The sequence below is a fragment of the Peromyscus californicus genome, unplaced genomic scaffold (genome assembly GCF_007827085.1).
Source record: "Peromyscus californicus insignis strain IS unplaced genomic scaffold, ASM782708v3 Scaffold_3__1_contigs__length_106647218, whole genome shotgun sequence".
NCBI classification, from domain to species: domain Eukaryota; kingdom Metazoa; phylum Chordata; class Mammalia; order Rodentia; family Cricetidae; genus Peromyscus; species Peromyscus californicus.
The window spans coordinates 59,763,095-59,835,183 of NW_026294551.1; the positions used below are offsets into that span (position 1 = coordinate 59,763,095).

Below are 72,089 nucleotides of genomic sequence, written 5' to 3' on the forward strand. Positions count from 1 at the left end.
GTGTGAAAGCTAAGATCTTTGTTATCTGTTGAGTTCAGTCCACTCCCAAACAACCCAAATCACGGACCTCCTGAAATTTCCCCCTTCCTTCCAGACTTCAAATCTGAGAGTGCATGTATCTTGAAGACTCAGGTGTTTTGAGCAGACCCAATGCCCATTCTCTTCTCAATTCTAGCCTGATTTCTACCATGGATGACGACTGAGGGGCCAGCACAATTAATATGTTGCCTCAAAGGAAACACTTGGACAGTTTGTTACTCACCCCCTGCAATTTGAGGAGCAGAAGAGCAAGAGCTTGACTCGCACACATCTGGACAGGCAAAAGTCAGGATGTTGTCACCAGCTGGTACCTGTGCCTGCAGACAGAGGGTGAGGTGGGAAGTGGCTGGAACCGTTGCCCTTAGAATCCAGAGCCTGGAGTTTTGGAAAGGGCTGTGCTTGAGATCTAAACATAGAGGAGCAATTACCAACATCTGTGCCAGCAGAGATTGCAGTCAGCAGTAACAAGAAACACTGGGCTATTTCTGTGCCTCAGCATATACCTGGAGCCCTATTCAGTCCAGTGTGAGCATATGCTGAGGTTGACCAGTTGCTGATGGGATGTTGAGTCAAAATGGGGTTGCACAGGAAAATGATAGTGGTGTCATGATGGCCTCAGTGATTCCACACACTGAATCAGGGGTGCTAAGATAAACATGTAATGTCCTACTTTCCCACCTGTTCAGGGGACTTAAAAACAATCTAGAACATGTTAGCACAGCTTTGAATGACAAGACAAAGTGCAGTTTTGGAGATAAGATGGCAAAATCCCAAGAACATCATTAAATCAGAATAAGCCTTGTTCTCACCCAAGACATTCCCTGCAATGAACTTTTACTATAGCAACAATGTTCCCTGGAGGCTTATTGTGTGGAAGGATAATCCATGGCAAAGTTCAGGTATTTCTGGTTTTCAGGTATTCCTATGGTCATAACTCTTTTTTTAGAAAGGGCTGGAGAGATGGTTCAGAGATAAAGATCACTGGCTGCTCTTCCAGAGGATCATGGTTTGATCCCCAGCACCTAAGCAACAACTCACAATCACCTTTAACTCCAGTCTAAGGTAATCTGACACCCTCTTCTATAACCCTTCTAGATTCTGTGGCCATTGTATGCATGTATTGCTTGGACATACATACAGGCAAAACACCCTTGCACACAAAATGATAAAAACAAATTTAAACCCCCTTTTTCCAAGAAAAAAAAACTACACAGGGTTTCTCTGTGTAGCTTTGCGCCTTTCCTGGAACTCACTCTGTAGACCAGGCTGGCCTTGAACTCAGAGATCCGCCTGCCTCTGCCTCCCGAGTGCTGGGATTAACGGTGTGTGCCACCACTGCCCAGCTAAACCCTCTTATTTATACCAATATATTCTCAATAAAAAAGTCTTATTTCCAAGTTCACAAACTCCTTTATGGAAGAGATATACCTGTATTCTATCATCTGCCTGGATATCTGTAGATATATGTAGGATATCATAAATGAGTAAATAAATGACCGTTGGTCTGCAATCCATTTAGCTGTCTGCTCTGCTCAACCCTCAGCAATATGTGTTAGTGATACCACAGTTGTGAGCATAAATTATTAAGAATGGAAGGTGATTAAATGCAGGGGATGATTTATGATATTGCTATAGTATATGGAGTATACCAATTGCCTAATCACGTGCTCTGCAGGTGCCATCAAGCTACAAGAATGAGGCAGAGCTGGTGGGAACAAGGAATGGAATTAAAGTACTAATTAAATAACTTTAAGTCCCAATGATAAACTGTAGTGAGGTAACCATAGCAATGGGGTACAGTGTTGACCGAGGCTAGGTATAGGCCCCTATTAATCACTTAACACCAGCCTTATGACAGAAGTATCATAAAATAGTGGAAAGGCTGAATGCATGAGAGCTGTAGAGTTAGTGAGTGAATGAGCCATGATTTGAAGGCCCAATTCCCGAACCCAGGTTCTAATTCTGCCTGGGGCCACCTTCATTGCAAGTTAGACATATTTCTAAAATGAGTCAATCCAAGAACATATATATATAAAATCATTGTTAGGCATCGTAGAGAAAACAACAGAATTAAATACCCAAATAATAACAATGCTTATTCTTCAGTTTAGAGAAGCCATTAAGAAAACATTTTCTGTCCTTTCAAAGGCAGGCCTCTGAGTGTCTATCCCTCCAAGGACTAGATGAGGCCCAGCACATGTAAGCATTCTTCCAGTTCCTCACTCTGCCCATTTGTAGCTTTTTCTAAACAGCAGGAGGGGTGGAGAGACTTTGGGTCACAGGAACACAGAGTTTTGCACCAGACACTCACTAAACTTTTCAGCCCATGAGTAAACACACATCTCAACTGCAAAATACATGCAGTGGAGCAAAGCCTGTAAGGCAGATGGAAGAAGTTTCCAGTGTTTCTAAGTGCGGCCCAGTCAATTACCAGCCACCAGGGGGAGACCTTCTGAATGTTTCTGCCTTGCGATCTAGAAACACACACAGAAACCTGATCAACTCAGTACAAAAGAAAAGCATGCTGGGCCGGGAGAGACAGCCCAGTTAAGAGCAATGGCTGCTCTTGCAGAGGTCCCAGATATGAATGACTCCAGCATCCACATGGTGGCTGACAATCTTCTCTAACTACATTCCAAGGAACTTGATGCCCTCCCCTGGTCTCTGCAGGCACCAGGCATGCACACAGACACACATGCTAGCAAAATAATAAATAAATAAAAATAATAAAGTGGTTTAAGAAAAAAAGCATCTTGTGTTTAGTAAAGCTGGGAGGGAAAAGTCTGGAAATGAATTCTACTCCACATCCTTCCCTTGTGAGCTTGGACGTAGATGACAAGAACAAGGATCCCTCTACTCTCTTCCCACCCAGAGCCTTCCCCATCTAGAAATCAGTCACAAACTCCATAAACTGTAGGTGACACCTCCTTGAGTAATCTACTTGGTAGTGGAACAAATAAAACACTCATAGTGTAGGATCTGAATGCCCGCAGACCTTCTCTATGGGCTAGTGAAAGCTTTACCATGTCGGGGGTGTGGGAGGAGCTCAAATCTGCTCTTGCATGAACAGGATTAGCATAGACAGTGCTGTCTATACTCATTTATTTGGTGTGTCTCACAAAAGTGTTTTCAGGAAACGTGTTTGTTGCTGTTACTATTCTCAATTTGGCAGAGCAAGGGAATCTCCCTGGAACACAAAATAGAACTCAAGAAAGCCAAAAGGTGAAGGAAATGGTCCTTATTCCGCACAATGGCAAGGTGACAGCCATGCCTCTCCAGCCCCAAACCCAAACCCAATGAGTATGGATAAATTTGAAAGTGAAACGCTTTTAGTAGCCAGCTTTTATAATTTCATGATGTGCTGTGATCATATTACCAACTGGACAGTTATTCTTTTACAACAGCTTATTTTAATTTTATACATTTAGTGTGTGTGTGTGTGTGTGTGTGTGTGTGTGTGTGTGTGTGTGTGTCCTGCACACACATGGGAGTATGCCATAGTGCACATGTGGAGGTCAGAGGAAAACTTGAGAAAATCAATTCTCTCCTCTCACCATGTGGGGATCAAATTCAGGGCATCAGACTAGGTGGCCAGTGCCCTTACTCACTGAATCTTTTATCTGGCTTTTTTACAACACTTTTTAAGTGCTGTTTGGTATCATTTTACAGATGCACCATCACACGCATACATATATATATATATATATATATATATATATATATATATATATAAAATGTCTTCAAAAAACCTTTTATTATTGTTTCCAGGCCTCCTTCTCCTAAACAGGAGATGGAATAAGAATCTTTGACTCAGCTAAATCTTTGCATGTGGCCTTATTTCCTTAGAATAAAACCCCCAAAGCAGGCTTTCTAGACCTGAGGATATTTTCATATGTAATAATTTTGATACATATTCATGAATTGCCCTTCAAATACACTGTATCAAAACACACTGCATCAGTACAAATCTTGTACTGATGTCTCTTTTCCAGTTGAATACATATTAATGTGTGCTTGAATCCGTGGTTCCTCAGTACGAGGAGAAAATCCTACTTTGATTTGTATTTTTGAACTGCTTACTACCTTGTATAATTCCTCACTTGCAAAGTGCCTGGTGACATTTGTCCCTTTTATAATGTCCCAGTGTGTTCATTATTTCTTACTTTACAACATTAAAAAGAACCTAGGGAGCCGGGCGGTGGTGGCGCACGCCTTTAATCCCAGCACTGGGGAGGCAGAGCCAGGCGGATCTCTGTGAGTTCGAGGCTAGCCTGGGCTACCAAGTGAGTCCCAGGAAAGGCGCAAAGCTACGCAGAGAAACCCTGTCTCGAAAAACCAAAAAAAAAGAACCTAGGGGCTGGAAAGGTGGTTCAGCAGTTAAGAGCACGTGCTGCTTTTCCAGAGCCGAGTTTGGCTATCAGTGTCCATATTGCTTGTCACAGTTGAAGTTTCTATTGCTATGATAAAGTGCCATAACCATAAACAACTTAGGGAGGAAAGGATTTGCTTCAGCTTACAACTCTCAGGTCATAGTCCAACACCGTGAGAAGTCAGAGCAGGAACCTGGAGGCAGGAGCTGATGTAGAGGCCACGGAGGAGTGCTGCTTACTGCCTTGGTCCTCATGGCTTGCTCAGTCATCTTATACACCCCAGGACCACCTGCCTGGCACCACTCATAGTGGGCCGGGCCCTCCCACAGCAATTAAGAAAATACTTTGCCAACTTACACAAGGCCAATCTTCAGTCTAACGCTCTCCCAACTGGGCTATCTCAGCTGCGTTCTATAGGCCAATCTTGTCTCAATTAAGAATCCCTCTTCCCAAACGACTCTAGCTTGTGTCAAATTGACAAAAAGCTAACCAACCGACGCAGTGGGCAATCACAACTTCCTGTTAAGTAATTCCAGTTCTAGGACATCTGACCTCCCTTCTTCTAGACTCTGCGAGAAGCTGCACTGCTGTGTTCACTTCCAGACACAGACGTGTTTTTTCAAAACTTACCCAAAATGGTTGTAAATATTAATATATATTTATTTATATTACATATACTTATATGTATTTAATTATGTATTATAATACATATATTTATATATATTTATTTATAATACATATATTTCCAGGCTCTGTATATGTGGTGAGGTACAGGCAATGTTACCCTTCTGTAAGGCACATTGGTATTCTGTTTACCAGGATGGAACTAGAGAAAAGTGCAGAGGCAAGAGGGTCTCTGTGAGCAAAACTGCTGAAGACCCTCAAGTGACAGGCATCTTTCCCCACGCACAACTTCCCACAGAAGGTCACCTGAACCTGAGCAAACAGGTCTGGCTAAGTTCCCGTCAGGTATACCTCCATGTCCACTCATCCTTCATCAAGTCTAAGGGCACAGCACTCCTGCCTCTTAAGATCCCTGTTTCTGAACCCTGGTGTCACATAAAACTTTGGTTAAATAAGTGTGCTGTGCTTGTCTTCTGTCACAAGGTGTGAGACATTGATCTCACGGTGATTGGGACAGGAGATTTACTTTCACTCCTCTGTGTATTTTAAAACATGAATTTAAAAAACATACATTTCATAAAAACCGAAAGGGCTCATGGGATGAAAGGGGAAGCGTGAGGTCAGAGCTAAGGTACACGGGGCACTTCTGTACTTTGTTCAGATCTGAAAACTAAATAGTTGTGGGTTCAAGAGTTTTAAGAGTCCAAATGTCATAACAAACAGAGGGAATAGCAAGATAAGTGGTCAAGACACTGAAGAAGTATTTATTGTAAAAATTATATAGTTCATGTCAAAGCAGGGGCATTACAAGATGTTAACTGTTAAAAGTAAAGGCATGGATGAAGGAACCCTGCAGAAATGCCAAAAAAAAATAAAAATTAAAAAAAAAATAGGATGACAATGTGCAAAAAACACTGATTAAGACCGAGCCACACTACATTCTGAAGGGTACGATTCAGTTGAACAAGAAATTCTTAATACAATGAATGTATCATGATATATTCATGATCCTCATTATATTAATGAATATCTTGTATAAAGCAAAAAATACTGTAGATCAGAGGACAAATCAGCAAAAATAGCATAAACTGAAGGAAAACAAGAAAATATGAGTGCTAAAAATGCGGAAATGACAAAATTAACATTTTTATATCCGATGAGAGAAATGAAGCACTATCCAGCCTAGTATGGGGAAAAATTAAAGACGAGAAAGCATAAAAATGCACGATTAGGAGTAAGAAAACGGACACAAGAAATTAGGGTGCCTGTTACAGTGCCTAGGCCACCCCACAAAAACAAACTTGGAAATGCAGACATAGCCTAGTGCTTCCTCTAAAACACACTAAGAATCAAGGTGTGTTAAGAACTCCAATGGCTTAAACAAGACACAGATGATGAGGTAAGGACTGAGAAAGGGGTGGGGGTACCAGCCTCTGCAGGATGACCCCTCGGCACCAGATCCTATCAAACCTTCAAGAAAACCAGCCCTACTCACCACCCCCTGCTTACATGTATTGAAAACAAAACAAAACAAACCCCTTGAATTTCTGTCTTCAAAATGGAAAGTCCTGTGTGAAGCCCTACAGCAGACAGATTTATCTACTTAAAAACTACCCCCAAATCTGGATTAAAAACAGAAAACAAAGCAAGACCAAAGCCAAAACAAAACCTCACTTGAAAACATAAGGGCAGGGTGGGTGGGGGTGGGATTAAGACCCTCAGCACGTGAGATCCAGCCAATCAGAAAATGAAAAAATCCTTCTAAGTCTAGTTAGCACAATAGTATCATCTGAGACCTCCTTCAGGAATTTTCTGGTCTGTGAACAGCAGACAAGACTGTGGAAAAGCTATGCTAAAGGAAGAAAAACTGAGAAAAGAATTAAGCCCCCCAAAGGAAACAGGTCTCAACGCTGTTAGAATATGTGCCCTGAACAGCTGTAGTAGGGGATGTTTGCCATTCTGTAGCCAGTCGCTCCAGAAGTCCCAAGCAGAGAGGAATGCTGTGACTAAAGGGGCAGTTTCTAATCAAAACTGTCCTGCTGCAAATTCCTAAGGTTGAAGTATTTCTCAGAAGTGCTCAAGATGGAAAGAAATTGTCACAAATTAATCCCCTGGGAAGACCCAAGATTCTGTTGCTTAAAAAGAAAAAAATGTGCTAACTGTTCATCTCCACAGTTCTGTTTGGCTTTCTACTGCTCTTTCAGAAGAAAGAAGAATGTCATCTCTTTAAAAATAAATAAATAAATAAAAACCGAGAGCTGGAGAGATAGCTCCGTGGTTAAGAGCACTTGCTGTTCTTGCGGAGGATTGGAGTTTGGTTCCCAGCACCCATGACAGGTGGCTCTAGCTCCAGGGGACTCAACACCCTCTCCTGGCCTCCGTGGGCACCATATAGGTGTGCAGAAACCCACACTCAGAGGCACACGTGATTTGTTTGTTTGTTTGTTTGTTTTTCGAGACATGGTTCCTCTTTGTGTCTCTGGCTGTCCTGGAACTTGCTCTGTAGACCACACTGGCCTTGAACTCAAAGATCCACCTGCCTCTGCTGGGATTGAAGGTGTGTGCCATCAACATACAGCCATAATTTTTAAAAATAAAAATAAAATCTTTTTAAAGTGGCTTTTTGAAAATAATAGTCAAACCCACCAACATAAAAGATATTGTATTTTTTAATGAACAGACTCGATGAGACAATGAGGAACAGTTGAGCACACAGTCACATCTCCCTGTCATTAGTGAGAGCTCTCACTTCATGGGAGTGACCCACTGCACATAAAAAATTCATTGGTTCTTAGTATGTTCAGCTTCGATAAGTCAGTGTGTAACCACTGCCACCCTCAATCTTAGAATATCATCAACACCTCGGAAGGAAACATTATACCCTTCACCAATCCTTTATCCTTATCTGCCTCCCCCAGCACAAACAACTACTAACCCCTCTGTGTAGATCTGGTCTCAACCTCACTATAAATAGTATCATACAGTAGACAGGCTTTTGTGCCTTGCTTTTTTTCACTTAACATCATGTGTTCAAGGTTCACCCATTTGGTATCACATTGTGATACATTACACCTTTTTACAGATAAACATTGGCATGCCTTACCCATTTCTTAGTGGCTGTTGGGTTGTTTAGAGCTGTTATAACATCCCTGTGAAAGTTTGGGATTATAGGCGGACAGATCTGCTAGGCCAAACAGTAACCCTGCTCAATCCTTTGAGGAACTGAAAATAGTTTTCAAAGTAGACACACTGTTTATATGTGTCTCACCGGTAGCCTGTGAGGATTCCAGCTCTCCCATGTCCTTGCCAAAGAGTGGGGTTGGAGTTTAGATTCTAACTAGCCTTGTGGGTATAAAGCAACATCTTACTGTCCTATTAGCATTTCCCATGACTAAGGCTATCCATGTGCTTCTGAACCAATTCTGTATCTCCCTTGGACAAATACTTCATCATGGATTATTGTTTTGGGTTTTTGTTGGTCTGTTTGTTTTTGTTTTGTTAAGGGGAGGAAAGATTGAGAAAGGATCTTGTTCTGTAGCTCAGGATGGCATCCAACTTGCCACAGTCTTCCTGCTTCAGCCACCTGAGTGCGGTGATTATAGGTGTGAACAAGTTTTTTGACAATTTTTAATTGTGTTATATATATTTAATTAAATTGTAGAAGTTCACTATATAATCTAGGTATAAGTCCCTTAACTAATACATGATTTGAAAGTATTTTTATTATTTGGTGGATTGCCTTATTTTCATTCTGTGTCTTTTGAACCACAATAGATTTTTAAAAAATATTTGATAAAGTTTTTACCTTTTCTCACTATTTGTGTAAAATATCTAAGAATCTGACAAATTTAAGGTCCTACGTTTTCTTCTGAAAAGTCTTACTACGGTAACCCTTTTTTAAGGTTGTCAATCCACTTCAAATTAGTTTTTGTGTATGATTTTGCACAGGGGCTCCAGACTTACTATTATAATAATTATTACTGTTGGGCTTGTTGAGCTGGGGATCTCATTATGTAGCTCAGGCTTTACAGATTTACAGTGCTTCAGAGCCCCTTATGTACTGGGATTCCAGGCGTGGACCACCAGATCCACATTGACATTTGGGCATCTTCTCAGTATTGACCTCAGTATATTGAGTATCTGGCCTGCCAGCCTCTCACTCCCCTGAATACCACTGCTTTGGAGTGAGTTTTGAAATCAGGAAGTTTGCATCTTAGTACTTTGCTCTTTTTTGAGATTATTTTGGCTAGGTTATCCTATGGCCCTTGTCATTCATTAGGATTTCAGAGTCAGCTTGGTGGTGTCTATAAAGATGTTAGTTGGGATTCAGATGGGTTGTGTTGAAAGTGAGGACCACACTTGGAAACATCCTCCTCTTCACAGTGTTCAGTGTAGTGTCCCATGATGGTTTTCCAGCTAACAAATCTTGATTAATGTCCTCAGCAAATGCTTTGCAATTCACACTATGTGCTCTAAACTCCTTTGGCTGCAAAGTTCTTGCTCACAAACTTTCCTTTCTCAGGTTAACTTTTGTTCTGTGATATCTTCATGATGGCTGCTTAGAAGTCGTGTGTGTGTATGTGTGTGTGTGTGTGTGTGTGTGTGTGTGTGTGTGTGTGTGTGTGTGTGTGTGTGTGTGTGTTTTCTCTTAGATTTAGAATGGATAGCCTTTGTCCAAAGTTTCTTTTTTATGTAATTTAAGATACTTGTTGTCAATAGCAGTCTGGAAATGTTAAATAGAAAATTCCAGAAATGAAAAAGTCATACCTTTTTAGTTAGGTGTCACTCTGAGTCATGTAATGAAATCTAACGGTGTACAGCCCAGTCTCTTCTAGGATACAAATCTGTCTTTTGTCTAGCACATCCACCTCATCTATCCTACCCACTTGCAAGTCCCTTGGAGTCATCTTCATTATTGTTCCATTCATCCCAGTGTCGCAGTACTTATTTTCAAGTCCCCTTATATGGTGGCCTGATTCTGCTTCACATTCATTTACTCTGTCTGACCATGTGGGCATCATCATCGCACACCATAAAGGAGAACTGAATATGGTATAGTATTTTGAGACAGGACCCAAATCATGCAACTTTTGTTATAGTACATCATTAATATTGTTTAATTAAATTATTATTAGTGCCATACTGTACAGAGTTTATATTATAAACTTTGTTGTGAGTATATATTTACAAGGGAGTATAGCATAATACACATTAGTCTGGTAATGTCTTCTTGTGTCCACTAGGGGTTCTAGGACAATATTTCCCATGGGTAAGAAGAGACTATTATACACATTATCAACTTTATTTCCAAAGAGCATGGGTAGTATTTTTCATTTTCATTTCACATCTCATGATTTTTCTATGTGAGAAATTAGATTTTATATTTGTATATTATATTATATTATAACAACAGAGTGGAGAGTCTACTCTCTTACCACTTAGGGCTTTTGGTCATTATTTTCATGTTTATTTATTTAGTGACTAGCTGAATTATTTTGGTGGGTCTGTTTCTTGTCTACTATAGTTTGGATATAAAGTGTCATCATCCCCCACTCCCCAAGGCTCATGTGTTGAAGCCTTGGTTTCCAGCTATGGTGCTATTGGAAGGTGATTGGACCATAAGGGTGCTAACCATCAATAGATTAACACACAGATGAGTCCAGAGCTAACTGGACTATTAGAAAGTGAGGCCTGATTTCTGGAAAGAGGTCATTGGTGTTGTGAGATACTCGTACACTGTGTGAAGCTCTATTGTTATGACTGTTGTAATAAAAAGCTGAATGGCCAATAGCTAGGCAAGGAGGTATAAGTGGAATTTCTGGGGAGAGAAAGGAAGAGGAAGAGAATCTAGGCACACAGGAGACCCCAGGAGACACGGAGAGGAAACAGGAGGTGCAAGATGGAAGAGAAGTAACAAGATGTGATGGAACATAGATTAAAATAAATGGGTTCATTTAAGTTATAAGAGCTAGTTAGGAACAAGCCTAAGCTATAGGCTGAGCCTTCATAATTAGTAAGAAGTCTCAGTGTCATTATTTGTGAGCTGGCAGCACAAAGAAAAATCTGACTGCACACTGGTGCTGTGGCTTTAAAGGATATAGCTTGTCTCCTGTCCCTTATTTCTTCTTCTTTGCTTCCTGTGGCAAGAGGGTATGGGGGGGCCCGGGGGAAGTGGGGGGGAAGGGTTGGAGCTACATCAAGATTAACATATAAAAGAAGCCAGTTGTCAGGCAAAGATTGGAAGCCCTTCCTCGCCCATTCATACATCAAGTGGAGAATGCTCAAGAAAGCCCACAGGATACAAAGATGGGTGAGGCGGGGGCAGTGGAGGGATCCTTACACAGGGTCATGTGGCTTATGGCCCGGCACTTTGGGGCTTTTTCCTTAGCTCACTAGTCCACGCCCATTCTCAGGAATGGTTTCCCTCTCTTGATCATCCTCTCTAGGCCTATTTCTAACGCCCCTGGTCCAGTTCTTTGCTGCTAGTCACACAAGCCTGGTACCCAGGACTCAAACCCACTCAAACCCACACCCCTAACACTCTTACACACACCATGCTGCCCTGATGTTCTACCTCAGCAGAGGCCTGGGCTAGTCACAATAGATCCAGCCAACCAGGAACAGAACCCTCTGAAACTGGGCCCAAACAAGCCAGTTTTTCACAGCGACAGAAAGTTGACACCACAGTGTTCCGCCTCGAATGTTCTTCAGAGAGGCACAGCTTGGGTGTGTGGACCGGCACCCATGTTGACAGTGGGATCAGGAGGAGGCACAGCTTGGGTGTGTCCACGGGCACCCATGTTGACAGTGGGGGGGAGGACTCTCTTCGGTCCCTTACCACACCCAGTTGTTAAACTCCACTTGTTACCAAATGAACCCTCCACTGTTTCCAACAATGTCCTGGGTTATAAATTGTTCTACCAAGAGCTCGCCCAGATTCTGACTCTTTGGAATAAATAGTCCCCATGGTCAGAGGTTGGCTTGGTTCAGACCCACAGCCTCCTCCTTGTCCGTATGTCTGGATCTCTCTCACAAACCAGGGTGCCTGAGTTCTAGTTTGCAGCTTGGATTCCCCCCAGATGTCTTCGCCGTAACCTTCATTTTCCTTGACTGTGCCTTTAGTCTTCAATTTCTTCACTCTGGGACAAATGCTGTCGGTTCCTTGGGGAGAAGAGAGGAGCTGTTTGCTCTGTGGCCCAGTTTTTCTTCACCCTGGTACTCTTGGAGCCAAGGCTGTGGTATTTGGAGTAGGAACAACAGCAAGCTTCTCTCAGACGGCTCCTCCACAGTTCTGAGTCAGGTGCCTTGACGGACAACTCCTGTAGTAATGCGACATCCCCTTTATCTTCAGCTAAACCCTCATAACATGAACTGAGGATATCTAGAGGCATTCCTGTCCATCCTTGTAGTCTCTATGTGCTCTATGACTTGAGCTAAGCACGACAAAACAAAATCATGTTCTACCGTCTTATCTTAATACCTTTAAGCTGAGGATGAGCTAGGATGTACTCCTTAACTGAGCATGCTCAGACATGTGCCCACCTCCAGGGTGGTTGGCATGTGAATGAGTGTAGGCTCCTAGAATAAAATCTCGCGCTTCATTGGAGGGAAGGTGTTGCTTTGGAAACAGCTCCCAAGATGTCCTTGGGAATCCATCATCCCCTACTTTCATGCCTTGGCCATGCTCAGCTCAGCTTTTCTTTCACCGAAGTGTGAACCCACTGCTCTCAGTGACAGCCTCATTCCTCCAAGGATCTGAGCATTGTGAAAGGCAGGAGGCCCTGTCTTCCTGGTTGAAACAGGGCAAGAATGAGCAGGACCCCGTAATCATAGCACTGAACTCCTGTGCCTCCACCTTAAAAGTGAGCCTGCCTGAGGAAAGGAAGCAGCCCCCTCCCCCTCCCCCTCCCCCTCCCCCTCCCGCCACCTCACACTGCACTCAGCTAGGGCTGGATCTCAGGAGTGGGTAGGAGGGTAGAATGAGAAATGCCAAGGACCAGCTCCCCAGGGAAGCAAGCTCTTTGGCTAGATGCTGGGGAGGTGGAATCCTGTGTTTGGCTCTTGCCATGCAGTGTGATCTCAACCTCGGGGAACTGGGATAAGGTGGGTAACAAGAGAGCAATCTCAGTTCGAACGGCAGACTCTCTCAACTTCGTCACCTAAATTTCCTGAGTGTTTCTATGTCACCTTCCTTGCTATCTCCTTGATACCATCCGCAGAGTGTTCTTTTTCTGGTTTGACTGAGGAGTGGGTTGGTGGGGATCCTGGCCCTGTGGACCGGAAGCCAGTCTCTACTCTTGCCAACTTCATACTTTGGGTAAGGAAAGAACAACTCTGAGACTACAGCCAGATTGCGCTCAGGGTGGTCGCTGAGCAGATGGTGAGAATTTCTGTGTGGTTTGGGTGTGCCTCCCAAAGGTTCAGAGCTCCCTAACTGCAATGTTCAGTGGTAGAGCCTGATGGAAGGCGATTATGTCTCTGGAGGTATCACTGTGTCAGTGGATCGATGCCCTCAAGACCACAGGTTGCCATAAAGTAAGGCCACACTACATACCCTCCCCCTTTTTATGCAGCCGTTTGCCTTTCTGCCAGGATGTGGTACAGCTGTGGGGCCCTGACCAGAGTCAACACAAATAGGATCACCCAGTCCAGTTCAAACTAAATAAATCTCTTTTCCTTATGAAGTACCTAGGCTCAGTGTTGTAGAATATTAATTTTATGATGTGTTACATTTTTTTTTATGCTGTGGATGGAACATGTGCTTTGATGATGCAAAAATGTGCATTCTTTTATGTTGCATTTGTTTAACTCTGCAAAGCTGTGTTAATGTGCCTTTCTAAAATATCTGATTGGCCTAATAAGGCGCTGACAGCCAATAGCAGGGCAGGAGAAAGGATAGGTGGGGCTGGCAGACAGAGAGAATAAATAGGAAGAGAAATCTGGGAGGAAAAAAGGAAAGAGCAAGAGAACAAGGAGAGGAAGATGCTAGGAACCATCCACCCAGCCACCCAGCCAGCCACAGAGTAAGAGTGAAAGTAAGATACACAGAAGAAAAGGAAAAAGCCCAGAGTCAAAAGGTAGACAGGATAATTTAAGAAAAGCTGTCAAGAAACAAGTCAAGCTAAGGCCGGGTGTTTATAATTAAGAATAAGCCTCAGTGTGTGATTTGTTTGGGAGCTGGGTGGTGAGTCCCCCCAAAAAGCCAAAAGAGCAAAAATAGCCAACAACACTTTGGTACCCAACGTGGGGCTAGAGTAAATGAAAATCCAACAACAGCTCAGGTAATTATTACAGAAAACGGACTAAGACAAAACCACACACTGCATAATGGCGTTTATTGCTTAAGAGTTGCATGCCCTATGCCTCAGTGTCCAGTCCCTTTGTGAGACTCCCTGTTTGCTGTATATCAGGTCCTAGACCAGACTCAACATACTGCAACGGACAGGGTAGCAAGGCAGCGAGACTGCCCCAGGATGGGGGAGCCACACAGACCTTCCCCATGGATCTGGTGACAGAGAAGCCATTTCTAGCATCTCTACTGTAGCCATTCTCTTCTTGTTGAACCCCAAGAGTCAAGACAGCAAAGTAACACTTGACTCTCAAACACAGTTGGTACAAGTTTTCTGGAGATGAAACAGGTAATGTCAACCAAGTTTGTTTGTTGTTTGTTTTCAAAATACAACTGCCCTTTGTCTTGGCACCCTCCCTACCAGGAATATGGCATGAGGGCAAAGTTCAAAAACCCACCAGTATTCATGCATGAGGATGTGCACTGAAACACTTGGGGTAATAATAAAAAACAGGACACAGGCTCAGTACCTATCAATAGGGGGATAGTAAATAAAGGTTTGTGCAGCTATATAGTAAAAGACTAAACCAGAGCTCATTAAAAGACATTGGGGTGCATGCTGACATAAAGTGAGCTCCAGCTTTTACCAGAAAACAAGATACAGAACAGTGTGTGCCATCGGACCGCTTGGTGCTCACTTTATAGGCATCGATGTCCAATGTAAGTTCAACAATTTTTCTGGAATGAATCGTATCTTATTTTACTATCCCCTTGTTATTGGTTTTGTGGGCACTTATGTCAAGAGACTATGAGATGGGGGAAAATTTTTCCAGTTTTATTACTGTCTAGATATGGCTAGGATGCTATAAGCCTAGATTTGTATGTATCATATACGTATATATTATAATTCATATTAATCAATGGAATTACTCAGATGGGGAGAGTTGGGGTCCATTGTTAGCTTTCTTCTTTGTGCATTATCTATGCCAATTTAAATAAAATACTTTAACATTTTATTTAAATTGTCTTTTAAGACAAGTTTTATAGAATTAGAGTGTCTTCAGACTACAGGCTTGTGGAGTCAGCGTCCTGGTTTTCTCAGTCACTCTCACCTGCATCCCACGGCTAGTTGTGGAAATGTAGCCAAGTCTTTGTGTCATACTCACAAGTACAGGTCCTCACAGAGTCTCAGATGGGATTCACAACCCTGCCACAGGTGTTCAGGCAGAAGTATCAGGTGGCTGCAGGTGGCTGCCCTGTAGGCTGCTGATACTCACAACACACTGGGTACACCAGCCTCACCCAGGTACTTGTTGGAAATGCAGGTTCTCAGGCCCCACTCATATGTGGATCTCAGTCAGCATCATCCAGGGCTGCCAAGTGACTCAGGAGCACACTGAGGTCTGGTGGGCCTGGCGTCACCCTCCTGAGGGACTGATGCTGGTCTTAAACAGCTGATCAGCCCTCAAGACAGCAGGTTGTCAAGTCTGGCCACCTCACATGTGTGGCCCCTTCTGTATGCCACCATTTTCTTTCTGCTGTTTCATCATGAGGTGATGTTGCCATCCCGGGCACAGGGAATCCAAGTGTCTGGGGTGGGACCCCTGTAAAACAAGGTCTAATGTGCAGGCTGGGAGCCAAGACCCAGGTAAACAATCAGGACGTCCTTCCATGCTCTTTCAAAGATTCGTCTATGATGATCTGTGGTAACTAACTCACAGGGTGTTTTCTGGAGTGTAGTCACTACTCTGAGTACTTTGCTCCCATCACCTTTTGAGTCTTACAGCCTTAGAGCCTTCACACCAGAATCCACGTCTTACAGACAAGGAAGAGGACGTGCTCCTGTTGGGAAGCAGCAGAAGGCAGGCTCCTGCCTGGGCTGCTTACCTTCCATGGTCTTACACCATTACTCTGATTTACCTTGCTCATTAAAATTGGGTTGCCTTGCTCATTAAAATTCAACGATGGGAATTTTCTCACTCTTTCTTGACCTTCAGCATAGTTCAAAGGAACAGTTCAATAAATGTGGATGACTTCGTAGCCCAACATGCTGTACCACTGCAAAGGGCTAGGGAATAACAAGCCTGGAGCTGGCTAATGCTTAGGACACCTCTGCCCTCCTGATGGGATTAGAAGCTCTGCTATTCCCACTTTATTACCATTACTATTCAAAACGCCATTCGGACAATAATTCAGAGGCCGATGCTGCTCATGCCAATCTCCTCTGCATAGAAACACAATTCTGTCGTGCCCGTGTTCCCTGTGCATGCCATCACAGAGGGGGACCAAACGAACACTGCGGTTCCTTCCAGGCCACTGACAGCCTGCCCTCTGGCTCCACGCCCCAGCTCTGTACAATTGGCAGATATTGTAGACACTGAAGGCATCACATGTTCCAGCTACCTGTGAGATGGCCATGAGCTCACTCCTGAAGCGCTACACTGCAGCCCACACCATTAACTGCACCTCCCCCTCCACTGAAGTTCGTGCCTTGAACCCACACCCAGGACCCACAAAAGCCAGGGAGACACAGTGAGTTACTCTGATGTTTATTTTAATGTATCTTAGTCCACACAGTTGGTATAAAATCAGAAAAAGCAAGCAAAAACAGAAAGGTCTGGAGTCTTAGCATCAGAAGGGCACCGTATATACATCTACAGTTGGTGGCCGATACAAGTCATTGCCAGACAGTCCTTGGAGGCACAGGACATTCTAGACCCAGCAAGCCAGGGAACTCACAATCCCAAGGGTCTAGACACTTGTCCTGATGCTCCGACCGTGAGAAAACTGTGGGAGCGATGGAGGCTTTGAGATTTATTCATTGTAGTAATAACAACAGCCTAGCTAGGTACGAAAGCAGTTATGAACCGTTTATGTCACACACAATTATTCAGGTCTCCATTCTGCCTTATGCCATAAAACTGTTAATTGAGTTTCCAGTGAGTGGTTTAAATGATTAGTAATAACGAGGAATGGTAAATCCATAGCACCATTTCACAGACTCCTTGTCTCTGACTTCTCATTTAAATGCGTGGCCCTGGTACTCTGCCTGCAAGGACAAGGGTTCCAGAGTTACCAGCCGTGTTTCTGCGGAGGGCTCTGGTTCAGGGCGTTTCGTCTGTGAGTGCTTAGGGCTCCACACAGCCATTCAGGCAGTGGGTAGTCCTGCTAAATGCACCAGGTCACCCACAGTGTGAAGGCCTTTGGCCATTCGGGGTGTGTCCCCACACTTTGGTTATCCTATGAGGTTGAGTGGGAGGGAGGTATCTGCTTTTAGATGAAGGGGACCATGTGGGAGTTTTTACTTCTGAGCAAAACCAAAGATAAAAACAAAAATAAAAACAAAAAAACAAAACAAAGATACTGAACTTGGTTATAGTGTTAGAATGTAAAGTTCTTTAAGATTCAACACAAGGCTGACAGTCAAACATAAAAAGCAAACAGTCCTATGTACATATATGTAAAAAGTGTTATAAATAGGTTTTATAAACCATAGATATTATATACATCTTCAATTGACAGCAATCCCCACTCAACTGCGTTCTGTTTGGTTGGACTTGCGTTTGGATTTGGGGCTAGCTCTTTTTGGTTTGTGGGGCTTCTTTTTCTGGTTTCCTACCTCCCTCCCCGTGGACCCTATGCGCGCTCAGAGCCTCGACGGATGGTGCGTCGGGCACCTCATTCACGTTTCCGTAGGATCACGTAGATAATGCCACTGAGGAGGGCCAGGGGAAAGGCCACCCAGGCCAGGATGTAGGCGAAGCCATAGGAGTAGCCCGTGTTGACATGCCACTCACTGTGCCTCACTGTGTAGATGGCCGCTGCACTCATCACGCAAAGACCTGGGAGGAGACAGACAGCAGGTAACTGGGGGTTCACCGTGGGGCTGTGGCGCTCTGCCACGTGAGCATCCACAGTGCTAGGCAGGGAGAATGTTCCTAACCTGGCTGGGCCTCCCAGCTCAGAACTGGGAGGAGACAGCTGGAATATACGAGTAAACAATGAACAGCTCCCCACGCCCAACCCTGGCCACCCACGCCAAGACCTCTTCTGAGGCTCCTCAGTGTACTTCCTGCCTCATTCCTCTCTCTTTCCGTCATCCTCTCCCTAGGCCATGCGAGATGGACAGTGAGGACTCAGGCTGAAAGAGAAGCCTGCCTAGCTCTTCCCAGAAGTGGCTGGGTGTGGATATGCTTTGTGAACCTGTGACCCACTCTACACACGGGCCGTGTTGTGTGTGACCAGAAACCAGTGGAACTGAAGTGATACTGTACCACTGGTGGTGTCGTGGAATAACAGAAAAGGCTTGACTCCCTGCTGACCACAGGGGACCAGGTTCCCTTAGCGATGCTGTCCCGTGGATGTAGTGAGAAGTACCTAGCAGTGATACAGGGCAGATGGAGGGAAAGGGAGAAATAAGGACAGTAATAAGGGAGAGAATCAAAGCTGCATGGAAAGGAGACAGATAAAAAAAGAGCAGCTAGTTCCATTCCACTTGGTGACCCCAAGGTCTGCAGCTCAAAACAGACGAAAGAATATCAGACATACAGGTGCATCAGGCCACCCCAACTCTTTGGTACAGCCACCATGCTCAAGTTCGACCACCTATGCCCATGTGACAGTCGTGTCCCTCCACAGAGAGGGGTCCAATGACATCAGCACCCCAGCCTGGAGCTGGACAAAGCCAGATCTGTTCCCTACTGAAAACAGAGCCTTTGAGAAGCTCTGAAAGACTATTATAAAGGCAGCAGGCTGTGTGGGATTCATGCGGTCCCAGGGCTCCAGTCCCTGGGCCACCTACAGCTAACCTCATTGCTATTTGTGCCGCTGACATGCTGGACAGTTCAACTCTGTTTGAATAAACAGTAGGAGGGGGATGATGTCACACCATCCACCCTGATCAGACTGTCCTTTGGCAACTCAGAGGAGAATATGCCCACTCAGCTTGCCCCCATTGGAAAAGCCAAACAATAGTCTTGGGACCGCCGTGGGATGGGACCTAGGACCTGCCACTACCTACAGAAAGTGCGGAGACAGTAAAGCTGGCTGTGTCATGGGAAACCATAGCCTTGCTGAAGGACAACAGCAGTTTGGATGTCCCGAGACACACCTGATCAGCCTCGACCAGGGTACTCAGTTATCTTGCTCTGTTGTTCCCTGGGCGACCGCTTCGTGTTGAGAAATAGCAGGGATAGGGGTGTGAATTAATGGTGGCGTGCTTGCTGAGCATGGGCAAGGCCCAGCTCCAGCTCCCCAAGTGCAAAACAAAAGGAGAATGCAAGCTAGGCCTTTGCGACACAGGCCTGTAAAGTCTCATCACTTGGGGAGGCTGAGACAGGGGGAGTTTGAGTTCAAAGCCAGCCTGGGATATGCTGTGGGACCCTGTCCCAAGAAATAAGAAAAATCAAGACAGGAAGTGAACAAAGAGGAACAAAAGGAGATAGAAAAAGAGAGAGGGATGAAAATGAAGTCAGGAAGGAAGCAGGAAGACTCACATTGACCTGAGCTGCCTGTGGCCTAGGCTGATGAGGGCAGGGCCACAAGAAGGGACGCACACCACAGAAGAGAGCTAGGTACGGTAGAGAGCCAAAGGAGGAAGAATGATGCTTATCATCTGCACAGGGCTTCCTGAGGCAGCTCCTGGCCACAGGCATGAACGATGCCTCGGTAGCCATGTGAATCTGCTACGTCTCCATTCCCTGGCAAAGAGAAAACATCAGTTTCCGTCCCTGACCAAGAGTGACTCACAGCCCAGCTGATGGAGATGTGTCATTCAAGCAAGTGAGGTCCCCAGGAAAGTGCCAAGTTCATCCACAGGCCAAATTAAAGCCATGACGACACTGAGCAGTCAAGTCACAGCAGTTTGTACCTGCCTCACCATGGCTGGGTCTGTAACAACCCTCTGCACACGCTCCCTAAAGCTCCCTGAAAGAGAAGGTCTCTACCCTTAAACAGCAGTGACCAAGCAATCCTAACCAAGCAATTCAAACCCAGGGCCAACTGAGAAATTCTTGGTGATTGCTCAACAGCTCCTTTCCTTGGGGTTCCTTCAGCACGTAAGGAGTGCTTACTATCTGCACGTCCTGTCCTAGACAGCAGAAGCACCAGGATAAATGAGACAAGGCTCCGACCTTCAAGGGATGCCTGTCCAGAAGACAGCCATCCCTTGCAATATTAAATAGGAGAGGAATGTCCCCAAGGCCGAGAGATCAGACAGGCTGAGCTCCATACGGCAGAATACAAGCCTTGAGGGCGATGGCAGTTCAGCTGGGTCCCAGGGATATGTAAGAGGTGGCCAGGTGAAGAGGAGCAGGACAGAAACTCCAGGAAGAGGAGCAAGGTCAAAGGCTAAGATGGAGAGAAAGCATTGAAAATTACAACAGTCTCACAGGACAGGAGGCTGGACATCATCCAGGGCCAGGGCAACATGACAAGGGGACAGGGAAGGGGAAGTCCTGTAGAGATCTCCAGCACAGCAGGAACATAAGCAGACTCTCAGGTCCTGGGAAGGCCCACTCCCACCCCCAGGCCAGATGAGATGGCAAAGGTCTATAATCCCAGCACTCAGGGGCTGGTACAGAAAGATCTCAAGGGTCAGCCTGAGCTACATCATGTCTCAAAACTAAAAAACAAGGGCAGGAGAGATGGCTCAGCGGTTAAGAGCATTTTCTCTTTCAGAGGACCTGGGTTCGATTCCCAGAACCCACATGATGGCTTACAATGATCTTTACCTCCAGGTCCAGAGGGGACTCCATGTCTTCCTCGGGCCTCTATGATCATGACATACAAGCAGGGCAAACATCCACACAATAAAATAATAATAACAAGAAGTTTTAATGTAAAACCCAAAAAGGCAGAAGAGAGATCACTCTAGCAGCTGAGTGGAAATGGGATTTAGGGGTGGGTGTGGGGCAGGAGGTGAGGAGGTGCAGGGGGCAGGTTTGTGCACCACGCAGTGGTGTCATCAGGGAGGACAGAAGAGAACTGCCACAGCACCCGTGGAGGATGCCACACCACAGAAGCAGCAGACTGTAGTCTGGATGGGGAGGAAGAGGAAGAAGAATGGAACAGGGCCGTCCGCTGTGCATGCACCCGGGACCCAACACCTCGGCAGCTGAGAGAAGGGAGACGACTAAGCAGTAGGTCTAGTCACCCACAGTCCAGACAGCAGTGGTGACATCCAAGCACTGAAAGACTCCCCAAGACCTGGGAGGCCTGTGCAGAGCATTTCCACTGCAGAGGCAGGGACGGAAGCCACGGTGAGGCTGGCTAGCGTGTGGACCCCGGAAGCCCACTCAGAATAGCTGCAGGCACAGCCTTGGCTCATCTCCTCACTCCCATCACCATCATTAAATAAAACCAACGGGAAAGATGAGACTCACTCTGGAGTCCATGGCCTCTGCTGGCTTTCTGTCCCCCTTAATCACAGTAACGGGGACCAGCCTGGCAGAAATGAAGCCACTCCAAAGAGACACTTGAGTCTCTCAGTCTGACTATCAGACTGTTGAAACAACGGACCCTAAAGAAGTTCCCTAGAAATCTCATGCTGAGAGAAGGACAGGGCGCCAGGAGGGAAGAACTTATCTCCCAGAAAGAGATTTCACAGGGTTCTATCAACATGTCAGAACATCTTACAAGATGAGTCTGAAACCCAGGTAATGATGGGTGAGTGGTGGGTGGGGCCACACCTTGACTGGGCTTGCTTAGGTGTGCGCATTCATGGCCCTCTATTTGAACTTTGGATGCTACTTCAGGACCCGAAGACGGACTTGGGAGAAAGCAGCTTTTGATCTCTTTGTCCCTCTTCCCAATGTGGCCACACTGAATAAGTCTCCTTTTTCTGCTTTCCATTTTTAATGTGGTCCTTTTAAAACTGGCTTCTTGAGCAAAGGTGGCTGGACCGGACATGGGACACAAGTTGTGGTCCCCAAGTTTGATTAAGGTACCTAGATATTTTAGTTGATTTGTATTCTATCTCAGGGACATAATTGCCTAGGAAGCCAATGGGGGTTGAGGGTCTTCCATGTGCCTGCCTGGGGCGAGTTAGCTGCTGGACATTAACACACACGACTCTACAGATTCTAACTTGGTGTCTGTGTGGTTTTCTTCATGTTCTCCCACCTAGTAAGCCTGATCCAACACAGCAAAAGATAACAAACGTGTAGGAACAGTGGTACCCAGAAAACGGAAAATTTGGAAGCAGGACCGGGACATTCTCCTCTAACAGGTTTAGAAGAATGCACAGCTCATGAACAGGGCTTGCTATTAGTGAGAAGGTCCTGGAGAACCTCACAGCAAGATCAGGGTGCTTTAACAGCTGCACAAAGTCCCCAGGGAGAGAGCCCACACGGAGATACTACACAAGGCTCTCCAGGGTAAAAACATCTTGCCTGGATGCAAACACTAAGGAGGGCCTTTCTTGTTATCTTCAAGGAAACTGCCAAGACAAGAAGTGTGTGATCAAGACATGGAGTTCACACAGAGACTTCGGCCATGAAGCAGCAAAGCCAGAAATCTGCTGTGTCTATGGCGGGTGTCGGGGGGAGCTAGCCAGCCAACCCCTCAGCGGTCGGACTTCTGTCTTTCCCCTAAGCTCCAGCTCACAAGCATGATCCATACAGACCACAGCAGGCCCTTCAAAAGGAAGCTGTAAGGCCTGTAGACACAGCTCATCAGTTTAGGGCACTTGCTACTCTTGCGGAAGATCCCGGTTCAATTCCCAGCACAGACATGGTGGCTCACAACCATCTGTAACTCCAGTTTCAGAGGATCTGATGGCCTCTTCTGACCTCCTCAGCACTAGGCACGCACATGGTGTGTGCATACATGCATGCTGGGAAAACATTCATACATGTAAAATAAATAAAGTCTTTAGAATTAAAAAAAAGTCTAAAAAGTAAAAGTAAATTTTAAAGAAGGAAGCATGATGATACCCCAACCTGTAACAGTACCTTATGAAACTCAATCAATTCTCTATTAACTTCCATTTAATGCACTTCAGTGCTCTGCAGACCTGGCATTCACGCAAACGTAGCTGCCCACCATGGTAGCCACACGAAGGTTTCATACGCCCTGATTAGGAGGCTTCTTTCTCCTTCTTTCTTCCATCTGCCTCCCCATGCACCTCCTCCCTGTCTTCCCTTCCCCAGCTGCTTTAGTTTGTCTGACTTCTTCCTTGATGCTGAACTGCCAACTCTCAAGTATGCACTAATTCTCACCTCCGGCCACACCACCCTCATCTTCTCTCCGGAGCCTACCTTCCTTCATAAACACCACCACCCGGGGGAGAGCTCACGCCCTCGACTTAGAACTGCCACCCTCTGAAAGAATCGGGAGGTCTCTGGGCAAAGCCCCGGTTCTTGGGTTTCCAATTTGAGTAGAAAGACCTGCCAGCAGTTTCAAATGAACATTCTGGAGACCCGAGATTCCTACGAGAGCGCCCTTCAGATCGTCTGGACTAGAGGTGACAACCAGGTACAGAACGTCCTTAGGAAATCACAGCCACGGTTTCACTTCGACATTTCTAACTCCCCAGAACTTCTTACTTAAATAAGGGCCGCTCAGCTGAGGACCCATGACTGAAAAAGAGTCTTGTAAGAGATGAGCAGCTAGATTTGAAGGGCCTAAGGAAAAGCAACTCATGTGTTTTCAAAGCCAGGGGCACTTGAGGCAGTGTTCTAGAATGTTCACAATGAGTTCAGAGGAGGAGCAATGGTGTAAAGCAAGTACCACAGCAGACAGACTCTGAACGGTTAGAGCAGCTCTGAGAACGTCCGTGTGGATGGAAAGGCCTTAACCCAGAGGCCACACGGACCACCGTGATCCTTATCTCTGGACTTCACGGCTCTTCTCCTCAGCCTTGTGGCTAAGATCAAGGGTAGTGACTAGACTTTGTGAATTTTCACGAGAATGGTATTGTAAAAAAGACCCTGGATAACTGAAAGTGGAAACAATACAGATGCAAAGGCTGCTGCCCAGTCACTCGGCCCCACCCAGCCGGTTTTCCACTGAGCAGTTCTGTAGGTGCGGCTACTCATAGCCGACGCTTCAAAACCTACCAATAACAAAAGGTGTGAATCTGAGTTTAGCATCCAGTGAAAAGTCTGGTGCAGGACTGGGCATGGGGACACATCCCTCTGATCCCAGCCCTCAGGAGACAGACTGGCAGATCTTCTAGAAAAGGTATTAACAGCCAGCCTCAGGCCATGTCTCTCTGTACAAGCATCCACCAAGGACTTGGGGGTTGTTTCTAATCCCCCAAGGGCTGCTTCTGAGCATGGGTGGTGATACGACCCCAGTGACATTCTCACAGTAAACGTGGGGCACTACATCTTTGGCTATAGGGAGGGCCAGGATCGGGAGGGTGTCATGGTACCTAGACATGTTCTGGGGTTTACTCTCTGCCTCTCACTTCTCTCCAATACCCTCCAGTCTTGGTCAATTGGCAAACATCAGACAGAAAGATAGGCGTCAATGAAGCACTGAGCAGACTCCACAGACAGAACTGTAAGGTATTTACCTCTGTGGCAGATACTTCTGGGCCCTACACGCCATCGCACAGACCACAGGGAGAAGGTGGAAGCCTTTCCTGTGTTTGTGTGTGTCACCAGTCTCCTATTTGGAAGCATTAGCACAGAATGCTGGTGAAGGCAGCAGAGACTGCAGCAGGAACCCAAGTCCAGGGGAGTGTGTCAGTGTGACGATTTCCACTTACAGGCACAAGACACTTTCCTGAGAACACCCTCACCAGCACTCTGCACAGGGCCATGGTCTAAACAGGGCCAAGACAGTGTCTTGGGCATCACATCCTTGGCTCAGTGGGCAGCCTCAGCATTTACTTCTAATGATGTGCCCATATTACAGCTTCACTCATGGTGATGGGTCTGGCATGTTTGAAGGCTTTTCTTAGGACCCGAAGACTCTTTCATGTGTGTATCATTCCACAGAGCAGTGGAATGCTGCTAAGTTTAAATATATATGCACATGCTGTACACACACACACACACACACACACACACACACACACACACGTGTGAGGGCTGGAGAGAAAGAGAGAGACGACAGAGAGACAGAGAGACAGAGAGGGGAAAAGCTTCAGGATAAACATCCAATAGCCCAATTCGCAAACATCCACCACTGGCACCATGTCCTTCAAAAGGCCCATATTCCATATGGCCGTTACCGTCCACAACTTACCAGCAAGGATCTGGAAGAATCCAGTGATGTAAAAGCGGCCGCCTTTGGTGAGGGTGAAGAGCTGGCAGAAGAACAGGAACAGAGACAGGACGCTGAAGATGACAGACAGGACCATGGTGGCCTGGACAGACTGCAGCCATTCTAGGAGAAGGAACACTTGGTTAGAAAACCTGGGAATGGCCAGGAAAGACCTGCCATGGGGCATGTGGAGTCAAGGGGGCCCGATTCCTGAGAACCCCCAACCTGGTGGGAACAGTTCATTCTGCACTTTAAAAAGACAATCATCAAGCCATCTTTTCTTGTTGAACCATGGATATTTCTGGAAAGGGCTGCAGGAAAAGTATGTGTCACCAGAGTTTAGTGCCATTCAAAATATACTGAACTGCCTTCCAATGTTTTTGCCAAATGAGCTACTTAAGGTAGCAGACGATTCGGGACTTGTATAGTCCTAAGTTGTAATTTTCGACTTCACAATAAAAAGCAAAGCACGAACAGAAAAAACTGTAATTCACACTTGGAACTTGGAGCTCTTCCTGGGCTGGCTGTGTGTAGTACAGTTCTCTGTCACAAGGGGGACAGCAGCAGCAAATGGCGGTGAGAGGCGGCTCCCAGGCAGCCACCCAGCCCCCATCACGAGCAGAAACAGTCCACACTGCAGTGCACAGGGTGCTCAGCTGCTGGGAAGCTTGTGTGTTGAATGCACCTTTGACTTACACTAGTTTCACTTATAGTGGTTTTACTGAGCCATAAACCCCATGGTAACCAAGGAGCATCCATCTGTGTGCATATGTGCTCAACAATGTATATGAGCCATTTCCACTGCTTCCCAGTACTCAAGGGCATCTCCTCATATAGGTTTCTGAAGGGTGTGTTGGAACCTCTCCAACTATATTCCAAAAATAATAGTTCATAACCAATATTCAGTAGGTTAGCATCCCCCACAGAGATCCCAAGAATGGCTGTTATAGAGAGAGAGCGCCACTCTTACAGAAAGCAGGAAGAAAGTGCTAAAAATGTTGGGCATGTCAAGTTCTCTGCCATTTCCGTTCTTTTCTTGGTCAATCTTGACCGTGGCCTTTGACCTCAGCACAGAGCTGTCTCAGTTCTGTTAAATCAACAGATAGCATCACGGCTTCTGTGTTCTCCCTGTGGTCAACCTGCCGTGCTTCTGGCGAATCGCTAACCTTCCAAATGAAATTCAGGAAAGGGAGGGTATCCCCAGGTCAACATCTGCTGCAAGCTAATCTGACTCCAGAGGAAGTGAAGGAGGAAGCGGGCTGAGCTCCGTGTGACAGGGGGACATGTACAGTGTCCACCAGATGGGTTGTACCATGTCCAGACCCTCTTCTCACCAAAGAAGAGAGCTGACAGAGAGGGTTTTAGCTTCTCAAGCAGTAACTAGTTGGTGTGCAATAACTTAAAAGTGTACACATCACCCGGTGGCGGCAGACATCTGTAATTCTAACACTGAACGAAGATCGAGGTGAATTCAAGACCAGCCTGGGCTACACAGAGGGACCCTGTCACTGAAAGAAGCTTGTACCCATGCCTAGCACAACATCCAAAGCTACGGACTCTGGATGGTTTATAAAAGTTAAGCACCCCTTACCTAAAAATCTGCACAAAAAGTGCTCCGAAATATGTAAATTTAAAAAGCCAGGATACTGCTCCAAGTAGACAATGCCACACCAAGAAATGCTAACTTATGCACAAAATTATTAAACAGACTATATGAAACTACTTTCAGGCTACCTACATCCTACAAATTCTACATTTAGACTTGGGTCTCATGGTCAACACTATATATATGCAAACATCAAAGATTTTAAAAGGCTCAATTTTCAGTATTTCTGGTGCAGGACATTTTGGATAAAGGATATGGAACCTGTGATGACTAACTGAGTAAGATGGTCCTGTTAGGAACTCTGAGTAGCTCAGGAGAAATTCAGGTGCAGCCAGTGAACCACTTCCAGAGTTTCCAACAAGGCTTCTGCAGACCCACACTGGCAGCATCATCACACAGAAGAAACTCGAGCTAAACCAATCTAGCTTGTTTGTACTGAGAGAGATTTCCAGAGATGTTTGATGAGCCCAAGTGTCACCTCCCTATCTGAGAGGCCCTAACTCCAGACTTGCACTCTGCCACATAGCAATACATGCTGCTGCTTTCTCCAATTTCTTTCTCTGTTAAAGAACAATGAGGGGCCAGGAGCAACCCCAATTTCAGGTCACACACCTCCATTTATGTGAATGCCACTAACGCTGGTGTCTTTCCCTTACAGTGTGACTTTTCTGAAAGATCATTCTGCAATAAAGCTGATGTTACCATGGTACATTAAAACACCCTCTAGCTCCATGAGATGAAACAGAAGCCACCAATCTAAGGTCTCAATCTGAAACTAGAGCTATGACCCAACTGTGGCTGGGACATGTCCCCCAGAGTGCGTTGTCCTAAGGGGCAAGGCTGGAGCAGGTGCTCCCTCTTCATCTCTAAGATCTTTCACTAACACAGTGTGAATCACCACTAGATCTCACACAGGATAAGACTCGAAAGCTTTATGTGTGAAGTTTATACAAGTAGGAAAAGTACTCTGACCTTCATTTATTGACTTTTGAACCCCATTATACACGAGTGGTCTGACCCAAAGTTGGTTCTCAAATCGGAACAGAAGTGAGGGATTCGGGAGATTTATTTAGCAAGCATTTGTTGACCATCTATACTGGCTATGAGGGTCAGAAGATGAAGGAGGTAGTTTTCAACCATCAGTACAATAGATGAAACACACAGACCCATACAGTAAGACCAACTCTATCCTTGGCCATTAGTTCAAATTACTCACAGACTCCGAGTCAAGTCATTCCAGCCAATTACCTAAGAGATTCACCGAACAACCAGCAATCTGAAGACAGTTCTAAAAAGAGACCTTAACTAAATGATAATCAAAATAAAAGGTCAATGACAGCACACAAGAAAACAGAATTTGAGCTGAAATATAATAAAGGGAAGCCAAAGAGAAAAGCTTTCTCCTTCCAACTCTGTAAATCAGAAAGCCAAAACACAAGGTCAAGGTTATTCCTACAGCAGGTGCTGTCTCAGTACAGCAGAGACACAGGAAATGTATATTCCAGCGATAAAAAACTATAGTTTTCAAACCCATATGGGGCAGTCTCACAGACTGACTGTGTATTAGGTATTGGGGGGAAAACATCTCAGGAAAGCAGGGATGAGCTAAGCATAAAATATAACTCAAGAGTTAAAAATAAAAAACCAGCCTGGGCCAAGGCCAAGGCCACAGCTGAGAGCGTAGCGCTTGCCTTGCAAGTGCAATGCACACCGGCCCAGAAAGATAAAACAGAAGCCAAAATCAATTTGCCAACATAACAGAGGATTTAGACAATCCTTTAAAGAAGTGGAAAAGAAAGTTAAAATTTTCATCAGCGAGGAACGACACCGAAAATTAACTTGTCAGACCCATGAGCTGCGGCCAAAGCAGTCTCCAGAGGACAATGTCTGCCTCAGACACCTTTACTAGGAAGACACTAAAGAAAGGGGGATTGAGCTATCAACTCAAAAAAGCCAGAAAAACAAGAATGAAACAAATCCAAAATTAACTGAGTTAGTACAGATTAATGAAATTGAAGAAATATGAAAACATGTATTTTTAATAAAATACCTACCTGGTTGGGGGGGGGGAATCAATATGGAATTGAATAACAACAAAAAAAGCAACATTTTTTTGGACAGAAACACTCAAAGCTGTAAGATTCCAATTTTATCAAAAATATGTTATTCTTGTCAGTATCTCAACTGGAACTTGACAAAATGATTCAAAACTTCACCTAAAAGATGACTGTGCTCGGTTTACTGTGTGCCTGCCCATGCTGCACACACCCCTGACTTCAGTCCCCAATACTGCTCAAACCAAGCATGGTGGCTCATCCAAAGTTCAAGGTCATCTTTGGCTGCATAGCAAGTTCAAGGCCAGCCTGGTTTACATTAACACCCTATCTCAATTTTTTTTTCTTCAAAAAAAGAATAGAAGCAAAAAAAAAAAAAAATAGCAGTTAAGAAAAATTTTTGAATCAAGCATAGTGCATAGTAACAACAAATAAAAGAGCAACAACAATATAAAACGAAGGGAAGAAAACCAGAAAAATAAACAAAAATTACCAGACATCAAGCATAGACCTCCAGTGTATGCCTATTACCTTACATGCTATTAGTAATATAACTAATAAAATGTATCTATATTATATAATTCAAATATTTTACATGTAAAGCTTATGAAGTTTTAGCAAGTCAAACCGTATGTTCTAGTCACTGAAAGAAAACGTTATAGAGTCGGGCAGAAGGAAGGCTTCTGATGTATAGACACAGATGTATAGACACAAATTTAGTATACATTAAATACAGTCTGCAAGCCATAAGGAGGAAGAGATGTCAGCTGAAGTTAGGTCTCTAGCTCACAGATTCACAAGATTAAGCTGCAGAGGGATCGGCGCACCAAACGTTAAATTAAAAAGCCACATAGATATGGGATCCACAAATGAAAACTGTGAAGCCAGTAAATATAGGAAGACACTTAACCCTACTAGATAACCAGGGGGTGTATGGGAAACTCATGAGGACTGTGATACCAGTTTTTAATCTACCCAACTGTCAAAAAAGAAGTGTTTAAAGCTAGCGTCTGGTCTGGTGAGATGGCTCTGTGGGTAAAGGCACTGAAAGAATCTGTAGCAGAAGGGGGAACCAACTCCCCGAAGCCATCCTCTTCCTTCCACACTGGCATCATGTCATGCGAGCACAGACACTAACAACAAACAGAATTTAAAGTTGTCACTTCGCCTGGCTCAACATGACACACTGTTCGCACAGCCCTTCACACCTAGAGATCTGAAAGAATCTATGTACATTTTTCAATGTTTAAGACATAATGACTCAACAATTTAATATCTGTATCTGGAAGTAAATACTTGAACATATACTTGAAAATATACTTAAAAACTTCATCAGCAAAGAACGGCACTGAAAGTAAACATGCCAGACCCACAGGCTGCAGCCAAAGCAGCCTTCAGAGGACAATGTCTGCCTCGTACGCCTTTACTAGAGAAATACTAAAGAGAAGGGGGTTTAACACTCAACTCCAGAAGCTGCAAAAAACAAGAATGAAATAAATCCAAAATTAACTGAGTTGGTATAAATTAAGGAAATCAATCAGGAAATTCAACCAGGATGCTCACAGTAGTGTCAGTCCTATGATAATGAAAAAAATGAATTAGTATCTCTCCCTATAATGTCTTACCTCCAGTCCCCACAATAACACTAGGCTATCTACCTACAATGGACCTGCAGCACTTGAAAAATGACAATTAGACAGCGGCACCTTTTTAAGACCTCAAGACAATAAGGAGTAAAATGTGCACACAGCACAGGGCCATTATGTAAACATACCAAATGACAGGACTTGCTACAGTGCACGCCTACAGAAAAAACAAACAAACAAACAAAAAACCAAAGGTCTGTCGATCTGATGCCCAGGGAACCTCCGGGAACTTCAGTCATAATGAGGAGGAGTTTGGCCAAAAATCTTTTCATTGGATCTGTATCTTCTGACTTATTTTTAATAAGAAGATCTATATCTTCAGCTATCTGAAGCTTTCACATCCACAGGCTCAACCAGACAGGCCAAAGATGCTTTGCAAAGCTCTGCATACACGCACAGCCTTCCCTCACCCACACCCCCTGAACAATACAACGCCAACTATTTACACAGGCTTCCCACTGTCCTACTGCTAAGCTGGCCGAGCAAACAGGAGGATGTGCAGAGGTTACGCACAAGTACTAACTACCCTACTGAATGTGAGGGACTTGAGTTTATGAGGATTGGGGCATCAGGCTGGGAACAAATCTACATTTCCTAAGGAAAGGCAGCTTCACATGTATTATGCAAGCATTTAAACAAGTTTAAAAAAACCACAAGGCAAAGAAGATATGGTAGTGTCAATAGTAAGGGCTGGGTTTCCAAACCTTGATCAACTGCAGGATTCCTGGGCATAGAGAAGAAAGACCCTCTATTCACCAAGTGCCATCCATCAGGCTAGCTAAGGACAGCAGAGGATAAGCAGAGCCAGGCCTTGGAGAAAGCAGCCTCCATGACAGTCCCAAGGCTGGCTCGGCCAGCTGGCCGCTCAAGGGGAAGCCTGCAATGCTCTAAAGGGGTTGTTCAGCTACCCTAACATTTCTCCCCAGCCAGACTCCTTCTCAGACTTAGAATAGAGGGGTGGCCAGGGCAGAAGGGTGGGTGCTTAAGTCCATGTGAGAACAGGCTCAAGCCATGATGAGCACAGCCAGGCCCTCCCTAGCAGTCATATGTGTATGTGCTCTAACTGGAACAGTCCTGAAGTAGCTCTACTGGCCACCCACTTAACTTGCCATATGCCTCTTGGAGAACTGAAGTGCCCTTCTTTAGCTTGGCTTACTATCCCAGATCACAGGGCTGCAATGATTCGGACTGATGTGAAAGCCCTGTTCAAGGAGGGTGCAGAAGTTGATCCAAGTGGCTTTGGGGTTCAATCCCGTTGGAAGGAGGGAGGAGGGAGAGAAATAAGGAGAAATGGGAAGGGAGGAAGGAGCTTTGGAAAAGAAAGCCAACCCCACCCCCCCCCACTCAGACGGTGCTAGCAGCAGAGAAACAACTTTTCATGCTGTGACTCGAGGCTCCATTCTAGGCGCCTCCATCCGGGTCACACAAAGCAGTGCTGTACCGGGGACTAGACTTCACAGAACTGGTGTGACCAGGGCACCAACTAGAACTCCAAAAAGCATCCAGACACAACTTGGACGTCGCTGTTTCTCTTCCCCAGCACAGCAGCACTGTAAAGCATCAGCAGACGGTTATCTGTCTACACAGCAAGCTGACTGCAGTGAGCCGGCAGATCAAGCTTTGAAGGTCACTGGACCTCGGCCGTGACTACTCAGGTGCCTTCTGTAGGACAAAGTCAGGGAGAGCGTAAACCAGTGGGTGCGGCTGACTTAGCCAACCAACGCTTATTTAGTGAATCAGGTGATGGCTTTACTTTGGCCTCCAAAGCTGGTGTGCCCACTTTTGCTAGAGCAAAGTAAGAGGCTAGTGACAACAGCAGAGAGAAACGGAAGTCAGGGAGAAGGCTGCCCATTTGCAACGGTGAACAAGCCCCACTGTGGCAATTCTCTGCTCCCCGCTAAATGCAAGCCTGCAATAACGGAGTATATAATCCAAGGAAACCTCTTGCCCTTCTCCAGAGCTCACTTAGTATGGAATGCAGACTGGATACCCAGGAAAACGTTGCTAGAATTCTCGGTGCCAAGTCTAAGCCAATCTCAACCCTGGGTCGCTGAACCGGAATGAAAAAGCCTGCATGCTCTCCACGGGCCTGCTGCTCCAGTGAAGACTGCTGCCCGGTGCCAGGGCTACAGACAACTTTCTGAGTTAGGTTGTAGGCTGTAGACAGGCCCATCCCCCAGAGCACACAGGGGATGGCGGAGCTGGCTCACCCAAGCTTCCCTTCAAGGTCAGATTCCTGCCCAGAAGCCAGCTGAGCAGAGAAGGAAATACATCTGCCCCCTCGGCTATATTCTTAGCCTAGGGCCTACAGTCTAGATGGTTAAGGGCTCAGAAGACACGAACAGTTCATCTGCCTCCGTCATTACCAGCACTGACCCAGCCTCTCCCTGACCTCTGCTTCTCCCTGGGCAATTTGTGAATGGTTTTCTGATTCAAGAGAGAGAGAGCTCACAGGAGTCTAGAGTGTAGCTGAGTAGATCGGTGGCTTGTTTAGCATACTCAATGTTATGGGTCTGGTCTCCAGGGCCACCAAAACCGACCCATAAATCATAAGTAGTTCTGTTGAAAATGTAAGGTAGATAAGACAGAACACGAACTGGAGAGATGGAAGAAAAAGCCATCAGGGCTGGTCCATCACAAAGGCAGGAGTTAGTGCCTCCCACAGGCACAGTGCTGCACTATTTTCAAAGTCACATGACAGCCCCTAAGAGCAGGACCCCCACCCCCAAATCTCCAACCCACCACCATCACACAAAAATCACCATTTTCCCTTCTTTCTCGGTATGAATGCCATTCCAGAAATAGCTGGATTTCCAAGCAGCCTCCACCCTGAACAATGTGGCCTCTGCTTACCCTTCGCCCACCAGCTTGGTGGCCCCGAGTCCAGTGTGGGTCCTGTCCCAGGGGCCTCCACCCCTCCCCCCAGCAGTTTGAGACGAGAATAGGGGCTCAAGCTAACTTCGCCCATGACCCCTGCAACAAGTCTATCAACAGAAAAGCAAGGCAAGGCCCTGGGGCGCAGAGACCATGGAGGCTCACCTCTCCTGAGGCCTTTTCAGCCGATAATTGAGGTGTTTCAGTGGGAGCAACCTGCAGTTGGACATTAGTGAACACCAAGTGCTGGGGTGGGTGGGGGGTTTAGAAAGAAACCCTCCCATCCAGGGACTCCAATGACACGATAGCAGGTTGACTGTCACTAATCCAAACACCCAAAATGTTCACAAAACCTTCCTTTTTGAAAAAAAAAAAGAAGAAGAAGAAAAAAAGGGGGAAGTGCTGTGGGATGGTCTGTATATCAAGTGTGTTGCTGATTGGTCAATAAATAAATCACTGATTGGCCAGTGGCCAGGCAGGAAGTATAGGCGGGACAAGGAGGAGAATAAAGCTGGGAAGTGGAAGGCTGGGTCAGAGAGACACTGCCAGCCGCCACACGATGACAAACAGCATGTGAAGATGCCGGTAAGCCACAAGCCACGTGGCAAGGTATAGATTTATAGAAATGGATTAATTTAAGCTGTAAGGACAGTTAGCGAGAAGCCTGCCCTGGCCATACAGTTTGTAACCAATATAAGTCTCTGTGTTTACTTGGTCGGGTCTGAGCAGCTGTGGGACTGGCAGGTGAGAGAGATTTGTCCTGACTTGACACAGTGGAAAGTTCTTCACCTGACCCAAAGTGATAGGTGCACTGAATATGTAGACTGTCTATCTGCCAGTGACGAATATCAGCTGTATATAAACACATTTCCAGTTTAGACTTGAGTCCCTTGCCAAACATGGCTAACGCATATGCAAGTGTTTCGACGTCTAAAAACACCCCAAACCAGAGGCACCTCCAGCTGCCGACCTTTTGGATAAGATGCTCAATTCACACAAGTACTCAGATACCTGCACTCCTAATTAACAGGCTCGTGGAAGATACAAACCAGCCTCTCAGTCTAGTTTATGCTCTCACACCCATGCTCTTCTGCGCACTGGGTCTTGGATTTGCACAGGGATCCCCATGCACTCGCTGGGTCCCTGGGTTCCTTGAACAGAAGGAGCTTTTGGAGGCTTCGTCTGTACCCTGTTAAAAAGCCGGGGAAACAGGAAGATCTGCAGAAAATGTTTATCCTGAGACTCAATCCACAAGTCGATATCAAAAAGGGGGCGTAGGGTTTCATGCTCCAGTACCTTAGCCTCTCTTTCTGACACAACATGAAGTGAATTATTAGAGGCCACCAGAAGTTGGGCTTGTTTAAAAAAAATAAGAAAAGCTTGATAAACTTCTACAGTTTAATAGTTTTCAAAATCATTGACCATGGCAGCCCACTTGAAAACACTGAGTTTGGCCACAGAAACAGGCTAGAGAGAGAGGCAGATTCCATTGCAGAGCCTAATCCTTGTGAACCGAGAATGGACAGGGAGTGGAGGGGCTGTCTATGACATCTTTGGGTTTTACGAGATTTCTCCATACAAGAAAAACCAAAGTCCTCCACTCTCCCCCCACCAGATACAAAAAGGTTATCGTGGAGATCAGGAGCTAGAAAGAACACAGTCCCCACACTTACCAGGAACAGTATGCCACCCACCCCTTTCTATGCACAAAGCCATTCTGTGTTCCCTGGGTCCCCTGATAGTCTAACTCCCAAGAACAAGCTCAAGGGTCAGCCACCTCCTTGGGTCCACCTACATACCAATTATGCCCTGGATGTCAGAGGCCCTGGGACCTGTGCAGTGAGGACTCTGACTGTGTGTCCTTAGCACAGATAACTGTTAAGCCATCAGGGTACCAGACTGTCCCGCTTGCTAGAGATAGACCAGTGCTGGATTCCCGGGGTCTCATTGACTTGTTTTTCCACCACAATGCACTGGAGTGCCTGAAGAGTCAACAATGCACTTGAAATAAGAGTCGATGTCTTTCTTCCCTGGCACCTTTTGGATTTGGACTCCACCAAAGGTCGAGAAGGGGGAGAGAGATGATGTGGCATGGAGAGACAGCTCTGATTTTTTTCCCCAGTCAGCTAAGCCAAATCCATGGGTTCACTTCAGAGGCTCTCAATGGCACACTCGCTGCCTACCCAGACCAGCCAGTGGGGACCCTGGGACAATCTCACTAGCTCCAGAGAAGCCACAGGAAGGAGGAGAGGAAACAGCAGTCCTCCACTATTCCGTCAAACAAAGACCACCGTCACCCCCGTGCTGGTTCAAAGGCCACTGGGAAGATTTCCAGTTCTTGAAGGTGAGCAATGGAACACAGGGAGCCCAAGTCTAGAATCCCGGCACGGGGAAGGCCACCAGGACTGACTGCCCCGGGCGACAGAAGCTGTGGGCTAAACAACGGAATTTCTTAAGTGTCTTCCTCTCATGGACTTCCTCTACATCACAGGTTGCCCGTCCCAAGATTCCCTCCTTAGCAGATCCCCGTTAACCTCTGTCCCAGGCTCAGCTCAAGACTGTGTTCCTCCTCTGCCTTCTCTTCAGCCTCAGGACCCTGAATATGCCCCTCACAGATTCAGGATGTCCAACTGTAGGGATCCAGTGAGACTGGTCCCTAGGGACTGCTAAATCCAAAAAGAGACTTTGCTGACACTGCTGATGAGCAAATCCAACCCTGGTTCCTATCCTCCGATGCCCGTTTTCCTCCATCCCTACTAACTCAGTCCAAGACCCCATCTCGTACCTATCTCCTGCCCCCACAAACCTAGACATCATTTCTAATCATGCTTCCACAACCCTACATCTAATGCAGCAGCCAAGGTTATCACCAGCGCCCCTCTTCCTCCCCTCCTCCCAACCAGCCAGCCAAGCCTCTACCAGTGTCCTACAGTTCCAATGTGGGTTCAATGCTGGACTCTAACAAGAATGCCTGGCATAGTGCTTGTATCATTTTTGTCATAGAGACTGCCACTGCCCATCATTCTCAGCCTGGAACATCACCACAGCGCCTCACTGGTCCATTGCCTTTCCCCAGAAATCATTTTCAAAATGCCCACCCTTCACTGTGGACAAAGAGGCCTCCTAGCACCTGCTCCTTCCTCCCCAGGGATAACAATCTACCACACTTCTACAACTTTCTGAACCCCACTTTCTATACTCAGGATTGTTCCAACTAACTGTGAGCTCCATGGGGCAGAAACCTGGTCTTTCTTACACCTCTGTGTGCCCAGTTTCTGGAACAAAGTCTACATACGGTACAGGATAGCCTCCACACACGTGAAGGACACACGGCTGCAGCTCACTGGTGTCTCCTCAGAAAGGAAAAGCTTCCCTGGAAGCTGGGTGCTTCCTATCACTAGCAGGGCAAACGCACAGTGGGCTTATTGCAGAGGTGTCTCTAGACTGATGGGGACAGTGATAGTCTGAGGCTCTTGCATGCCAGTGACTGTATTTTCAGTCCCTAGGCCCACACATCCTCCTCTGAGGCCACCATGCCCTCAAGTCAGCTACAGCCAAGCTCTCCCTGCTCTTAAAATGCAAAGGATGTTTTCTGGGCTCCAATGCAACCCGACAGATGCAGCTGATATCATAACCTACAATGCAGCATCATAATAACTATAATAACCGGTTATCACGAAAGGACGATTCACTGTGTTATCTGTGCAGGTCTACACACTCCTGGGCTCAGGCAATCCTCTCACTTCAGCCTCACGGCTAAAGCTTTTAAATGGCAAAGACTGTGAAGGTTCCATATTAACGTAGATACTGACATCCGACAGGAAAGTCAAGAGTTCAAATATCACATCCCATCCCCTAGACTGCTTTTCCTGCCGGAGAACCCATGAGATCCTGTAAAATGAAGAGCCATTGTTTCACTGCTTAAAGTCTTGGTGGCCCGGGGAGCCACCAAGACTTTAAGCAGTGAAACATGAGCCGATAAATGCAGAGGGTCTCTGGGTTTCCGGAAGTCTGACCTGAAGCTGAGCCACAGCAAGGAAATGCTCTGGTGTCCTTGCCAAAATGACAGTGTCACCAAATGGAAGAGTAAGATAAAGTCTGGCACCATTTTGGAGACAAGGACCAAAGAGGCCACCAAGAGCATTTGGTGGGACCGATGCTGGCGAGATACAGGTTTTCCCCGTTTCCAGCTCGAGCAAGGCCACCCACACCTGTGTGTTGCTGTCATTTAGCATGGAAATGAAGAGCAAGGAAGTCTTACTCTGAGATGGAGCGGTTCTCTGCAGCTGAGAGGTTCAATGTCACCAGGGGACCTACAGGGCGTCTCCAACCACTGAGAAGGCAAAGCGTGCCTTGGGCGTGGTTATTCCCTTCACGTTCTGGGTTGAGTAGACACTCTCTAAAATCAAAGATGTGTCAAGAATGGACACACTTTCTGTGGTCACGGCCCTCGGTTTCCCACACAACAGAGCACTCAGTAAGTAGGGATGGGGTAGGAGTCAAGTCGTGCCAAAGGCAAGTCTGCTGTGCCTGACCTCAGCTGAGTTCTCTGAAGGCAGTGGGGAGACCAGGGCCAGGCTGAGCCCTCCTAACCCTCAGGCACCCAAGCAGCCTGGGATCTAACCCTTCTGCTCCAGGTCAGATCCACACAGGTGAAATCTAGAGTTGGAGATCACTTCTATACATTTAAAAAATATATAAATTCAAAGCACAAGGTACAGATTCACTTAACAGCAAAGCATGTGCTGCCCAGACCTGGAGCAGTGGCTCCTCAGCTCCCTCATGGGGACTCCGGAGAAGGCTCAGCACCCACCAGAGCCTAAGTTTACAGACCTTATTTATCTGAAAGCCAAGGCCCCAGTCACTTCTGCCTCTCAGCGATGCTGTGGACACCACCCTCTTGTCCTATTCACCATGCCTGCAGCTTAAAACTCATTTCTCTAATATAAAATCCTTTCTATAATTGTTGTCTGATTATAAAAATAAATATCTCCAGGGAGGAATATATAGAAAGCAGATAAGGTTTTTTAAAAAAAAAAAAAACAAAGCCTGGCGGTGGTGGCGCACGCCTTTAATCCCAGCACTCGGGAGGCAGAGCCAGGCGGATCGCTGTGAGTTCGAGGCCAGCCTGGGCTACCAAGTGAGTTCCAGGACAGGCTCAAAGCTACACAGAGAAACCCTGTCTCGAAAAACCAAAAAAAAGAAAAAAGAAAAAAAAAAAAAACAAAAAAGTGTTAAGAATAATCAGCCAAACATTTTGGGGTTCCTGGTAAGAGCCCAGCAGAGTCTGCCTGATGAATGCTTCTAGAAGAAAACAGATCCCCCCAGAGTCTAGAGCAGACAGGGTTTCAACAGAACGGGGAAGTGAGATGAGCTTCCAGGGGCACAGCTCTTACTGAGTCTGGAAGGATCTTTGGACACTCCCCGTCCTGACCCACTCTGCCCCTCTGCTATTCCTCTCCTTCCTGTGATCGATCTTGTGCTCAGTGGTCCCCCTACCTAGAGCCTCTCCCAAATGTCCACACAGCTTACCCCAGGGTCATTCTCAGTCTCCAACTCCTAACCCCCTTCCCCCACACCCACCCACCCACTCAAGCACACACGGCAGCCCCCCACGCTCTCAATGCACTGTCCCGTTCCCGGCATGGCTCCTGATGCTGCCCGCCATCACTTGAGCTCCCTGGGTGGTTGCCCTTCAGCTCTCTTCTCTGTGTCACACCACAGGTGCAACAGCACAGCTCTGGTGAAATACCGGGGGAGGGAGAATGGAGGAGAGAGGCAGGAAATGGAGAGAAGAAAGGAGAATCCTGAAGTGGGGCGTTTCCATCCAAGGGGCAATGGGAGTGCTGAAATTCTATGATGGAAGGAGAGGGCTAGGTGAGGAAGTGGCCCTTCCAGCCAATTCCCCTGGACCACGGCACGGCTGTCACCTTGGAAATGAGGGCCAATGGGGCCTCAGGAAGCTTGGAAAACCAAGTGATGGAACCAGGCTTTCTTCTTAAACACTTTATCCTAGATCTATTCCTAGATAGGAAGACCTATCACAGAGGGTCAAGAACAGACATGCGCTATCTAGTCAGAAGCTGCCTCGGTGGCTCTCCCAAGTCGGGGACTGTGACTGTAGACGTTAGAGGATGGGATGACTTATGAAACGGGGATTCTGGGAAGGAGGAGTAGTGTGCACAGGGTGGCCTCCACCTGCTGGGCAGGCTGGGCGGTGGAGCACTCTTCACTAAGATACTAGACAGTGGCAAAGAATGGCCAAGGTGCAGGATGACTCTGAAGACGGCCACTTGGGCGGGGCCTCTTAAACAGCCTAGCAGAACTCTCCGGCAGGTGGCTGAACACACAAGTCTGGCGTTTGGAAGAGCAGGCTGGACTGGAAGAAACCGAGGCTCCACAAGCGTTGATAAAGGACTCCAAGATTTCACTACACTTGAGGAGGAGGAGGAGGAGGAGGGAAATGGAGGAAGAGAGCATGGAAAAGGAGGGAGGAAGGGAGAGAGATGGAGGGGGGAGGGAGAGAGAAACTGTTGACAATTCTACTCCATTTCTCTGCCTTCTTGTAAATGTGTAAGGCATGACCTGGTAACTAAGCTCCACCAAAAGGAAGGAACAAATGTGTGTTCCAGGCACACTCTATTAAAAGTGGAAAGAGTACATTCTTTCTTCTCTGCTTTGTTCACCCTGCTGTTGAGGACATGGATGAGATAGCTAGAGCTCTAGCAGCCTTTACATTCATGAGGGATGATAACCAAGCCCAAAAGATGGCGAAGTACCTAGAAAGTACCTAGTTTCCTAAAAATGTCATGAAACCCATGCATCTCTCGGGCTGCGGTGCTCCGACTTCCTCAAAAAAGGGGGAAATAAACTCATTTGCGGTGCTAACATTTGAAGATGTTCTGCCCGGTGGAGACAGTCCTAACACTAACCAGAATACCAGTCAACTGGTCTACCACGTCCTGTCTTCCTGCAGTAGGTCACTGTCCAGACAGAGCCTATCTCCCCGCTTGCCTGTATTTACTTAAATCCTGCCTGCCCTTTGGAGGAGGGATCATATTCTGCCTCCCACTGGAGACTACCCTCCACTTCCTCCTGAACTCTGGCGCAGTCTGCCTGCCCCCTCTCCTCGGGCACCTGGCCCAGTGTGCCTTCACAGGGAGTGACTCATGCCCCCACACTTATCCTGACTCCTCAGCGAGGTTCAGCATCAATCAGCAGCCGCAAGGTCCCTGACTGCCCAAGCCAGGAGCTCCCCAGTCTTGGGGTGGGCCCCACAGAGCCGTTCACCTCTGCCTCCAACAGGGATTAGGCAGGCAGTACTTAGAAAGTAAGCGAATCAGTTTGGAAACAAACTGAGAGTATGGGAAGAGGTTGAGGGCCCGAGAAGGACAGGTAGAACCAGATCCAGTGTGAAGAGACAGCTTTGAGAAAAGACCTGATACACCTTCCGCCTTGACAGTGTAGACACTGGGCTGCCTCAGAGGACACACTAGCAGTCCACATCCACATAGCCGTGGTTTCTATGACAACAGAGCATCCCCCCTCCCCCCAGAGAGAGGAAGAGAGCATCAATTCCCTTCAGAGAAAGAGCAGGTGGGAGCTAAACAGTGGCATATGGCTATGGTATCCCAGCTCCTCGGGGAAGCTGAGGCATGGGGAGTCCCTTGAACCCAAGAATTCAAGACCAACCTTGGCTGTAGCAAAACCCCAAGGGAGGTAGGAAGCCTACCATGTACATGGAGGTACATGCTTGATACCTCTTCTTTACAAATCACTATCAATAATGACTACTCCAAAAAATATGCTCCCAACATTCTAATAACAAACACATTTTCATTTAATTTGGAGAACAACGCAACACAGTTCATTCATGAAGGTGGCCCAGTGTTTTAAAAGTAACTTTGTAACTCTATTGTCGCACTACTCATTGTTGAACACCAGGGAACAGGCAAAGCAGGCCCAGGGGACTGATCACTCAGAGCTTAGTTGGAAACCTGCTGACACACGGGGGAGACGTCATCGAGATAATTACTACTCGGGAAGTTTAGATGGAAACTCTTAATTTAGAATAAGCCCAAGTGGAAACAAGCCCGGTTTCTTTGGGACCTTTCCTGAATGCCTCAAAAGCCCATTATTGTCAGAGCTATGACCTGGGGTTCCCAGAAAAGCCATCCGGCAGACTCGGAACACACTAACAAACGGAGCAGAATCACTGTAGGCTAGAACCCCGGAAGATGAATCTGTCAGGCACAGAGAAGTTGAGAGGCAAGTTTCCTCTGTAAAAGAGCACTAGTGTCTTTGACGTGTGCTTCTGGCATCACGGGACAGCTTTTTACTGTGTAGGACGATGCAGAGTTTGGGCCAATTAACGGGTTACCCAGCTGTACTGGCCATTCTCTCACAGACAATATGTACACAATTTAGCAGTTCCTCTGCCTCCTCGTTTCAGCTGAAACTCAGGCGGTTTTAATATGCCTGCCAAAACTGCTCCTTCCGGGCCTAAAGAGTCTCCGATTCTGTGCCAACCCCACGTGGCCAGATGCCACTTGGGGACAGCGCCTGTGGACACCAGAGCCAAAGCCCCAGAGGAAGCTGACTTTTCAGGCGGTCTTGCCACTTTTGACCACTAGGTGTCAGCGGTGAGCCAGAAGCTGCACATCCTGAATGTCTTCTGAATGCACTTCTGCCAAGACCCTAAGGCTGAAGCGGTTGAAACCTGATGCTGTGGCTTTGGGGGGGACCAAGAGCGCTCTCATCACGTTCTCAGGCGCTCATGAGTGGTGCTCATTGACTTGGCTGCCAACTCACCATGCAACCTCTAGGATGGTTTCAATTTAGTGTGTCCCACACACTCAGATGAAGAACTACCCATTTCAAAAGGACTGGGGTCTGGCCCTGTCCCCAGCCCCAGAATGGTGAAATTTTAAAACAGCTTTTTACCTGTCCTCCCTATGAATATGTTACCAGTTCCCATTTCTGCTGAGTCTAGGGTCTTTCATTTGATACATTTCAATGATACTCTTGCAGAGTCTATAAGAAAGAAAAACCCAACCAAGGGACCAGATTGCAGGGAGCCCAGAGTCACTTCACTGCCTGCTGTGGGGCTGGATATTAACTAGTCCCTCTCACTGAGTGTGGCATCTTCAACTGAACATGAGAGAGCAGTTTACAGTTAAGATTGGAAGCTGTCCTTAACTGGCCCTTTTAAAGCCAGAGTTCCAGGCCTCCCTGAACCTAGGACCCATCCTTGGAAACGTAAGACCATGTCTTGGCAGAATTCTCCTGACTACACACCCACCAGCACAGCCCCCTAGTCACCTCTACACAGGCTCCCTGCGGAGCCCTCCTAGTGTTCCTTCAATTTCATTCTCAGCCACAGCCAAAGATAGTGAGAGCAGAGGAGAAACACAGTCTATGGAGATGGGCCCACGGGCTCAGCTTATGATGCTAAATGGTACCACTGAGGCTCAAGACCTAGGAAGGCTGTCTGGTAACAGGGGTGGGGGCAAACCTGGCCAGGCCATCTTCCGGAAGTCTCAACTGCCTAACGCTGCAGTGAGAAGACGCGGGACATTTCTGATGGAGAGTCACCAAACCAAGTATGTCCACAGTATCAGCTGGTGCCATGGGATCGACTTTCGGTGAACCGGCATGTTACCACCTCTGCTTACCTGTGTCCGTATTTCTTTACCCACAAAGACCATTACACAAAGTGACCGGGACAGGCTCAGGCGGAGGCACGGTGATACTAAAGACCCCCCTCGTGAGACAGCTGTGCCCTGCCTCTCATGTTGGTTTCGTGACTCTGTGACACATTCCACCCCCCCCCCCCAGTAGGGCCTTTCTAGACCAGACCCTCAAGAACTGATGTTTTTGGGGTGCAGAAGAAGAGCCCTCAGGACCACTCCGAGCAGAGCACAAAACTAGTCCCTCACCACTTGCCGAGGATGAGGAGCAATGCTGGACGGCTCCAGAGAAGGACGTGGTGCAGTTCTGCCAGAGATCAGTCGTGTGTCCATTGCCCACGAGCCATTGCTGCAAAGAATCAAACGCCCCAGTCAGTGTAGCAGTGAAGAAGGAGGGAGGAAAAGGGGGGCAGGGTGAGGGTGACAGAGCAGCCGTCACCTGGAGGCCTGCCCTACCCCATCCTGCCCAGTGAGATCAGCACGGGCCACTCCCTAGCCTCATCACCTGGAGGCCTGCCCCTCCCCCTTCCTGCCCTCAGCGCAGGCCACTCCCTGGTAAAGTTCACAACTGTGATCCAGGAATGAGAGGTGACAGTCTGATACAGATACCACGTCGAGGTGGGAGTCGTGTTTTGTGTGTGAAAAGCACTTCGGAAATAGGAAGATATCACACAAAGAGAGAGAGACACCCACATATACACATGCTACCACGCGAAGAGGCCTGTGGCGTAGTAGGAACCAGGGACTTGCCCAAGGACGACTGCACGCAAGCTCTACCCCCACCCCCCCCACCCCCACACATATACCTTCTGGGCCTCATTCCCAGTTGTGACCTCTCTAAGACTACTTCTTTACATACATATTTCTTGAGTAGGCGTGGAGGGGTCAGGGTTTTATGTAGACCAGGCTGTCCTCAAACTCTCTGCATAGCCAAGGATGACCTTGAACTTCTGACCCTTCTGCTTCTACCTCAGGAAGTGCTGAAATTACAGGCATGCACTACTGTATGTAAGTTCAAGCCCTGCTAGGAACTGAACCCAGGCTTCAGGCTTGCTAACCAGGCCCTGTGCCAACGGAGCTGATCGTTCCTACTGCTGTCAAGATGAGCATCAACCACGGCCATAATGAAGACCTTGTAAATAACAAAGCAACTTACAAATCCCAAACCTGTTTCTCAGAAACCACCCTTCCACCTTGCCTTACACTAAGTCATTAAGGCCAGAAGCATCCATCTTCATTGGCAAGAAAATAAACGTACAAATGAATTAATCCACCGTGTTTGACAGCTTCATAACCAGTCATTTCCCTGGTCAGCTCTTATCAGTGGAGGGCAGTCCACTAAGATACTACAAGCCTGCTGCAATACTGCCTAGAGACTTGCAAACTTTCCTTCCAGATAAGTCGATTTTAACTTGATAACTCCAAGTCCTCACGAGTTTTATAAATGGAACAACTCGTCTGAGCTATGATTTGGGGGGTGGGGTAAGACTTTATAAATTGCCCACCTAGTTCAAAGAGGCTACATCAAGGAGGAAAAAAAATGCAGCCCAATCTTATCAACTGGCGGCCAAGAACCACGTTATCTGCCCTGCTGTCCTTTGGCTCAAAACCTGACCAGCTAAGTTCCTGCAGTTCTCGCTCACTTGCTACCGCTGACTCTGGCCCGACTTTCTCACAGGACTGAAAAGAAAAGGGTGGCCAGAAAGTGCCAAACCAAACGTCCCTGGGCCTCTGAGATGTTCAGCTGTCTGCAACTTTCATCCCAGCTTTGGCACTTGGAGAAGCACCTGGGAACCCAGAGCAGGGATAGCTGCCGCCCCGCGGGGAGCCTCCCCTGCCCGCCCGCCCGCACTCACGCTGACGATGGTGGAGACGAACAGCAACACTAGCACCGCGATGTGGAGGAACAGGATCCCCAACAACAGGAGGAGCATGGTGACTGGGAGTTGGGCTCGGGCTCGGTGGAGCGATGCCTGCACGGAGAAGGAGGCGGGTGTGAGGCCTCCGGCCCTGGCCCGGGGGCCCAGCTGGCCGGGAGGGGGCGGCAGCCGCCATCCCTATCCCCGCCCAGCGCCCGCCCGCGATCAAACATCTTTTGCCTTTGGAACAAAACAAGCCAGTGGTACGCACGTCTCGATCACCCCGGGAGGCGCGCGCTGGAGAGGAGTTTCCAGAAGGATGAGCCGAGGCCACAGCAAGCCTCCGCCCAGCCCGGGCGCCTCTCGGGGCTCGTGGGACTCGGGAGGCCACATCCCTGCCCTAGTCACGGGGCGGATTCCCCCGGGGGGCGGAAGGCTCAGCGGGTGGCGCCAGGATTGTATCCAGCGGCTTGGGGTCGCCCGCCGCCCGAGGCTGCTTTCCCAGACCCCAGGGTGCCTCGCGTTCCGTTACTTGCCTCCAAGTTTCCACCGGGTTTTGCCAGCGGAGAGGAGCCGCCCCGCCCTGGGCTCAGCCTAGACGCTGGCAGCTCCGGGATCGGGAGAGCAGGCGGGCTGGAGGACTGCCCGGCTCCCGAGCTTCCCGCGCGCGGGGCTCCGCGCCTTCCCTGCGCCCCCCAGGGGGTTAAGGGCCTTCAGCCCAGCTAGTTCCACGCTCTCCCCGCCGCCCCCAACGGCCCCACGGACAGCCAGACTGAGCCCGCCACAGGCAGGGCCCCCGCGCGTACCCCGTCCAGTTTTCCATCCCGAGTGGATGCTCCAGGAGCCCTATCCTGGGGTGCCGCTGACTAGCGGGAAGGAGACTGTAAAAGGACTGGTTGAGTCTGAGAATTCCCACAGATCAGAACTGGCAAGGTGTCTTTCTGAAGTCCGGAGATCCTATCCCTTCACTTCACAAGACTTTAGGGAGCTAAAGCTTGGGTGATCCATAGCGAATGTGTACAGCTGTGAAAAGACCTGGATGGCTGCAGCTGGGTGGACCAGTTAAGGACAGAACCTTGGGCCAAGGAGACTTCAGAATAGTTTTGACAAATATTCGATCCCAGACACCTCCCTTTTCCTCCCAAGGAACACATCAAAAACCCAGGAATGCACAGATATAAATAGGATTTTTCCATGCTTTACAGAAAATTAAAATTACAGCGGATGGCTTCAAGGAGCAGGGAGCAAGAACAGATAAGGCCTGTAGCTAGGACCTGAAGGGCTAGAGGTCTGGGATACTATCCTAGGTATTTTAACAGTACATCGTCTGGAAAGAATTGCATGGCTGCCCCAGCCACCCTCTATCCAGACACCGCCACCACCCTGAGGTCCGAATGCTGTGGAGGCAAGTCCTAGGTGTGTCCCTGGGGTAAGGCTAGGAAAGTAAGCAGGCAGGGGTCTCAGCGCTCCCGCCACAAGACGGCCCTGTGGAGGGGCTGGAGCCCGGTCACCACTCTAGGGCACCATCTCCAGATGATGCACAGGTTTATCCCCCCCCACCTCCTTCACTTTCCCTACCAACTTACTTGCAGTTCAAAGAGACAGCTGTCTCAGAGCAGTGTGGCCTCGGGCACAAACTCCGGTGCGACCTCTGGGTTGCTGGCGTCCCCCAAAGACAGCTGTGCTGCGGGGCTGCGCGCGCGCAAAGCAAGGGGGCAGTGGGAGGCTCCCGGCGTTCCCCTTTAACGGGAACTACGCCCTGTTTGCGTCGCTGCAGAAGGGTGTGTCCCGGGGTCAGCGTGTGCGGGAGGGCGGGCCTCCCCGAGGAGAGGGGGCCGGCGGGCGGGGCGCCGACTGACTGCCCGAGACAGTTACTTGGACTTAAAGACACTCCGGAAAAAGCAGATCTCGGCGAAACCTAGACTTTTACTCGAAGCCGGAGGCCCCTGGGCTTCTCACCTCCCACCTCCCCTAGCTCTGTGGTACTGATTTACCGTTGACCAGTAAATCATACCTTCGCCCCCTACTCCTACATGGGTAAAGCTTGCCGGGCATCATGCCGCATTTGCGCAGGGCTCGGTTTCCGGGAGCACCGAAGTGGACTGTGCCCATGCGGGGTTACTGGGACTGGATCCCCTCTCCTACCCACAGCCCGGACCTCTGGGGCCTCGCACACCTGGCTCGCTTGCGCTGGGGTCTTAACTGGGCTTGTCCCCAAAACACCCATCCCCGCCATGCTATTCCTGTTTGTACCTAGAAAGTGTGCTGGCTTCTTGGGATTCAGAGGACCCTGCTGGGACCAGAATCGGAGGGCCAGGGGCAGGTTGACAAAGAGACAGGGAGCCCTAGGACCCGGTTCCTCCTAGCTTTGGCAAACACCAGATTACAACCGCATATAAGCTCCAGGCGAAGTTTGCCTGAGGCAATCTGGCCTGGCTCCCAGTCTTGGCTGGAGTCCTGGCCTGGAGGGTAGGGGGTGTGAGGGAACCGGCCATCTGAGAGAGGTGCGGAAGATCAGCCAGAGAAACTAGCTGATTCATAGCCGCCTGAGTGTGGCCCTCCCAGAGTTATAGAGGGAGAGGCTAGCCAGCTCTTCTTGGAGATGTGCCCAAGTAGCCATCAGGTCACCTGTGTCCTGTCCGGCAGACTGAGCAAGGAGCCAACATGTTAAAAGTCTCTACCGGCACATCCACACCCTCCCTACCTATTATGAGTAGTGAGTTGTGTGTCATCAAGCCCTAGATGACTCAAATAGTTCCATATTATTTTGCTATTTGAAAGTAGCCACTATTTGAACTAACTGTAGATTCTTGCTCATGAAATATAAATAAATAAATAAATCTGAAGGGTTCTTCAGACAAATGATCTTTTAAATTTTCTTACCAGATGAAAAAGAATACTCGCGAAATTTGTATTCAATGGCCTGTCTGCGCCAGGTGTTTTACCTGGGCTTGGCACACACAGGAGGAGGAGGGGAGATGAGGTGTGCACTGGCTGAGGTCCCAGCTCTGCGCTCAGGTCCGGGCTCTGCACTCAGGCACACCTAATCAGCCAGCTCCCTCCCCGTTGTAAGCACTCACTGACCAGCTCCAATGTTTTCAATGTTTCTGGGAAGAGCTACTGGTGCCTGCGCTGAAGGGCGTGGTGATCCATCAAGAAGATATGCTCAAAGCCCTTAGCGGTGTGTCTGGAACACAATGCAGGCCCAGGCCACAAACGCACCCCTATTATAAGAATACCACATTTAACGTTCGCAGCCCTACGAGGCAGGCCTGTCCACCTCTGCACTAAAATAGATTAGAATACCCAGAGCTAAACGGCTACATGGAGGGAGTGCACGTGGCCTGGGAATGAGGGAGGAAATGGATCTAAGCCTTCTATTTTATGGGTCATTTTCAGGTTGGATGTGTCCTGGAAGTCACTGCTGCACTCCTGCTTGCTTAAAACTTCATCTGTTCTAAGCGTTCTCGGTGGCATCGTCTCTAACGCTGGATTCTCTTCCCTTTCTGTCTCTTCAGGGAACTTCTAAAGGCGGTCTCCTACACACCCTGAAAAGGGGGTGGCCGTAGGCACAGCCACAGCCTGCTCCTCCCCATTGTTTGAACTTGGTAGTTTAGTCAACAATCTCCTGGGTCACAGACACACCACAAGCTGCCAGAAAGGTGACCCCATCTGTCCCTTGCTGCCTCTTGCTTCCTGGCCATCTCTCAGGGCTCGAGAGGAAATGCTACTGAGGAAGTGCTGAGCAAGCCTAGCCACACCCAGAGCCTGCTGGCCACAGGTGGAGAGGCCATGTCCCAGCCCCGAATGCCAGCAGTGTGAATACTGCTGCTTGCACTAGGGTGGGGGGGGGGGCACCTAGGTGCCCCTTTCCCTTCCAATCTGGATGTATTCAGGTTCTAGGTGCTCTCAGACCACTCTCTTGCCTCCCCAGCCAAATACACACCTGGATTTTAAGCAAAACCTTAAGAACTCCGGAGTCCCTGTCATTTTCAGTACCTTTGTGCTGTCTCCATTACAGTCGTTTCCATTGGCAGGCTACAATGGATGGGAATTGAATTGCCACTCACACTACCCAGAGGCATCATTTGCCAATAAAACTCACCAGAACAACGGTGTAACGCCTTCCTCCACACAGATTTCTTTGCAGTCAAATGCAAAGGATGGAAGGCAAGCCCTCCCCACAGGACAGCAGATGCCCACAGCAGACAGGAATCTGAGCTCTGCTGCTTCCAGTCAGGCTCCCTGGGATGTTCTCTGGTGGAGCTCCCTGTGACTGAGGCTGGACTAGGCGTCTTTCCAGTTTATTCAGGGGCTGGTCCAATGCTGGGATATGTCATGGTGGCCTGAGAGGTTCTCAGCCTCTACTATTTAAAGAGACAGTATTCGCTGTGTATCCTCTGGAAGAGAGTGATCCCAAGAGGCCCTGCAGGAAATGGAGAGCTTGGAAAGAATTTGGGGTGTTCCTGAACCTGATAACCCAGGGCTCTTCTCCCTGGAAACACTAGCTTATGTATAAGCAAAGAAGTCCAGTTGGTTCTCTGTAACTGCAGATTCTGCAGGACTGAAATCTACTGTGTAATGGGTATATACACGCAGTGTTAACAGTGCAAGAAAACCAGCATCATTTTAGAGCATTCCAACATGACACAAATTAACCCCTCAGCACATCACACCAGAGGACCAAACGTGTGTGTCAGTATCCCCCAAGTCAGCTCCATTTTGCTGTGTGCCCCGTTAGCAAGGGTCCATGCTACCTGCTCTTTCTGCCTTGACAACATACCGTCCTCCAACATACCATGCTGGCAGTGTGTTAGAATGGAAGTTAAGGAAATGTGTCTCCCAGCTCTGTCTTTAATATGTCTTCCTCAAATCACTATTAAATATTGACCTTTGTGAGATCATTCATTTCAAGTAAACAACCCTCTGCAGAAAAGGTTTCTGACCTATCAGGCGGGCTACACTGGAAGAGCAATTGGGGAGTTGAGAGCTTGGTAAATGATGTTCATTGCATTTTTTTTCAACTTACCCCACCCCTTCCAACTCATAAGAAGGGTCCCTATCACTAGCAACTGCCTTGAAGCAGATACTCATCTAAAATAAAGGGAAGAGGTTTAATTGGATAGATTTCCTGGAATCCTGGCAACTCCCCAACCTCTTATGTCAGGGACTCCCACTCTGAATCAACCCAGAGTTTGAGGAAGTCCTTGTCTTCCACAGAGACTTTACGTCTTGTTGGGCTCCCTTGTCGGGAGCAAGTCCCAATGGTCCAATTGTTCCGCTCACAGCCTGCATGCCTCTAGTTCCCCCAAAGCACTTCTTGCTCCCTTTGCTCAGCCATTTCTACTCTCCCAGCACCTGGCCTCAGCCCTGACTGCTGCTTCGAAGCAACTGAGAACTTTGCCAATGATCTCACCCAGCCCCTGCCAGACATGCTGACATTAGTGGTAAGGGACTCAGGGGCAGGTCGCGTGTCACATTCTGCTTCTCCAGCATGTCCCATGGCCCAGCTGGATGTCCTGGAGTTAGTTCACTCTTGCTTTTCCTTCCAACTTCCATCTGTGGTTCAGTCCAAACTGGGTCAAAGCTCAGGGTAGGCTACCTTATTATGCGAGATATGGGTTAGTCTTACCAGGTGAAACTGGGAGCAGTATGGACAAGAGAGCCCATCCCAATCCTCCTCTGACATGGCCTGCACAGCGTTCTGCAAAGTGAGGAACACAATTCCTTCAACCTTTACAGACATCTCCCCAGTGGGTGTTCCCATGATTAAACTGAAGATTGTAAGGCAGAGGCTATTGACCCTGGGTCCAGGACAAAATGGTCACATTAGGGAAGATTACTTATGACCTTAAAGCCTGGAATTTGAGGAAGAGTGAGGGTAAGGGCTGAGGGCATGGATTTTCCATCTGGACCAGTCAGGTCAGCCAGTCCTTCCCTCCATGGGCCACTCTTCCCTAGATCCACCTTCTCAACCTGTGTCTCTTTTGGTCCCTCCAATCTCAGTAGCCAGGCCCTGGAAGACCTGCTGGCTATCTGCTCCATCCAACACTTGTCTTCACCCATCAGGACTGGGTTGTCTCCCTCCTCCTACCGGAGCCACCAAAATGTCCTTCTGGTTCTTTCCCTCTCAGCCAACTAAGACTTCATCCCAGCCACAAAGAACATCCCATTGGACCACTTGCCACAATAATCATATAGAACGGTCACCCAATCATATTAATCAGTGTGGAGGTTGCCTCCCTTTACACACAGGGAAAATAAGACTTGTGCAACTTCACAGAGGAGACAGCGAAGTTCCCCCAGACTGGCTAATTCTACCAGCAGAATGTTTCAGCTGCACCTGAGCTTGAGTCTCTCAGGAGTGATCTCCCCACTCAGAAGTCATGGACTAAAATAATAGCATTAGTCATTCATATCTACCAGGTGCCTATTAAGATCAAGGACCGTCATGAGCATCATCTGGATCAAATCACTAATCTTTGCAGTGACTTATGAAATGGGTACCAATGTCACCCTCTTTTGTAAGAAGGGGCACAGCATGACATCAAGTGACTTTCTCTAGACTCTACTGTAGAGCCCACACTTAGGACCCAATCTATCTTACTTCCTGCTACATCTAGAATATTTCTAGTACATCTTTAACATTAGGTTTCTGTCAACTTTCTATAATTCAATTTCTTTTTCATGAAAGATACTCTTTATATACATTTAGTCAGTCACATTTCTTTTTCTGTTAAAAGGGAAGATTATACCAGTCCCCTTGGTACTGATTTCCAGCGTCCAACCTCATTCTACTGCGAAGCCAGGCACCTCTGCATGGAAGAAAGTCCATATCACACACATCTGCCTAACACCTGTACCAGGGCAACTCCCCGAAGAAACAGTTGGTTCCATGAGACTGTCACTGTTGTCCTTGTGGAATAGGACTTGGGCAGACTCCGGAGGAGGAAGCCCTTTTGTGCATTTGGCAACTGATAAAATGCTGTTGTTTACAGCATCCTACCCAGAGGGAAGCATTATAACCATTTCCATGTGAAGGAGCCGAGGCATGAAGAATTCATGTGTTTTTCCCAGGATCAGCTCCCAAAGGCCAGGCAGGGACATAAGGCCAGATCCCTGCTTCCCGAACCTATGGCTTTCTGTCCTGCACACTACCCAAGAGCAAAGCAGAGGTGAGCCTGGACTTGGCACGTGAGCAGATGATGAAGCGGTCACTGAAGCATCTATCCCCCATCACTATCTGGACAGTGTTCACACAGCAAAGGGAGTCTGTGCTGCCTCACAGGAGCCTGTGTGGGAGTTCTTGGCCCAACCTGGATGCAGCTGGTCTGGAAGGGTTTTCAAAAGTCAACTCACTGACTCTGGCTGCATCTGTACTGTTCTGACCTTGTGCAAGAGCAGCTTATTAGAGCAAGCAAAGAAAAGGATGGAAGGAAGGAATAGGCATGAGTGTGACTTCCATTGACCCCTCTGTCAATGCACACATTTGAAATTATGTCATTCCAAGCCCCTGGAAGATGGGAAGATGTCCTGTATAAACAAAGAAGCAGGCAGAAACCAGCCCACCACACACACACACACACACACACACACACACACACACACACACACACACCAGACCACACTCATACACCATACCACACATACACACATATGCATACACATACACACACACACATACACACACGACACCACATACCACTTACATACATGCCATACACATGCACACATGTGTGCTCACACACACACACACACCACACCACATACATACCACACACGTACCCAACATACAAAATACACACACACATCATACACACTGCATGCACACATACCAAATGCACACCACACACACACACACACACATCCTAACCTAGCAAGTGACAGTTTTATCTCAGAATAAAGTGCATCTTAACCCCCTCACCTGTGGGAGAGAGAAAGCACAGAATAATTATGTTGCAGTCACACACAAAAACGACAGAGTACAAAAGACTCTTTGTGCCTGAATGTGGTGTTGCTTAGGGAAGGCGGATTCCAGAGATGCAAGGAGAGGGGAGAAAGCTGCCTTTCTCTGACATCTCATGAGCTGGCAGAGAGCCGTTTGAGCTGGAGAAGGTCAGAAACAGACGTGTATTTGCAATGCTGAAGCTTTTCTAAAACTCCTAGTCCTCAGTGGCAGGCTTCTGCTCCGACAGAGGTGGGGAACTGGAGCAGTCTTGCTGCAGAGCCTGGAAGTGCGGAAGGGGGCAATGATGGTCCAGGCTCCTGCAGACCAGCCGTGGTTCTGCTTAGAAAGACAGCCTGGACATGATCTGAGATATACAGAGAGAGGTGACGGGAACGGCTACTTATCCCGAGAGGATGCCTGAGACAGGCTGGCCAAGAAATAGTCATTCACCCCCAGCTAGAGCAATTGGGGATCTGGGGAAACGACCCCATTATGGTCCCATGGCAGCTCATTCTGCCTGCACCCCTGAGTCCGAGGCACAGCAGTTGGTCTGAGGATGAACCTGAGGGCCGATGTTTGTTCCATCTGAGATCCTCCAACTACTTTCCAAGTGTGAAACCTTAGCTACACCAGGAAGGTCACAGGCAGAGGTCAAAGGTCAAACCCTTTCAAGAGGTTCAAAGAAAAAGTGGGCAACATTTCAAGCATGTTTCCTCCTCATTGTTATGGACCAGGAAATACTTAATCCAGGGAACTTCAGTGGCAAGCTGTGGCTTCATGTAGAGATTGTTATAGAGAATTGAGCTCAGAATTTTAGAAGTTTTTTTGAAGATAGACCTGGATATGTGAAAAACTGGCTATCAAATATATTAATTATGGTACTTTCTATAATGAAAGAAGTTATGAGTATTCAGTAAATTTCGGTACAGTCATAAGCTCAGCTATTATAGAAATCTTAAAAGTGATATAAAGGGGGAGAATAATGAAATGCAGAGACATGCATAATAACATATGCAATATTATACTCATAATTTTTTTTTTTTTTTTGGTTTTTCGAGACAGGGTTTCTCGGTGTAGCTTTGCGCCTTTTCCTGGAACTCACTTGGTAGCCCAGGCTGGCCTTGAACTCACAGAGATCCGCATGGCTCTGCCTCCCGAGTGCTGGGATTAAAGGCGTGCGCCACCACCGCCCGGCTATACTCATAATTTATTGAGCATTTTCTGTGTGTCAGTGCTAGCCATCTCATTTAATACACAATTGGCAGACAGTTGGGCCCAGATATAAACTTTGGCCATCAGGCCACATTCTTAACTACTCAACTCCATCAAGTGGACAGCTTTTTTTTTTTTTTTTTTTTTTTTAAGGTATTGAGGATTGAACCCAGTCCCTTTCACAGGCTAAGCAAGTACTCTACCACTGAGCTACATTCCTAGTCCTGTAGTCCCTTTCAAGGTTTTTGTTTGTTCATTTGTTTGTTTTAATTTTGAGTCAGGGTCTCACTAAGTTGCCCAGGGTGGCCTTGAACTTACTCAGTAACCCAACAAGACTTGAATTTGCAATCCTCAAACTTGCGATCTTTCTGCCTCAGCCTCAGAAGTAGCTAGGATTATAGGCCTGTGCCACCAGGCTCAACACATTTATAATCTCACACAGCTCCACAGTAACAGCAGTGAAAGTAAAAACCATGATTATACAGAGCTAGGAGAATGCATCACAGCTGACTTCTGTAAGTGTCATGTGTTATGACTGGGATAATCATTCCTCCAGAGAGTCATATGCCGAGATGTTGTCAGTGGAGGAACCAGCAGGCAGTAGGACCTAATGGAAAGATGCTACGTCGGTGGGGCCTCGGAGGCAGTAATGGGACCCCGTCCCCACACCCTCTCTGCTTCCTGGCTGGCCTGAGATAAGCAGCTTTCCCAGTGCACTCACACCATGGTACTCTGCCTCATCATCGGCTCTAATACAATAGAACCAGCCAACGTGATTCCTGAATCCTCCCTACAAGTTGATTGCATCAGATATTTTGATTCGGCCATGGAAGGGTGATGAACAGACTGTGTTTCCATGCTCTGACATAAAATGAGAGGAGCAACTCTAGGGAGCTAAACACACCACAGAGCTAACTGTTGTGACTAATCACACATCTCCACTGAATCTGTGGTCTTCTGGCAGTGGAGGAAATACAAACTGAGGCCACTCCAGGGAAAGAGGGAGAGGGCCAGGAGCCAGGTCTTGCTCATCTCACATCTGGACACAGAGGAAGAAAATTAGAGTTGGGCTAATTATTGAGTATCACAATGTTGATGGTAAAATGCTAAGATTTGTATACATTACAAGTTTGATAACCCTATTTGTTTTCTTTTAACAATACATCAGGCAATTCTGAAGAAAAGAAATAGCCTAGATCTGTTTTTAGCCTGAGGGGTCCTGACTGAGCCCAGAATTCAGTGGTTTAAGTACATGGCTTTGTGAAAACAAGCCACAGAGTGTGGTGAGGCACGTGATTCAGATGACTGAAACAGTACGGAAAATGGTGGTTAGTTTGGCTCAGGGAGAAAGTCCTGTGTGGTCGCCATGGTTTTCCACCTACTACCATGTTGTCTTGTTCCTCAGCTTCGTCCTCTCCCTTACTCAAGGCCCAGCCACACAGTATGTGCCCATACTGAACTGTGAATATTAACATCTGAATTCCTCTACCTTGTGAACGTCTCAATTATTAGGAGACCTAGGACCTTTGTGAGTTTTCTGTCTCAGCAGAGTGTTTTCATGGGTCTTCCCCAGGGGATGGGTTACATGACATCCTCTCCCACCTTAGTCCTATCTAGTCTTGGGTCACTTAATATGTGACTATGTCACAAGTTCCTAGGAGAAGACTGGATTCCAAAGCATTTCCTAAACGTATCGTACCTCAGAACTGCTCCCGGGTTATCAAGATCACTGAACATCACTGTTGAAAACATTGACCTACATGACCTTCTCTGGAACTAATGCCATAGGCTTCATCAATGGAGGAAATGGACTTATGGTCAGCTCAGAAATTCAAAAGACAGATTTTGAGGTGGGAGGCATTGGCTAAAGACTCTCAAACAGATAATTTTCTCAAGACAGGAAACAGGGAACATCAATAGTACTCAACACTGAGGAGTCCCAAACAAATCCCCAGAGGTGGGATTGGGGAGATGTGTCTGGGATCATATAGTGATCAAGTGTTGGGAGCATGAAGGTCCTTGCACCCACAGACATCAAGAGAAACCAGGAATTTTAATCACACTAGGGTGTCTCCTCAAAGAAGGAAATACCAGTTCTTCCATCCAGAAGGCTGGTAGTTGGAGGCGATAAATAGCATGGTGATCTGTGTTATCTGTTGGGCCAGGCCATATCAAGCTCCTACAACCAGGACCAGAGATGGCTAGTAATCTAAATGACCCTTGCAGCCAAGGCTTCCCAAGCTCTCACAGCCAGGACCTAATAGTCTAAATGACCCTTATCTGTATAGCCAGAGGCTCCCTCAGGCTCCCACATCCAGGACCAGAGGTGGCTAATAAATCAAATGACCTCTAAGCTTTCTGTAGGACCAAGACCAGACCAGACCTTCCCTAAGGCCCTTAACCTAGTACAGGTAGCCATCTCCAGAACCCATCTTCTTAAAAGAAATGACATGTATGCTGAGTCAAGTTTTGATGGAATTATACTTCCTTGTACACTGGGGATTGTATTACACCTGGAGAACTTTTTTCCAAATTATCCTGTGTTTAAATTTTTGTGGATAAGCCGCCTGAGATCAGACTCTTCAGAAGTCTTGATCCAGGTTGATGAAGTCAATCTGAACCTAGTTTTCAATCTCACCTCTTCATGATTCTCTTCCCTGCCTGAACACCTGCTGGGTCCCCCTTAGTCAACACAGAGTGACACATTGTTGCCAGGCTTTTCTGGATCTGCTCTCATACATTCCCTCCTCATTTTACAGTGTTTTACCTCAGTGAGTGGCCTTGCTGTGGTCTTTCACAGAACCCAGCTAAGACAGACATAAATGAGCCAGGGAAAGCCATTGGCTACTGGGTTGGTTAGTTCACTGTAAGCTGAGACTCATTAGCTCAAAAGCCTAGTGGTTTCAAATTCAAATTTTTATACATTTTAGGGATGGGGTCTTACCTATGGACAAGACAGAGCCTTACGGTAAGACCACAAGCTGCTATGGCCCTTCAGAGTTCTCTGATGCAGAAGACCGTTGAGTGATATTGGCATTACCCAGATATGGATGGCCCCTCTCTGATGTCCTCCTCCTCAAGAGGTCCTTGTCCTCACCCCTTAGTGCTATAGCCCCTGGTACACCTCATGTTCTCAAGACTTTTTATGTAGTCCTGTCCATACACTGCCAACAAAGTTTGTCATGTTCTGCAATCTCTTGCTGTCATGGGTTTCTTAAAAGCCCCTTTCCAAAGTGTTTTGAGCAGAGTCTCAAATATGGATAGGGAGTGGTGGAACACAGAGGCTCCCGAGGTCTGGGACAAGAGCTCAGCAATGTCCCAAGGAAATTCTCAGAGGAATTGAGTACTAGGGTGCTAGCATCCCACAGCTTCTTCCAAAAAACCAGCAGAAGGATTTCTGCATCCAGTGCTGTGTTAGAAAAATTAATGAATACTGTCTTAGTTTGCTTTCTATTGCTGTGATATAACACTAAGCAAAACCAGCTTTGGGAGGAAAGGGTTTATTTCGAGGTCGCACTCAATCACTGGGAGAAGCCAAGCAGGAACCTGGAGGCAGGAATTAAAGCAGAGACCATAGCGGGATACTGCTTACTGGGTTGCTCTAGAGAAAGAGCCTTCACTCCAGCAAGCTGAGGATGAGAGCATGAGGTTCTCGGCTTGGGGCCAGGAAAAGAATGACCAGGAACACACACCTATACATAAGCTGTTGGAAGGTCATGAGATCAGTGTCCCAGGAGGACACAGCAGGCATGCTCCCTCCGCCTGAGCTGAGGAGCCATTTTTACTCTGTAGCTTCAGCATCTGGTTGTCAATCCTCATGCCTTCACACACAGTGTGTGAATTCCTGGGTGGAGCTGAAACAGGCCGGCCATCTACTAGAAGCTTCACACTAAAGTATCCGTTTCCTGTCTCCACCAGTGCTGTCTTCCATCAAGGAAACAAAAGCCACATGGTCCTCCTTACTCAGGTCGCTGGACTCTGCTGACTTCTTCCATGGTGAGAGAGATCTGACTTTTTCCAGATGGTGACTAAGTGTATTTGGCATCCACGGCACTCCAAAGAGCCAGACTTGGGGACAAGTGTGCTTTGAACATCTTCAGCTCAACTATGTGAAGAGAAGACTGAAGACCTCTTAAAACCATATTCATTCAATGGATATTTATTGAGCAGCAACTGTAGCTAGGAACAAACAACACTGTTCGTTCGGCCCCTCCACCTTCTTTAGAACGTAAAAATAGCCACAGATGCTGGCCGTCTCTAAATGTACACCTCCCTCAAGAGATGGAGTCTATTCTTCCATTCTTTAAGTTGGCGCCTGTCCATGTTAGTGTGATATTAACAGTGCAACCCAGGAGAGGCTGTAACAGGAAGCCCAGACAAGCTTCTGGAGAGAAAGACACAATACAATAAGAGGTTCCCAGCCCCAGCCACCTCTGCTAAGATCCTCCAGGGAAAGTGCACCAGAGTCTGGCCTGGAGCACAGGGATGCCAATGGCGTCAAATGAGAATTGTTGAGAGCCAATCATGTGCTGTTAGGAGGTGGTTTGTTACACAGCATGAAGTGGCTGATACATTAATAATCCTTTATCTGGGGATAGGTGCCAACCACGTTACATTTAGAAGCAGGACTCTGTGTCATTGGAGACAGACATCTCCTGTAGTAGCAAACTGATTTCTCCTTACTCCTGTGTCTCTGAGGCTTAGAAAACTGACTTTAAGAGTTGACTCAGCCGCATCTCTAATGAAGGAGAGTAGCAGAAAGATCTAGAAGCTTCTTGAGTGAGGTCCCGCGGTAGCTGCTGGACTTTCTGAGAGTCTAGTTATTCTCTGGAACAGCTTGTGAATCTGGAGAGTCCTGTGGGTTTGTGGTGCGTTCTGAGGCTCCGTTGAGAGCAAGGCACTGCAGGGAACTATTGTTACCACTGTGTGCTTGCTCATGATTTCTAATTCATCGTAATTAGTTACATAAGCCTGCAGGACACAGCAGTCAGAATTGCCCATAAATGTCATGAGACATCAGAATGCTAAAGAACTGTAGAGGAGTGGGGGAGGAAGAAGAGGAGGTGGTGGTGGTGGTGCCTAACTCTTCTGTTTCTCTGCTTACCTCTCGGGGTGGGGTCTAAAACAGTCTATGAACTCTCACAGGTCTTGTGTGCAGCATGCATCTTGAGTAGCTTTGCTGGAAAATGAGCTGAAGATGAATCTACATGTGTGTAGTCTCAGGCTCAGGGTCACGACACTACACCTATATCACACACTAGACTGTTAACACTATTCTTTGAACATGGAGCCAAATGACACTTCTTCAATCTGCGTGGCAAGTCCTATGGGAAACCAAACAAGAAAAGGTTGATGAAGAACAGAATCCTTTACTTAGAAGAGGTACTTAGCAACAAGAAGAAGAAGCCTCAAGGCTTCGCAGGCTAGAGGCTGGAGCAGGAAGCATATAGCTCCACAGCTATCCATAGGCCTCCATTCTTCCCTGAAAGCTGCGTCAAGGATGCTATGTGAGGTGTGACAAGAAATGTGAAACATCCATGGACTGGGGTTCAAGAAGTATGCCCCTCAGATGCTCCAAGACAGCAAAGCTTGGCATGAAGAGACCCCTCGTGAGCCCAGAGACAGCAGGCTCTTGACTCTTCTCAGCTCTGGAAGTGGCGCATGGGTTTCTTCTTGTAGCACTGGAAACTCGGTGGTATGAAATCGTCGTCCACCTCATTTGTTTCTTATCTCTCAGGGGCAACCATCCCTTGTTGACAAATATTCAGTGTTCTAGTTCTTCTATGCATTTTGTCTGCTGTGTTTGTGTGGTGTGTCTAGTAAAAGAGTAAAAACTGTCTCTATTACTAACTTGGCCAAAGTCCCCTCTGGCTTTGGGGGTTTCAGGTCAGCACATGGCTCCCCTCTAGACATCTGATCTGAGACTCCTCCTCTGTGAGTCTCCTCCTGACATCTTCCATCTGGTGTGGCACATGATACATAGACTAGATGCTCATAAGAGACGCTGTCTGAGCATGACATGACTTTCCTCATTGATGCTCATGAATGCAGTCCTTTCTCTCAAATGCTTTTCATTTCTGGATATGAGGAATTGCTGCCTCAGAGATCTTCATTTCTTTTCATGTCTATTAATATGAATTCCTATCAGCTTTGTGTCTGGGTAGTTCTTCACAAGACTGAGATGCTGTAACATGTAAGGAAACCGGGCTGGTGGCTGGCACAGAAAACCCAGCCTCTCTGCCATGTAGCAGCAGTTTCTCCCCAAGTTGAAACATTCCATCTTCCGAGCAGATCCCCTTAAGACAGAAAGTAAACAACTCAAAATAACTTTAGGAAGTCCCTGAAACTGACTTAATCAGTCCCCTCCCTCCAAAGAGTAAATAATAAGGCGGGCTGAGAGTCACTCTCAGATAAACAAAGCTACAAAGAAAACCCTCAGACCATCCAACCAGTCTGGAAGGAGCAGAAATCAGACGCGCTGCCTAAAAGAGACTCAGAAGAGCCGGAAAGGACAACCCGGAGAAAAAGCTCTCCAGCCTGATGAGCTGCCTGCAGGCTGTGCCTCGTGCTCCAGGTTCCCAGCTTTGTGAGCTGTCACCATGCTTGGGTGGACCTTTGTGATGCAGCTGTCTTTGAGTCATTTCTGCTCCTGTAAACAACCTCTTACCTATATTCTTGTGAGTAACCCCAATAAAACTCACTGGATCACCAAATTGGCCTTCAGTAGTATCCACACTTTGATCTCTCACGGGCTCCTTTCCTGGAGTGAGTAGACGTGTGTGTTGTGACTCCCTAGAAAAAGTCTGTCTCACAACTCTCTGAGGCATGGATGATGAGAAGGCAGTGGGACTATCAACTTTCTAGTGATTTGTTCCACTTCTTACCCTCAGGTCCACACTTCACACTGTGCCCGGTCAAGCAGTTCATATTGCATCTCAGAAAGGTCAATGTCTCCGCATGTCACAGGCCCGTGCACTTCTCACAGATTGCTGACACTGAGAATAACACGTGCTGGTTCTAGTTGGGTTTTATTGTGTGTATTTCTTTACTATGTTCATCCTTCGAGGTTATAAGCTCATGAATGACTGAGGGCTCTCTTAACTGTTTTGGGGGTATGCCAAGTTAGAGTGTGAAATAAAATAGGTATTTGCTGAGTGAATGGATGCACAATTAAAAAAATGCATCTCCAAGCCTCCACAGATTCTGTGGGGGGGCCTGTGTGTAGAAAGACCATACTGTAGCAGTCCAACATTACGTCTGCCATGATAGCCATCTGCTGTCCATTCTTGCACTTAGATTTCTAGACCATATTATAAAAAGGGAAGGAAGAATGAGAGAAGAAAAAGAAAGAAAAGAATACAGTAACTGTGTCATCACGGTTCTGTGGGGTATTTGATGTATGCTCCATTGGTAGGTCAAGAGGTCATTAACATCATCCCTATCATTCCTCACCATAACCTCTAGTACTTCCTGGATGTGTCTGGTGTGCAGGGACTTGAAGAACTTTCCAGTATCCAACCAATATCCTTTGCCTCTCAATTTTAAAATTTAGGGTTCATGCCACTGAAGACTTATCCTTATTATTATTGCCATTTCAGACAAGAAAATGAAGTTCAGAGTACAGAGCAGCCCTCCCTCTCCAAGCCCAGAAACAACCCCATGGGCCTTAGCTTTCATCCCAGATGCCTAAACTCTATGGTGTTTGGTTTCTAGAACAGTAGATCTAACATTTGACCAGCCCCTGCCTGGATCACAGCCAGGGTTTCATATGAACTATTTGAAGGTCTCTGATGAAGTGCCGTGTGGCTGAGTATTTAGTCATGTTCAAAACATCTGAGGGACTGAACTATGTTTATCCAGACCTGGCCATTCCTGCTCTCAAAACGGCTTTCCTGGAGCACCCTGGAGGGTTAGTCTCTGCCAGGGAATGTTCCTCTCCGGTCAGAAAAAGAGCCTGGTTGGCCTCCGCGTGTGCAGCTGGCGGGAGTGAGGCTGCCCAGCTTGCAGCTTGCAGTCGGGGCCATGGGAATGTGGGAACACACAGCTTTCTCCCAAATGCTTATAAACACTTCATTCATCGCACAGCTCTCCCCAAACATGCATGGGATGCTGTGACCACATGAATTGCGTGGATGGCCAGCCTGCCTTCTGGACAAGCCTGGGTTGTGACATCTGGCTTCTGCTGCTATTTTCTTAGCCACAAATTCTAGCCACAGGCTGCTTGTGGTTCTGTGTCTCAGGCCTGGTCTCAGCACACAGGAGCACATGGATCTGTGACAAATGGCAGCGGCTGCCGTATAGGCAAGAGACGGTAGGAGAATTCAAAGTGACTCATTGTGAGTCCTCAGGCAGACCCTTTTGCATCTAGCTAGCATCTTATGAAGCCTAACTTACAAGCTCAGTGATGTAGCTTTTGACCTGTTTGCCTTTACTTCCTCACGGCCTTTACAAAAGCCTGGTCCAAACATCCCACAGCCCTGTTGTAAGACATCAAAATAGGGGTTGTTTCCCATATTCCTGTATCTATATGCTGGGCCACATAACAATGTCCCATGGACTGGGTAGGGTGGTTCAAATAACATGACTCTTCTCATAATTCTGGAATCTACATTCCAAATCCAAGGTGTCACCAGCTTGCCATTTTCTTAGTCATGTTGCCTGGGCTATCTTCTCAGGACTTTTCTCTGTGTTTGAGTCAGTCATTTCAGTAGGACAAAAGCCCCCCTTGGCCTCCTTCCAGATTCATCATCTAACCTTTCAAGGCCCTGTCTCCAGACTCAAACACATTCGGTGGGACTGGCAGCCGGGTCTTCATCATATGAATTCCGAGGTGACACAGCTTAGTCTGTATGTGTCACAGCTCTGAGGGGAAAGGTATCCCCAGTGGAAGTGTCACAGCTCTGAGGGGAAAGGTATCCCAGCAGTCAGGTGCCAAGGAATACCACAAAGTCATACCACACAACATGCCTCACACAGGAGATCTATTGGGAAAGACACAAGACAGTGGCTGCCTCTGCTTGGATGAGAAGCAGCTAAGAACTGAGCAGGAGGCAGGTTTATATAGGGTTTCTTGGGGGTGGAGTTATCCAGGGTGGGTATTGATAAGATTTCAAGTCTTGAGCTTGGGGCAAGGCCAGAGATTAGTGGGGTTTCAAGCTCAGGGACTGGTGGGTTTTCAAAACCTGGAAATGAGCTCAGACTTTTTACCCTACATATCCTATACCCCCTTCACAGAAAAGGGTAGTACAGCCTTGGCAATTAATGAGGGACCCCGAATGGAAGGAAAATGGAAGTTTCAATTGTGCCCCACCTCCCATTCTCCAGAAGTGTGACTCACCCTCCTTCCAAAGAAGCTGGAGCCTGTGGTTCCCAAAGGAGGCTTTATTTCACTGGCTTACAGGATTGGAGGCTGGGTGGCCAACGGACTGCCCGCATGCTGGAGACACAGAATTGGTAGCTGCTCAGGCCAAGAGCTCTGCCTCCGCATGAGGGGACCAATGGTACAGTCACACCGTGAGGCTGACCACCTGGAAGCTCCCTAGAAATTCACTGGTGGGAGTCTGATGAAGAAGCTGGAGTCTGATGATCACATGTGGTGGCAGCAGCAATAGGCACACTTACCCGGAAGAATGGAGCCCACATGGCCTGCCTGGTTTCTTCCACTTCCAGTCTTGTTCTCCTTTCTCGTTTTCTCTTTGCTCATAAGGATTCTATTTCCTTGTAGCCTGTGCTGTAGTCAAGTGCACTCTCTGCCGAAGCACACCCACTTGCTCTAACTCTGCTGCCCGCTCGCTGCCCAGCCCTTCCTCCCATAGACCCATCACCAGCACAGCATCTTCCCAGAGCACAGTTTGCTCCACCAATGTCTCCTCATGGACTGATCCATAAAGTTGAGACGACTCCACCATATGGTTCCCACATTCCTGCTACTCATGTCCTCCACCCCCTCCCTTCTCCAAACTCTCATTCCAGGCATCTAGAAAAACCACCAGAAACTCCAAAGCTGCTTCACTAGAGGATGTCCTTCTTTGGAGAGGAGAAATCAGATTCTTCCAAATTTTCTTCCCTTGGTGGTCCTTCACAAGTTGCCAAGGCTCTACCCTCCTCCTCTGAGTACGAATGGGCTGTGGGATGAATTGTGTTGCCCAGATTTTAAGCTGGAGTCTCAACCCTCAGTCCTTCATACTATTACCATAATCTACTGTACTAATTTGTAATAATCCTTTGAATGCTAGCTCTCAACTTAAGCTTTATCTGACTCAAAAGGCAAGAGTGCACACCCCTCAGCGTGGCTTGCACTTGGGGTTAGTCATCTGTTCTCCCTCCCAACACATGTGTTTCTCTTTTCTCGAAGGACACACTTCCTTTCTGCTCTTCTATGAGGTTGCTCCCATGACCCCATGAGCACAGTGCAGTCCTGTTTCCTCTTCATTCCTGCCAAGCGCCTAGGATAGTGTCTAGACGCCAAGGCCAAATACAAGTTGCTAGAAGCTTAAGGAAATATAAGTTAAACTCAGTAGGATTGTTGTCCCTTCCAATTTATGGTGGTGGTTGTTTTGTGGCTTATCTTTCTCTTTGTTTAATTTATTTTTATTATTTGACAGTTTCTTGTATGCATATAATGAATTTTAATCATTCTCACCTCTCTTACCCTCTCTCATTCCCTCTTCCTTTTTCTCAACAAATACTCTCCTACTTCCACGTTGGGGAGCACACACCCCACAGGGTTTCAACGGTGACTTGCATGGGCATAAGTGGGAGGTTAACACTGTAGAAGGGCAACTTACCAGTGTCTACACCACTGGAGAAAATGACCCCTCTTTCCCCCAAGGCCATTTACTGGCAACAGCAAGGGTTAGGACTTGAGGGTCTTCCCTGATCCATGATGAAATGCTGAGGAGCCCAATCTTGTGCAGATAATCACAGCTGTGGGGATATGTTTGGATCAGTCAGTTTGTGAGTGTCATAGCCAGATGATGTCTTTGTGACGTATCATTACCCTCTGGCTCTTAAAAATTTCCTCCCCCTTTTCTGTGATGCCCCTGGACCTTGGAGGAGCTGCTATAGATGTCCCACTGAAGGCTGATTACTCTACTATCATTTATTCTCTTTGCCCAGTTAGTAGTCCCTGCATTACCTTCCACCTACGGCAATAAGAAGCTTCTCTGGAGAAGATTGAGAGCAGCACTAATCTATGGGTATAAACATGAGTATTTGGAAAGCACTGTGACAATGTGTCCATTTAGCAAAATGATATTAGAAGGTTTTCCCTTAGGGACTTGTTGGAGGCCAGCTCCGACCTGTCGAAGGGTTCTTGGGCTGAGGGAGTGAGGAATGAAGAATTGTTAGAAATATAGAAAGACACACAGGATAGCTTCAGGAGGGCCCTGGGTCAATACCCAGCTGGCCCGAGTTTAATCATGATGGGCTTTTTATACATCAGCAAGGGGAGGAGCAAAAGACTTCCTTCTCTCAAGGTCGAAGTATAAAGCACCAACAAGTGTAGACCCTTCAAAGCACCTGGTAACCATGCCCTTGGCCAAATCATCCTATTATGCAGCCCTGCTGGGTAAAGCAAGCTCAGACTTTTTGGCCTTGAGTAAGGCCTTACTAGGGAGCCTCTGTGGACCCCCACAGGAACTATGATCTCCCAGCCATGGTCTGTTGTCCTGGTTTATAGTACTAAGCATGAATACACTCCTATAGACAGGCCTCAAATCCAACCAGAAAATACTTGGTTACCTAATAATTGTCGGGCCACTGTTGTTCCAGTGGGCATAGGCTGTCTGGCAGGTTATAATTGTAGCATTCAAGGTCTTCCACTGGGGAAGATTGTTGATGAAGTTTTCCTTCTGTAATGGTTGGTTTTAATTGTCAGCTGAACATAACTTAGAATCATCTGAGAAAAGAGTCTCAACGAGGGACTGTGGAGAGATCAGGTTAGCCTCTGAGCATGCTTTAATTGATGTAGAAAGACCCAGCCTGGAAGTGGCTGGCACAATTCCCTGTTTGGGGGCCCTGGACTATACAAGAATAGTGAAAGCTGGCTGACTACTAAACATGGGTGCATTCGTTTCTCTCAGCTCTAGACAGATGTGATGTGACTAGCCACTTCAAGTCCCTGCTTCCTGGACTTCCCCTGCAGTGATAGACTGCAGCCAGAAACTGTGATCTGAGACAAACCCTTCTTCCCCTACACTGCTTTCTGAATATTTGATCACAACAGGTAAACTAAAACAAGGGTCCTCCTCCCAAAACCTGCCCTTCATCTTACTTCATTCATTATGACTTCACTCATGCTAGCTGTGCTAAAATACACACAACAGAGTTTCCACCTTAGCCATCTTTAAATAAGATATAGTTCGGTGATGTTAAGCACATCAACATTATGCTGCAACTGTCACCATCATCCATCCTCAGACAACTCTCACCATAAAAAATTGTACCCATCCCCCCTCCCCCAAGTCCCTGGAAATCACCATTCTACTGTCTATTAAACTGATTGCTCTAGGCCCATCATATAAATCAAGTAACACAGTATATGTCCCTTTGTAAGTGATTTACTTCACCAAGACTCGTCAACGCTGTAGCAGGTGTTATAAACTCCCTTTTAAAGACTAGTGTTCCCTTTAATGGGTATAGTGTATTTTTCTTATTCATCCATTAATTGATACTTGAGTTGCCTTCTATATTTGGGCTATCATGAAAATACTGCTTTAAGCATCATTGTATAAATATCATTTTAAGACACTCTTTTCAATTCTTTTAGGTATATACCAGAGGAGAAATGCCAAATAATATGATAATCCTATTTTTAATTTTTAAAGAAACTATGGCAATGCTTTCTATAACATCACTTTACTTTCCCACCAACAATGTATACGCAGTCAATTTTTCTCCATATCCTCACCAACACTTATTTTTGTTTTATCCTTGATAGTAGCCAAACTAATAGGTATGATGCAGACTGCATTGTAAGGTTGCTTTGCATTTCTCCAGTAATTAAGAGATGCTAAGCTTCTTTTCATTCATTTATTGGTTGTCCACATGTTTTTGAAGACGTCTCAGCTCAAGTCCCTTGCCCATCTTTATTTCATTCCATTGTTGTGGAGTTTTGCTGTAGCCATTGAGTTGTAGGGGAACTGTAGATCAGTGATATTGGGCCCTTACCAGATACATGATCTGCAGATATTTTCCCACATCCTTTGGGATGGGCCTTTAGACTCCATTGATTGCATCCTTTGATTTCCAAACATTCCTAACTGTGACATGGTCCGATTTGTCCTTTTGTGTGTGTGTGTGTGTGTGTGTGTGTGTGTGTGTGTGTGTGTGTGTGTGTAAAATTGCTGTCTCCCTTACATGAGCCATACCATCACTCTCAATCCTTCAATGTCCTTTAGGCCAGCTGACACTAGTATTTACTAGAATGAATGACTTTCTCTACTTTTTCATAACTTGACCCATCAGAGGGTGTATTTTAGTCCCTACTTGAGCAGTGTTGAGGACACACCTGGCCTTCCTTGCTCTACCTGATCCCAATCTCCTTCCTCGGGGAGAAGCAGGGACCATCTGACTCATTGAATGTTGAAGCATGTGGTCCAGCAGTAGGCAGGGTTGCTGTGCTGAAGGCAGGAGACATGTGTTCTTACTCTTTCCCATCTTCTCGGTGGATTCTAAAGCGGCTAGGTCATCACTGTTCTGAGAGGCAGCCTGTTTTCCGACTCTGAAGTCTTCTCCATGCCCACGCTGTCTCCTTCTTGCTATTGATACTTCACAATGTGGGTTCAAATACGGTGTCAGGACCAGGAAGGAAGGTATCAGCTCCTGTTCTAACTCTAAGAACACTTCTCAAATCCAGGTAGCACCTGAGCTTTGTATGGATGTGTCAGGGATTTTAATTGTCGCACCAACCATCTGCTGAACAAGGAGGACTCTCTCTTACTTAGAGAGGCAGCATATGTACTGCAGCAGGAGTCAGAGATACCCCCCCCACCCCCGCGTGTGCTGTAGAAGGAGGGTGGACTAGAAGAACTGGTCAATTCAATAAATGAGGCTCTTCTCGCTGGGGAGAAAATCCTGGGTGCGAGCACTGAGAGAGAAACTCTTAGAGCATGCAGGGGGAAAGTCACATTCTCTTGAGATTACAAATTTTCACCTTTTCTCACACTTGAAGAGATGGGGCTGTGTACGCTCTCTGCCCCCAGGGACGCCAAGTTCGACTTTCACTCTTTCACAAGCCCCTAACACAGATGTCCAGGACACTTGAGCTACCTCTCATTAAATACTTTATTCAGCGATATTTCAAATTTAGACTGCTGGTAAATTACCTTTTAAAGCAATGCATTCCTTAATTTTGAGTCACTGTGACCAAAATACCTGAGAGCAGCTTCAGGAAGGGAGGTTTGATCCATTGACTGGGGCAGGATCATGGCAGCTGGGATGTGGAGTGGGGGGGATTCTTGGTCTCACTTCACAAGGGAAGCAGGGAGTAGAAGGGCCCACTGAAGGATACAGTGCCAAGGACACATCCTCAGTGTGCGCTTCCTTAACGAGGCTCCACCTACTTTTCATCACCCGCCGTGGATAACACTGTATTATGAATTGAGCAAGGGTCAGATTGCTCAAGATCCGATCACTTCTCAAAAAGCTCGTCAGCTACACTAAAGCCCCCGAGACATGCAGCTATGGGGGGTATTTCATAGTCAAGTCATAGCACCCACCTCCCCAGTGGGAAAACCTTTTCATGGAAGACTAGAGACGATGGTCCAACTTTTATCACACACATCCATCTGAACAATGGAGTCTACCTTAGTTCACTGAGCATAAAGTTTTATTTTCTTTATAAGCTATTCATTGTGTTTCTGAATTATTTCTCTCTCTCTCTCTCTCTCTCTCTCTCTCTCTCTCTCTCACTGTTGTTACCATTCTCTTGTTAAATTCTCAGTTCACAAAAAAAAAAGACTCAATGACTGAAACTTGATTTTCAAAGAATGAACATAATGAGTAATGAGTAGTGAAAAATAGTAACATAAACATTGAGGCTGAAGAAATAGAGATAAACAGAAAAGACCTCCAGAAAAGTCTGCTCTAATACAGCCTGTGGAGCTGTGTGTACGAGATCGAGTGACAGTCAAGTGTGTTTCCTACAGAGAGCCCTCACTGGACAGTGAATGGGGATTCAACAGGGAGATTTGTAAAGTGGATTTTCAGGCCAAGGCATTTGTTTCTTCTCTTCAATGATTTGTCTGTTTAGAAACTTTCTTAACAATCATGTGAAGACTTTGCATCACTTATCAACAGTGGCCTTTCAATAAATCCATTGCGGTCTTTTTTAAAATTGAAGATAGTTTTTTTTATACAATATATTCTGATTATGGTTTCCCCTCCCCATATTCCTCCCAGCCAATCCCCCACCTTCTCCCCCATCCAGATCCACACCCTTTGTGTCTCTCATTAGAAAACAGTTGTCTAAGGAATAATATTAAAATAAAGTAAAACAAAAACAAACTATCAGAATAGGACAAAGTGACCAAACAAGAAAAAAATCCAAGGAAAAACACAAGAAATGCATACAGACATGAGACATGTTCACATACACAGGAATCCTATAACCATGTTGGTCTTTTAATTCTAGCAAAAGCACTACTGCTGCCGGGCGGTGGTGGCGCACGCCTTTAATCCCAGCACTCGGGAGGCAGAGCCAGGCGGATCTCTGTGAGTTCGAGGCCAGCCTGGGCTACCAAGTGAGTCCCAGGAAAGGCGCAAAGCTACACAGAGAAACCCTGTCTCGAAAAACCAAAAAAAAAAAAAAAAAAAGCACTACTGCTTTCCCAGATGTGTGGGTTTTTGGGTTTTTTTTTTTTTTTTAATGAATCTAATAAAACAAATACCCCACACCCATAGCTTCCTCCAATATACAAGCAGGTTTAGGTCAATCTAGTCTCCTGAAGCAACCAGATTTTCATCTCCATGCTTCTCGTGTGAGATTCCTGGGGAGACATGACGTACACACACCTGTTCATCCCAGACAGGGCATGAGTGGCAGAAAAGCAACGTCTACACCCAAGTCCAACTTGACAAACCGATGAATTTATTGGGGTGACTTACAGGGGGATGGATGAGGGGTTACCTTACAAGAGCAGAGATGACTCAAAGGCTGCTGCTTCATCAGCAAAAAGCCCACCCTTAATGGGTGATGACTCACGAAAGCTGCATCCCTGGAGTTCTCTGAAAGAACTTGCTGACAGCCTAACAGGGCAGAGAATTTCTTCTGGGCAGTTTGGCAGGTCCAGAGAGTCTCCTCAAGGCAGTTCTGCCTCCTCTCTGTCTGTCTTGTCTGTCCGTCTGTCTGTCTGTCTCTGTCTCTCTGTCTCTGTCTCTCTGTCTCTGTCTCTCTCTCTCCCTTCCCCTCTCTCTCCCTCTCCTCCCCTGTCTCCTCCCTCTTCCTTCCTCCCCTCCCTTTCACCTCCCTCCCCTCCACCCTCACTTCCAAGGCAGTTGTTTACTGCTTCTACAACCTTTGGGAGAGCCCCCTGTGTATCTTGTAAGTTTCAGGGACTTCTTGAGTCTTGGGAGTTGTTTACTTCTTTGCTCTCAGGAGCCTCCCCCTTAACTTAGAACTCTGGGGACCAGTCAGTAGCTTTCTTCCAGGAGGGAATGTTGCAACTCTAGACAATTGCTGTAAATCAATGTTCAAACAGAAGTAGAATAAGAGCCTGTGCAGGTCAGTTGTACTGTTCACTGCTTTGGCCTTTCATGTACATTGTAGGACTGGGTTGATTTGATGTCTATGATGTTACATTTGGCCATATGATCTGTTTTGTTCAAGAATTAAAAGTAGACACACTACAATTGATCACTGCGTTGCCTTCCTCTGCTTCTAGGAGAGTGTGTCCTCCTCTGCTTCTACAGAGGGATGCTCCATCATCCTTGGTTCCAGGGTGAAAAGATATACAGGTGATCTGCTTTGTACATGAAATTTGCTGAATAAGATATGGAGAGCTGATTGTGATCGCATACATCCAGAGTTCAAGCAGGTGGGAGGCAGGAAGATTATAAGTTCAAGGCTAGCCTTGGATATAAATATTTGGGGATTGTTATCACAGTATAATTTAGCATATGCTGAGTGATACTAACATTGGTCATAAGTTGGAAACTACAGAGTATTAATAACATATTATATGTGTGCCCCTGAATAGTACATAATGAGTAATGTCACATGAAGTAGAGCTATTTGGTTTGGGTTCATGGTTGGGTAAATTACTATCTCACTCCTTTTGTGTTGCTATAACAGAATATCATAGACTTGGCAATTTATAATGAACAAAAAATGTTGTGGCTTATGATTCTTCAGGTGAAGACAGAGCACAAGAGAAAGGGTGGGGCTTATAACAAACCCACTCCTACAATAGTGACATTAATCCATCCATGACTAATAATCTAATACTGCCTTTCAAAGCTGCCACCTCTCAACACTGACATATTGGGAACTCAGTTCCAAACACGAACCTTGATGGACATGTAAGTCACCTATTGGTGAAGAAACTTTTGAAATGACTCTTGATAGAAGAGTGATATGTATTCAAGGAAGCTGGTGACTTTTTTTCTGCTGGGACCATGCTGTGGGAGATGTGTTCATTCTAGTGAATGATCATTGTGTGAGTCA

General features: G+C 46.9%; 1 protein-coding gene across 2 annotated transcripts; it reads right to left on the reverse strand.

The window, feature by feature from the left end:
• Positions 1–16,855: 16,855 nt before the first annotated feature.
• Positions 16,856–47,011, reverse strand: Pmp22 (peripheral myelin protein 22). 2 transcript variants are annotated; one of them, XM_052757855.1, is made up of 5 exons: positions 46,851–47,011; positions 45,262–45,378; positions 43,655–43,754; positions 25,519–25,659; positions 16,856–18,164 (listed from the first exon to the last, which is right to left on the reverse strand). In XM_052757855.1, exons 2-5 carry the CDS (start codon positions 45,337–45,339, stop codon positions 18,001–18,003), a joined length of 483 nt encoding a protein of 160 aa, XP_052613815.1. In that variant the 5' UTR covers positions 45,340–45,378; positions 46,851–47,011; the 3' UTR covers positions 16,856–18,000. The 2 variants fall into 2 exon arrangements, with proteins under 2 accessions (XP_052613815.1, XP_052613816.1); XM_052757856.1 differs by lacking the exon at positions 46,851–47,011 and adding an exon at positions 45,536–45,629.
• Between the last annotated feature and the right edge of the window lie 25,078 nt (positions 47,012–72,089).

Bases quoted from the DNA above. Each gene is read 5' to 3' on its own strand.
- Pmp22 (XM_052757855.1), bottom strand. From the start codon at position 45,339: ATGCTCCTCCTGTTGTTGGGGATCCTGTTCCTCCACATCGCGGTGCTA. The intron at 25,660-43,654 runs GTGAGGGACTAG...TCCTTCTCCTAG, and splicing joins CTCCTCATCCTCGGCAAGTG to AATGGCTGCAGTCTGTCCAG. The intron at 18,165-25,518 runs GTAAGTTGTGGA...GTCTCCTCCCAG, and splicing joins ATTCTTCCAGATCCTTGCTG to GTCTTTGCGTGATGAGTGCA.